A 72,089-nucleotide genomic window follows, 5' to 3' on the forward strand; every position below is an offset into this window, starting at 1 on the left:
GTTCTTATCCCACAGTACCGGGTTTAATTTTAGTATGCAGCATATTGTTTGTCCTAGTAACTCGATACCTAAAACCATAGCTTGGTTCTAAAGGTATCGAGTCATAGATATAATAAAAAGCTCATGAGATAATAAAAAAAAATAATGAATGATTTTATTTGAATTTGCATAGATGATTGTAAGGCCAAGGATATCACAACGGCTCTAGAGAAAAAATAAAGATGTACAAGCTCGCGTTTGCAAAGAATATCCGCATGCTATTTTATGCTAAGTGGATGCCACTCCCTCAATTTAGTTATTGGGGATGCAGCTATATCTTGCGCACAATCAACATGTTTTTGGTCTTGTAGAAGATTTATACACATTAAATGATATAAATGAGTCAGATTAAATAAATTATTAGACGAATTTTTTACTAAGCAACAACATTTTGGTTTAATTTAGTAGTATTTTGTATTTTGACAACGACACCCGATTTGGGCGTCGAAACGATAATAAAATAATTTTTTTCAATTTAATTGTGGCTTATTTTCCATCTAAATAGTTATTTATACACATTTTTTACTGGTTGTTGATAATGTGCATTTATCTTTTACCTCGCTTGTTCGTCGCTTGAACTTAAAATATGCTCGCTATGCTATGCCCTATGTTGGATAAGTTATAAGTAATAACTATCCTACTATTTTTTAAATAAATATATTTTTACATTGTTCTTTAGGGTAAAATTTTGATTTTTTCCTATTTTTTTATATTTGCAGTAAATTTGTATATTCTTATATGAAGGGGCGCCAAATTTTATTTTGCCAGGGGCGCTCAGAACCCTAAAACGGGCCCTGCCTTAAAGTAGCATTTTTAACGCACGTATGGAGTTCTAAAAATTGCATTTTTAACACGGTTGTAGAAAAAAGCCTTTAAATGAGGTGTCACATGATGTACTTACTTTTCTATTTAAAAAAATCAAAGTTGTGCCTGTCACCTGAAGAAGAGGGATCGCGTAAAGTTCGAAACATTGACGCTATAATATACTATGATTATTTTAAAATTCGACCTATCCGAGCGTTTTTCTTAGTGCTAAAAATAAATAAGTTAATAAGGGGGGTAAAACTTATTCCAGCGAACTGTATTTGTAACAACCAAGGTAGGGATGGCGGTTGTTGAACAAAAAACCGGTTTTCGGTTATACCGGTTTTTTACTTACGGTTTAACCTGGCGGTTATAACTGGTCAAAAAAAGCGGTTGTTCCAAAAACCATTTTTCGGTTTTTTAATCAGAAGCAAATACTCGATAGGTTATAATGTTAATATAATGTTATATGTTACATACATTTATATTGCAATTCAGTTTGCTCAATTTTCCTCCCGAAAAATTCCCCAACCAACTCAACCTATAAAAATTTTCCCATGTGCTTTCAAATTACCCTAAAAATGGGCGAAAGTACCCCAATCTGGCATCTCTGATTCGTCGCTCGTTGTAGACGGCGTCGGTGTATATTGCGTTGTCAATTGGGATATTCCCAAAACTCCCAAAAGTGATGATCCTACCGATCTACCGACATGTCCCTAGGATCTATCGAGTTTAAAAAAATATCCAAATGACATATTTTACTTAAGAGGAAACAGTAGCGATCAACAGGTAGCGAAAACGCGTTCCAAGATTGCGGCTGTAATTTTGATTATTTTTTCGAGATATGTGGCACACGTATTCGTAATATAATAAAGAATGGCGGTACAGAGCCCAATTTAAAAAATATATTAATATGTGGAAATTACTCTGTAATTAAATACAATATTAAAAAAACGAGCCTGTACCGCCACTAAGAAGAACAAAAAAAAATACGCTTTCTTCAAATAAACTTTTTTATCCGATGCCTAGATTTTGTGTCATTTTGGAACTACTAAAATTTTTTATTTCATTAGTAGTTCCAAAATGACACAAAATCTAGGCATCTGATAAAAAAGTTTATTTGAAGAAAGTGTATTTTTTTGTTCTTCTTAATGGCGGTACAGACTCGTTTTTTTAATATTGTATTTATTTACAGAGTAATTTCCACATATTAATATATTTTTCAAATTGGGCTCTGTACCGCCATTTACAAATACGTGTGCCAAATATCTCGAAAAAATATTCAAAATTACAGCCTCAATCTTGGAACGCGTTTTGGCTACCTGTTGATCGCTACTGTATCACCTTAAAAATAAATTCCATAAACCAATTCATCATTTATTGCCATCAAAAAATTTCAGTAGGTAGTATTTTTTAACACGTTTGTATAATACCTTTCATTTCCTAAGAATTATGTATTATTTAAAAATTACATAATGGAGATTCCTAATCGTATTTCGGTATTCACATTTCATGCAAGAGTCTCAAAGTACTCAAGTGTAAACAATTTTTAGATGATTTTGGGAATATCGATTTCAAGCAGATCACTTATAGTACCTTTTTATGTAAATATTCATGTGTTTCATAAAAGCTGATGTGACAGTTTCGTCCAGTTCTTTATTAGTAAATAAAAGTTGAATTATGGTTGTTTGGGTTAATAATTACTTCGCATATTATTTATAATACATATAGTAGGGGAGCAAAGTATGCTAAATGTGCAGTCACTCAAGCGCTTTGGGGACCTATTGGGTTGTGATTATTAGGTTCTAAAACCAAAAAAGTTAAGTAAAATTTTCCATTTTAGTGGGGACTTTCCATATTTTAATTTAATTTTCCATTTCCAACACCCGTTTTCTTCGATTATAGCGCCACCTATCCGTAATTAGAAAAAACGTTTCGAATAAAAGTTGCTTATTTTTACGCAAAGAATCCAAATCTGAAATAAAAAAAGGAGTTCCTATTTAAGATTTTAAAGTAACCCCCCCCCACCTCCGTCGGGGTCGTGTTTGGTACCATTCGATAGATTTCAGAAAAAATATTCAGAAATTGTAGTGTATTACCTATAAGAAGTTACCGTTAAGCCGGGTCCAGACTATGTAACAAAACATGTTAAATAACAAAGTTTTGTAACTTGTTACAAAATTTTAAATAAACAAGTTTTAAAACACAGCGTTGTATAACATTTTTCTGGTTATATAGCATGTTTTATGTTATCCAACAGATGTCGGTAAACATCAAAGAAAGTTATAAAACCGCACCGCGACTGATCTACACCTAAAAACATGTTATTGAAACATTTCTCTGGCATAGTACCTACGCGAGCAGCAACCGTTGGAGTCATATCGCCTTGTTCATTCTGGAGTGATTGTGCTAGATTTTTCTTTGCTCTGTTCACGTAGGGTTATTTACGCGATGAAATTGTCGAAAGAACTGACTACTCATTTAATTGAGCTATTTCGTAAGTAACGAGTATTATGGGATTGCTATGGGATGAGCTACATTTATTGATTTAAAAAACAAATAAAAAACACGATGAATAGACTGAAATAGAAGTGAAAATAGATACAGAAACTGTAGTTAAAACTAATGCACGTACGCCTATAACTCAAGCCAACAAAAGAAAAGCAGTACGCGGAACCTTAACAGCAAATCGGTGCAAATCAACTCTAAATTTGACATAAATACTATTCTCTACAGAGCAGAGTGTTCAGACATAAAACCTATAATATTCACTTCATTCGCTACATAGATGCAGACTGCTTCATCGGCTACTCAAACAGGCACTCAATCATACAATATATCTGAGCCTTTCTATTCCGTCCACTACACCTACATCCGCTACTTCTCCAGCTACACCAATTCAAACAGACAGTGACAATCATGAACAGGTGAAGACGATAATACTGAGGAATTAAATTTTACAGAAATGTTATACTTCCTCTCTGAAACAATGAGTAAAAAGTTTAAAAAATATACTTTGCTAATAATATAACTGTTAATCTTTCTCTTACTGGAATTGCATCTCGAAATGTCTTTCCTGCCTATTTTATGGCCGATTTCATTTATAAGAAATTCAAAATCAGAACTTTCTATTCTTAAGAAATTTTTAAAACTGCCATCACATTTAATGTCTCCTGTCGATGGGTCTATGTTATCTCTTTCCAGATCAGCTAAAAGAGCTGTACCACTACCTATATATTGCTCGAGCTGCTAATGAAGGACACATCCAAAATATTAATTTAACACGCCGGTGTCGTCTCCACAATATTACACAAGCTGCTGTTCCTATGAAGAGATCCTCCATACTTATATGACGCAATTTTATATACTACCTAACCTACCAGCTATCCATCTAAAATGCTGCAAAATTTATGCGCATGTTGTTGTTTTGTTTTTTGTTATATAGTCTGGATACTCATGCTATATTATAACAAGTTACATAACAAAGTTGTACAACAAATTTGTTGTACAACTTTGTTATAAGCATGTTTTGTTACATAGTCTAGACCCGGCTTTAAAAGTTCCCCGTTTCAGGAAAAAATATTGTCTAAGAGCGATAGCCTAGTGACCTAGTGGGTAGACCTCGGATCTCGGATTCGTAAAGCAGAGGTTTCGATTTCAAATCCGGGGTGTGGATCTCCGATTTTTTTATTTATTGTTACTGCATTCATGTCTGTACACAATGTTGCAATCTATTATGAGCACAATAAAAAAATATAGTAATAAAATAATAAATAAATATTTCAAAAAAAAACAAGAAAAAAAATACAATCACTGGAAGCGAAACTAAACAATACGGAAGAAATATAACCACTGGATTCGGATCTGGATATGGAACTGGATAATATTAGAAAACCGATATTATAATATGTAAGCACTACGAGCCTAGTAGGCCCATGGCTTGATGTACTATTCTTTTCCACTCCCTTTGTCAGTCGCTTTTGTTTCCCAGTTCCTTAAGTTAATTCTTCTCATATCTTCTCTAACTCCATTACTCCATCGTGACCTCGGTCTTCCTCTTCGTCTTTTCCCTGCCAATGCACTAGATAGTACCATTCTGGGAATTCTAGATGGAATCATCCTCTGCACATGGCCCAACCATCTAAGTCTTTGCGCCTTAATTACTGCTAGTATGTTAGGATCTTGATCGAGCTCAGTTAGTTCCTTATTTGTTCTTCTTACCCATTGTCCATTTAAGTTTTTCCCACCGAAGATTTTGCGCAGTATTTTCCTCTCCCAAACTAATAACAACTCTTGATGTTTTTTTGTAGTGACCCATGTTTCAGAAGCATACGTTACTATCGGCCTTATTACGGTCTTGTAATTTCTTAGTTTTGCTCTTCGTGATATATGTTTACTTCTTAACAACCCATTAAAAGCAAATATAGCGCGGTTGCCCGACATAATCCTCTTTTGTATTTTTTCTTCACAGTTAGGATCTCTTGTGAAGACAGTTCCTAAGTACTCAAATCTCTCAACTTCTTCGAATTTATACTGTGTTCCCTTCGCTGTTTTCATTGTTATGTATTGCCCCCGAACGAATTGCTTATTTGTCCATTCGATATACTTTGTTTTTGCTTCATTTATATACAATCCTTTGGTTGCTGCCCTCTCCTCGAGTTTCATGAGTGTTTCTATAAGTTCTATTTTGCTCCTAGCCAAGATTAACAAATCGTCTGCGAATGCCAAGCACTGATGTTTTTTGTGGTAGATCAGACCTGTTCTATTAATGTTTGCTTCCTGTATAACCTTTTCTAGTAATATGCTAAACATTATAGACGATAATGGATCACCCTGTCGCAGTCCTTGTTTGACCTCAAAGCTTTCTGTTATTATAGTATTGTTTATCTTGACTTTATCATACTGATATATCATACTGATATTGTTTAAAAACACTAATAATATTGATATAAAATGTTAATCAATTTTATTTATTGTTATAAGAATCAAAGGTAAATATGATTAGGCGAATGAAGCCTTAGGTTTCGCAGTCAATATCCCAACCACACACACATGTTGCAATCTATTTCAATACGGTTTATAGTACAAACTATACATTTAATATCAAAATAGTGGGATATATTTTTTTAGTTGAGGACTCTTGGTCACATTGCATTGTTTCAGGATAAGGTGAAATATCTTCAATAAATGGAAAAAAGCATGTATGTCATATATTATAATACTTTCTATACCCTTAATATGTAGGCTCGTATAAATTTGTAGTGACATGATTTTAAGAATAAGAACAAGAAGCTTGCAACAATTTTCAGAGAAAATAGAAAACTGAAACTATTTTAAAATGATTATTCGAAATAAAACATATGCACATATTCACTGTATTTCCCATCTAGTGGAATAACTGTAAAATTAAGTCAGTAAAAAAGGTACATTAAGTTTAATTAAATTAAGTAAATAATCTTGTATACTAAAATTAGGGTTGGAAAATTGTCGTTTAAAAATGAAAATCGACAGGGGCAACAGTACCTATACTAAAATACACTCTGTATAGATAATTATGTCAATGTTAATAATACTGGATAGAGAATTGAATATCCTTTCAAATGAGCTAGCACACGCCCCTCTTCCCTATTTAAAAATAAGGGGTGGGGGAAATGGAAGGGAGGGGGTTGACAAATGACAGATATGTATGTACAGTAAAAACTGTGTTCCCCTTAGATCAAAAGTCGGGCTTTTATATTTATATGTTAAGTTCAATATAAACTTCACATAACTGAACTATCACTGTATCCTCCATTTTGATTATTATTGTTCTCAACTAAGGCTATTTTCAAAATTCTTGCTTTCCTATCCATCTTTAACGTAAATTATTAAAAAATATAAAACTATTTCTTTATTAACGCTAGTCTCCGATAAGGCTACCGTGATTTAATGCTGAGGTACTAAAATGTTATAAAATTAACAAACAGTACGAGCAAGAACAAAGAGTCCACATCCTTCTTATAACTACAAGTGACTGAAACATCGAAACAATAATAATTCTTACTGTGTTATGCAGAAAAAGGCAGTACAAACGATTAATCTCATATTTATCGACAACACTGTATGGTCCTCACTTGATGAGCTGTAAGGAAATATACACGTAAAGTTGTCCTCACTTTGTGCGCATAACGAAAAAGTATATACAGTCTCACTTTAATAGCTGCGTATAATGGCCTCACTTGGGTGGCAATATACTTGAACAATACGGGGCACATATACGTAATTTGTTTTGTGTATACTCGTCATTTTTTAATTGCTATTTACTTGTCAAGGTCACTATGAAGAGTTGAAACGATTATGTCTACGTTTTCTACCGGTCCTCACTAAGTGCGCGTAATGTCAGGACCTCACTTTGATATCTGTGCATAAATATATATATATATATATATATATATATATATATATATATATGTCTTCATATCAAGGCGAGATCCGTTTGTATCATAAGCTATACAAGATGAGATCCGTTTTGCAAGGCGAGATCCGATTTTGGATCTCACCTTGTATTCACGTGTATATAGTGACATCTCGATGTAACAATGGTTAGGGTACAAGGAAATCGATTTTTGTCTGGACCTCATTTTGCACCCCTTTTGGTGAATTTTATATTGCAGTGGTTCCACTAAATCCGCTGTAGAGGGCAGCGCGCGCGATCCGTTGTGTATATGGTAAATATATATTTTGCAGACAACCCGAGATCCGGTAAATTTGGAAACATCGCAAATGAATTTCACGGTCAGCTCTCTCACTCGGCTTATGTCTAGCTTGAATAAGAATGTTTACATTATTTAAGGGCTCTGTCCAGAAAGGCGATTGTCAAATATCTCGAGAACTAGACGGCATATCGAAAAAACTTTGGAATGCTTTTTGAATGGTTTTTCAAAATCTATATACTTATGCAATAGCAGGGTTCTTATTCTGCCTGCGAAAGTGGTGGGTGTAGCAACTTTGAATTTTCAACTGAAATACTTTATTTTTAATTAAATAGTTGAAATTTAGAATTAAAAATACACAACTTTTGTTTGAATCGATAATAGCTTCTTTAATCCAGTCGGAAGAGCTTCAAAATCGTCGTTTTGATGACATTTTTAGGGTTTAGGGGTACCTCAGGTAGTTAGCTTAAAACGTAAGAAATAAATTTGAACAGTTAATGTTTATTGATAAACAAAGCTCCAATTCTATTTTACTTCAACTCATTTTAAGGCTATTTCAATAAACTAATCGGTTCTTTTTTCAGTTTTTTGGTAAAACATTGTAACTTATAGACGAAAATTCTTAAAATCGGCTATTTTTCATTTAGATTGTCAATAAATAATTAAATTGAGAAAAAATTGGTCAGATTTACATAAATTTTGTTATTCCGTCCATATAGAAACTAAAACAATTGTTACGTAGTTACACTGAGTGTCATAAAAACCGTGTATTTTTACTCATTTCTTTGAGCTATTTCACGTAATATCGAGATATAAATTGTATTTTTTACATAAGTTATATTAACGTTAAACTGACTTAATTTATAGTTTTATAAGCAACAATTAAGTATAGCGAAATTTATAAAACCTTGTTTAAATTGTTTTACATGCTCTATAATGCGGTTATCTTAAATTTTGTTTTGAATGTTTTTCTTCTTACTGGTAGACAAAAAATGGCAAAATGTGCATTTTTGACATCAAATTGTTGATAACCAACATAGTTACTACTCAAAATATTAAAAAAACTAACCGTCGGTATAACAGGTTGCCTGGAAACCAGATGCAGAACAGTACCATAAATGTTTTAGACTTTTTAGCACTTTCTTTAAGTGAAATTTAAAATTATTTACCACCCATGTACACTCATTACGGAATCTGTTACAAGAATTTCAGCGATTTCAGCCATTTTTTCAAAATTTATTTGGATTTTCTCTAGTAATCCTTCCAAAAGACAATACATAAATGGTGAGTACCTTTTACACCAACTTCAAGGAGGGTAATTTATACAGGTACATACCTGGAATTATTATATGGACCGTTCACTCTTGTTAGAGTATAGTTCGCTCAAATATGAGCTCTTTTAATCCATTTCACGCGGTAAATTAGTCCGCTTTTCCTTTAGGTCTTAGTTCATAGGTTGTGATGTTTTTTTGCCCTCTCTACTATCTTCTTCCACTCTCTCCGGTCCTGAATCTTTTCTCTCCAGTTTGCAATTTCCATCTTTGATATATCGTCTAGCAGTTGATCTTCCCATCTAATTTTTGGTCTTCCTCTTGGTCTATTTTTTACTAGTTTCCAGTTCATTATCTTCCTGATCAGTTCTTCTACCCCTCTTCTTTGTGTGTGCCCAAACCATCTGAGGCTTTGTGCTTTAATGAATTTTACTATATCTTCTCCTTTATTTATATTTATTATTTCATGGTTCATCAGCTTTCAATATTCCCCTGTTTCTGTCTTTACTGGGCCATGTATCCTTATAATTTTTCTCTCAATTATTTTTAACTTTTCTTCGTCTTTTTTCGTAAGGCACATTACTTCTGCTCCATAGGCTATCACTGATCTGATTTCTGCGGTGTATATTTTTGATTTTGTTTTTTTTTGCTCAGGTTTTTGTCCTTGAGTAGTTGGTGATATTTCCAATATACTCTATTACCTGCTTTAATTCTGTCGTTTATCTCTATACTCCTTCCGTTTTTGCCGTCCACCATCACCCCCAGGTATTTGAAGCAATCTACTCTCTGGAATGTATTTTCACCTATCTTTATTTCTGCTATTCTGTTTAAATTGTCTCGTGTGCTTATAAGATATTTTGTTTTATTCTGATTGATTACACTAGTTTACAACCAATTTGCGACTGAAATGCAAAATGCTGTTTTTTGTTAATTTTTGCTCTCTGAATATGAATATGATGATAAAAAGTTCCTAACACGTAAGATTTTTGAGTTATGATTTTTTCAAAAAAAATGAGTTACGATTTTTGAGTTATGAGTATTTTACTAATTTTTTTTTAAACAGTCATTTGTAATATACCGGTGAGTGATGTTATCAAATTAACGTTTTTCCTAAAAATTGTGCATAGTTTGACAACACTGGGATATCTAATGTCTACGAATAACACATTAACATTTAAATAAACAATAATCCAAAGGTAATCCTTAATCAGTAAACCTACCCATTTAATCTAATTAGTTCTAAACCGTTTTAAAGACTGTTACTTCTGCATGACAAAAGTGTCTGGGTTTCCAAGGAAAGGCAAGCATAACATTGAATATCCAGATATTATCTCAGCAATAAAACTGGTTTTCCATGGAGAAGATTTACGAGTTCCAGGACCCCCGGCAAATTGGGAAGATTTGGAAATGTATGGCGATAAAAGCAAACCCGATGATGTATCAGAAAAGAATGATTCTTATTTTCCCAAAAGCGACGAAAAAGCACCTTATTGCATCCAACAAGCCGAATTACATGATTTAGTTCGAGACCTTCACTTGCCCAAAAACATGCTTAACTCTAGGTTCTATATTACAATAATGGATTTTTTTTTTTAAATGGAATTTACTAGCCAGTAAAACTTACAATATTTAGGAACCGTAACCAGGAGCTATCCTAGTTTTTTACTATGCGGGATAAAATGTGTGTTTGTATTAATCCACATAGTGTGATGGGAAAATTGGGATAGGCAGAAAATTGTGTACAAAAGACTTACTATGGTTTTTGTTTCTAGTTCTGAACTTATGTGTATATAGTATAAAAGAATTTTTATAATAAACAGCAATATTTGATGCATTCTATAACTCAACATCTAATATTTCACCTGACAAGACAATGTATGCGTGGACCCCTACGCAGAAATGCACGGCACCTTAAGAAGAAGATAATTCAAAATCTATACGTGGTGAAAAATTTTAGTGTTTGAATTCGCATTCAGGACGCTTTAAACTCCCCGGTACAGCCATTTTAACATCAGTCGCAATTTTTTTTTGTTTTTTTGTTGACTAGTGTTATTAGTCCTCTCGTCTTTGCTTCTCTTACCAGGGTTAAAAGTGCCTCTTCTAGTCTTTTTTTATCTCGCGCTACCAGTCCCAGTTCATCTGCATATCCTATGATCTGTGTTGAGCTTTGAATAATTGTCTTTTTCAGCCCTGTGTCCCTAATTACTCCTTCTAGAGCGATATTAAATAGTGTCGTTTGTCGTTGACAGACTGTCTCCTTGTCTTACTTCAAGTTCTATTTTGATGTCATTTGTATCGCCCTCATTTGTTTTAACTTTTGCTGTTGAGTCTTTTATTGTCATTCTAGTTAGTCTTATTAATTTTGCCGGTATCTCCATTTTTTTCATTTCTTTTAATAATTGTTGTCTGTATATGCTGTTGAAGGCCTGTTACAAGTCGATGAATAGTATGTGTAATTCTATGTCATGTTCATAGCTTTTTTCAATTGTTTGTGTCAGTACGTGTATTGCATCTATTGTTGATCTTCCTTTGATCTATTGTTCTAAAACCCTGTTGATATGGTCCTATAATTTTTTCTGTGTATTGATTTAGTCGGTTTCTTATAATTGTGGCCAATATCTTATACGTTGTATTTAGTAGCATAATTGGTCTGTAGTTGCAGCACTTAGTTGGATCTCCTTTCTTAAAGATTGGTGCGATGTGTCCGTTTTTCCATTCTATGGGCATGCTTTCGTCCTTCCAAATTGTAACCATTAACTTGTGCATTCGCTTCGTGAGCTCCTCTCCGCCGTTGATGATCAGTTCGTTGTTGATTTCATCTGGCCCTGGCGTTTTGTTTACTTTTAGTTGTTTTAATACCTCCATGAATTCCTAATAAGTAGGTGCGACTTCCTCTTCATCTCTGTTATCTCTTATATCCTCATCCTCTGAATATGCCTTATTGTCGTTTTTGTATAGGTCCGTGAAATGTTTTTCCCAATCTTTTTTGTTTATTTTTGTGACAGATTTTTTGGTACTGTGTTGTTGTTTTATCTATTCGAACAATTTCTTGTTGTCTTTATTATTCGTTTCTAATTCTTGCATTTGTTCAGAGATCCATGTGTTCTTCTCTCTTCTATAGAGTTTCAATGCTTCTTGTTTTTCTTTTCTATATTGGTCCAGTTGTTCCTGTTCGGCACTTTGTAGCCATTTGTTTCTTGCGAGGTGCTTCAGTTGACTTTTTTGGTGACATTTCTCATCAAACCATTCTTTCGATTCTTTGTTTTTTTGGAATCCTATTATTTGTTCTGCTGTCTCTATTATGCTGTTCTTTATGTTTTTCCATTCTCCTTCTATTTCTATGTGCTCGTACTGACCCAATTTCTGTTCCAGTTGTTCTGTATATTGTTGCTTTGTTTCTTGCGTTTTCAGATTGGCTATATTCCATTTCCTCCTTTTTCCTTCCTTATGATTATTTGCTTTGATTATTTTCATCTTAAGTTTTGCTATCAACAATATGTGGTCAGTGCCTCCATTTGCCCCTCTATATGACCTTTACGTCTTGTACTATTTGTGTCCACTTTTTCGAAATTAGAGTATGATTTATTTGGTTTCCATCCATTCTTCCTGGTATCATCCATGTTATTTTGTTTTCTTTTTTATGTTTATGTCCAGTACTAACTATATATGTATTTGTTGCTGCTGCTAGGTTGCAGATTTCTCCTCCATTATCATTCGTAGTTTCATGAATGGTTTCTTTGCCAGCTACATTACGATTATAGTCCTCCTTTCCGATCTTTGCATTGAAATCACCCAATATTATTAATATGTCATTCCTCGGAATATTTTCACAGGTTTCTTCCAGGATGTCTTAGAATTCTGTTTTATCTTCTTGGTTTGCTTCTTCAGTGGGTGCATAGCAATTGACTATCGAGATGTGGGCTTGTTTATTTTCTTATGTAAGATATCCTTTCATTAACTGCTTTGAATTGTATCAGTTTTTCCCTCATTTTTTTGTTCACCATAAATGCGGTACCATTCGTTCCCTGTTAGTTTTCTCCCGAATAATACATGCTAAAGTTTTTTTTCTCAATTTTTCCTTCTTTCTTCCATCGTATTTCCTGTAGGGCTAGGATTTCTAGTTGGTATTTTTTCATTTCAAGAGCTATTTCTTGCATCTTACCTGCTGCCAGCATGGTTCTAATATTCCAAGAGCCCATTCTAATGGGTTTTGTTCTTTTCTTCTTATTGAGATTCTTTCTTTATTTTGTGTGCGTTATTTTGTTTTCGTTCACCGTTTGCATTTCCGAGTCTTTTTTTGCCATGTCAATATCATATTTCAGCCGCTGTTCTTCGTTTATTAGTTTTTTGAATTTTCTATCAGCTGTTCTCTCTCTTCGTCCCATATCTAGATTTTGCCATTCACTATTAATTTCTTGTAGCCGATTTTCGTTTGCTTACCTTTGCTTCTTTCGTCCTTTGCTATTTTAGTTATTTCCTTTTGTATTTCTTTTTCTTTCGATGTCCAATCGTTGTTTATATAGATATACGATCTTTATGCTGTTTTAGTTTACGTTTCTTGTTTAGGATTTCCATTTTATCCGTGAGGGCTTCTGTTTCTACTGCGCATACTGTTTCTCCTATTTTTTTTGCACTTCTTAGTTTTATTTGTATTTGCAACTCTTGGGCTCTGAAATTTTCCATTTCTTCTTTTAATTTGTTATAATCATTTGTTTCTACTTTCAACCCAGTTACGATCAAGCTTTTCTTTTTGCTAAATTTCTCCAGTTGCTCCATTCATTCATGTAGCTGTTTTACTTCTTTTTTTAGTTTTTGTTTCTCTGCTTTTACACCCATTAACTCTTTATTGGTTTGTTGTTATTCTTTCCTTATTGGTTTTATTTCCTGAAGCGTTTCATCGTTTTTATTCATTAGCTCTTTCATTATTGTAATCATAACATTTTCCATGTCTTCCTTGTTTTCGTTGCCTGCTTTGCTTGGTGACCGTTTTTTAATTTTACTTCTATTAAAACAATCATCCAAGTTTTCTCTTTTGCGTTTCGTTTCATCATCGGTTTCACTTCCTGTGACATTTTTTCCATTTTCTAGGAGTGCAGCGCTAAATACCTGGAATACCGATATTAGATTATCAACAATACTTAAAAAATGAAAGTTACCAATTCACCGGTAGTTAATGCGTTATTTAAAAATTACCTGCGCACCAGAGTTGCCAGTTGGTCTGTAATTAGGATGGGGATTAAAATAGATACGAATTCACCGGGACCCGGAAATATGCACACCCTGATATTCTAGTTACGTAAGCTCGTCCGATTGGCGCATGACGTTAACAACAGAGTAAAGCATAGTCCCGCAATAGTACAAATGAATGAATTATGACTAAAAGAAACTAAGTGATTTTTATAGTTTAGAGGAAAATTATTAAACTCTTTACTTTTATTTAAATTGATTTTCAGTTATTTGTAAAGTTCCCAGTTTCTTGATTATATTGGTATCCGGAAAATAAAAATATTCATATAATCGATATCTACTAAAATTATTATATTTCGTTAGTTGGCAAAAATTGATTAGTGGCCTACACATTAGTAAATATAATTTTTACCAAGGGGAAGAAAAGCCCCAAAATAAAACCATAAATTTAATGCATTGATAAAAAAACAAAATTTTTTACTTTTTAAATAATGTATTTTATCAGATTTAAGTAAGAGGCTTGGAAAAGACAAAAATAAGTTTTACAGTTTTCATGCCATGCACTTTATTTAAATTTTGTGCATGTGAAATAGACGTACATACAGCAACTATGTAGCAGTTTTCATAATTTTTCTTTTACGCAATGTGAGGTTGTTAAGAGACTTGTTTAATTCTTTAATTCGGAAGTACATCCGAGACCTAAAAAATAACTTGTTCGCTTTGTTAGAACAGTCTACAGTTACACTTTTGGACATAAGGTTTTCTAAATAATTTTTAGTTACCAAAATGGAATCACCATTCATGTGGAAGGAAAAATTGTCTCCAGTTACTTAATATATGACAAGAGAGTGTCTGATGGTTTACATAAACCACACTTACTCAAATGATCAACCCACGTGTACGTTGAAACATCTTCGGATTGAATACTGGAGTCCTTCAATTTATGGCAGATATAATCAGCCAAATTCTCCAAACCATCATACTCGAGGTCACTAATGTTTTTTCATTCTAACTCTCATTGAAAACTTGAAAATCCACAACTGTTTCGTTGTTAGAATCCAGCCTTTGGATCAATTGTCCAGAAATTGGTAAATCTGGGATGTCGTCTGTTTAAACGTTCGAAAATTCGTTCCGTTGTCTCTCCTACCCGTATATAACTTTTATAAAATAAAATAAAGCTTTTTGTTAACACTTTAAAAAAATTTTAATGGGTTTTCCCGAAAAGAGCTTCATTTTTTGGTACTATGTATCACGCTAAAATATTTGATTTGGAATTTGAAGGATAAGATCGTCTTTTTTATGAGCTACAAATTTACTTTTACTGGTTCTATAGACTAAAAATATACCATTTTTCGTTTTTTTTATATGCTACATTTTTTCCAAGAATATTTTTTCGATATAATACTTACTTTTTGAGTATTTGCGAAAAACCGCCGAAAAACGTGTTTTTTTTTTGTTGAAAAGTAAATATTTTTAGTCGCAAGTGACTAGTACCTACTACTAAATTAACCTAGTACCTAAGTTAAAAAAGCTCTATAGAACAAAAGTTGCTTAAACTTAGTCAGATCTGTTTCCGGAATTATTTTAAACGTATATTTTTTCACCCTCCAAGTAAAAGCAATCAACGGCACAAATTCAACTTTGAAGTGGGGGATGGGTAGAATCTAAATCCAAATTTTCATGCAATTAGGAGTTGACCCTGAAAATTATGTGTGTTTCTTTTTATCTTTTAAATCATTTTACTTAAAATCATTTTTTAACTATCAAATAATAATTACATATTGAGTTATTTTATTTTTTAAACTTTAATAATATTTATAAAAAATTTTACTTTCTTGTAATGTATTTTTAAAACAAGCAATCATTTAAATAATTATTTTGTAACAATTTGTATTATTTAAGAATATAATAATTACATTTTGGTTTCGTAGTAAGTGTTTTTTAAGAATATTAATGTATAGTTTTAAAATATTGTATTGCAAATAATTATCATTATTAAATGGTTATTATTTGTCAAGTATTCTTTTTCTTTTTTCACACCCTTATGTATGTAATAAAACTAAGGGACTTTCTGAAAGGTCAATCGTAGACTTTAAAGACACAAAAGAAGCGATACTTAAAAGTTACGCCCATTATATATCTTTATATCGTGGGAAATATACAATACAACACGAGCTCCAACCGCTCGACTAATACTCTTTAGAGCTGGCATCAGTGTGTGATCTCGCGTTGAACGGTAAATATCTAAAATTTCGTATATAAGTCCTCCCCTTTACTTTTCAGCGACGGATCTCGTTTCGCTGTAAATTTATCAGAAAAATTTAAGTACAAAAATCTTTTCCCCTCTAAGTGTGCCATGATTAATATGTTAATTATAAAGATACTTATGAACAATATACTCCAATACTTAATTTCCTATTGGTGGATCTCGGGTTGTCCTCGATTTAGTCGGATCTCGCCTTGATATGAAGACGTATATATATATATATATATATATATATATATATATATATATATATATATATATATATATATATATATATATATATATATATATATATATTATTATAAATTTTTATGTTAATTTATTTTATTTATTTATTTATTTATAATTTTATTATTAATTATTTTATTTTATTTAATTTAATTATATTTTTATAGAATTATATTTATTTATTTTTATTTATTATATTTTTATTTTATTATATTTTTAAAATATCGATTTAATAATTGATTTTAATATTGATTTTGCGCGGCGCCATCTATTAATCACTTACCTTAACTAGCTCAGTTATAATGTGAAACCTGCATGAAATCTCCCATCTGTAGAGGTGTGAGGAAAAGATTTCTGAAATATCAACTGAACAAACGACACAAAAATAAAGCTATGAAATGGTGGATAAATAACAAAAGACTGTCGAATATTGTACACAAATTTGGAAATATATTGAAAAATAAAGGCTTTGTTATGCAACATCAAAAATACAAGGTAATACAATAATGTAGATCAGATCAATATGATATCAACTTGAAATATTTGCTGATCTATCTAACGCTAAATTATTTATTTTAGGTTATCTAGTCGAAAGTCTGAATAAAGAAATACGATGCAATGAATTTAACTATGAAAAAAATAAGAGTATTTGACAAAAAATTAAGTCGAAGATAACCCAAAATTATCTTGAATATTCAAAATTTGTTATACTAAAGCTAGAAAATGAAAAACTTTGACTTTCGATCATGATCAATTAAAAAAATAAACTGTTCAGTACAACCTTTCACGATGTAATATGAAGATAAACCAAACTGCTATGAAGTCTCTTCGGATCCAAGAAGAAACCAACTCCTTCTCCTTCACTGGAACAATGTTCTAAATATGGTAGATACCCGCATCAGAATACTTTTTCACTTTTCTTATAAAGTTGAGGGTCATTTTTAAAAATTTTTTCTTCACCATGAAGATTATTTATACAGGTTAGTAGAATAAAAGTCTTTTAATTTAATTTTTTACGATTTACCGCATTGTTCTCAAAAATTTGCGGAGCTACTTATAACAAGGTGTTGCCTGTTCAAAGGTCTGCAAAACTCTCCTCAAAATGGATTCTTTTTGGCTTGGCGTCCCTTCACAGCCAATGGAAATTAATTATTAATAACAATCCTTGCTATGAAAATTTGAATTCACCAATCAAAAAATTCCCATAAATTTGACATTTCATCAAAATGATAATTTTGATGAAAATTTTGGAAATATGAACCCAAATTATGATTCTATCCTAATCTTTGGGTATAATCTAATCTGGGATTTGAATAGATTAAACTTTCTAGTTCATTTTGATATAATGTCCTTCTTGCTAGGTGCCCTTATTAAAGTTCTATTAGGGTTCACTTCAACGTCCGACACTTCATTTTTAGTTTCTTTATCACTTACACTCACATATTAAAATTCAAATATTTACACAATTACTACATACAAAGGATTGAAATAACTTTCAATTTACACAAAATAAATCAGCAATTGAATATGCATAAGCCATTTCCTCAAAATATCATTCTTATACGTTAATTTGACCTAGAGTTTCGACACTTGTCAAAGTTATGATTCTATTGAACTATTTTCCACATTTTTCGTTAAAATTTATACTAATACTATTAATATTGAACTAACTATTGTTCTCAAATTTTAGATTGATGTCTATTTCAACATAATTTCACAAATCCACACATGCAGCTAAGTAATGCAAGACGTATCACCTTAACGAAGTTTCTTTCGAAGTGACTTTTGGAAAAATGGAACCTTTTGATGATTCTTACGAACAAATAAGGCTATTGTATGATACAAATAGAAGTAATTCTCTGGTAAAACTCAAAATTCAAATTATTATATGTTCTAGTTACTAATTTCTAATTTATATGTCATTGAAATATCATCTTTGATATAGGATTACCTATTTGGATTTCTTATGTAATTCTACCTTTATACACTTAAATAAAACCATCTTATAACTATTTAATTATTACTAAGTGCTCTCATAACTTTAGTTCTTTTTATAATTCTCATTCTTCTCAACCTTCCAATTAACGATACCCCTCAAAAGTGGCAATAATAAAAAAAATTATCCATATACTTTGGGCTTTACTAAAATTACTAAATTATCTATTATTTTAACTATTCTATGGTTTGAGTATCTTAAAAAATCATAATAACTATTTAAAATCATGACAATTGCCCTAAATGAAAAATTGATAATTTTTCTTAAGTAAAATTTAAATTTTTCATTTAAAATTTTAACTATTATATAAATTATATTTATTTAAAAAAAAATTACTTATCCTATAAACTTTAATCTATCTTTGGTAATATTTATACAAATCATTTATATTAAAAATGCCTCTAAATCCTCCTCCATCAATATATTCCAATTCATAGGAATTCTGTCCGTCATTATTTCGAATCCTATATGGACCTTCAAAAATTGACATAAGCTTCGCACACAAATTTTCCCTAAAGTTGGTTATTCTATGTGCTCTTAACAAAACTAAATCTCCTTGTTCAAAATTAACTTTCCTACCCTTCATTTTCTTAGACATTCTATTTAAATATTTTTCCCCACTGCGCTGTATATTTCTATTGGCTTGGTCCATAGCTTGTCTATACGTGACAATCATTTTGTATAGTCCATGGTCTATCAGGTTGTTGTCCAGTCATCAGATAATAAGGAATTTGTTCAGTAACCGTATTTAGTAAGAAGTTCATGTTGTTTTCAATAACTGTCAAATGTTGTGACCAATTTATATGTTCTTGGACATAGATTCTTAAAAATTTAATAATTTCTTGTATGTATCTCTCTGATGGATTTGATTGTGGATGTCTAATACTTGTAAATTGAGGTTGGATATTATTCTGTTGGCAAAATTGTTTAAATCTGTGGCTCTGAAAATAAGTTGCATTGTCTGCAATGAATGTTTTGGGTTTACCTACATTTTCAAAATAATTTGAAAATGCTGATTTTATTGACTCTACATTAGTTCTGCTGGTTGGATATAATTTAATAAATTTTTAAAAAATATCTACAATAATAAAAATATGCCTCTCATCTGTTTCTGTTGGTATTAAATCTGTTAAAAAATCTACAGCAACAATTTCCAATTGTTCCCTAGCTAAAATGTTTTTAGGTGCATTAAAGTTCACAATATTTCGATGTTTATTCCTTTGACATATGTCACACTGCTTAGTAATGTTTTTAATTGTTGTTTTGTCCTGTTTACTTATATAATTTTCTCTGAACATTAACCAAATTTTCCTACTACCTGCATGCCCATTATTGACATGTAGATTCAACAAAATCTCCTGTGCCAAATCTTGTGATACAACATAACATTCCTGTTGTTTTACTCTCTTGATGTAAAAGTCATTTATTATTATAGTTCATCGTTTGTCACTTTCCCTCAACGTCAATTGATCCTGTCTAATGGTATCGAGTGAAAACAATCCTTCCATTTCATTCATAATGTTTATTCCAATATATACCTTGTTTTCACTGACATTTCTGATTTCATTGTCTCTTGACAATGCATCGGCTACTATATTAAGTTTACCTGATATATATTTTATTTCGAAATCATATTCTTGGAGTAACAAAGCTCCCCTATGTATGCGATTGTTCAATAGACGATTATTCATAACATTAATTAATGATAAATGATCTGTTTCTATAAAGAATTTACCACCTAATAAATAAAATCTTAACTTATTAACACAAAATACAATACTAGCAAATTCCAATTCCCCAACACTATATCCTTGCTCATATGATCTAGTTAAACGAGATACAAAACTAATAGGTACTTCTATCTCATTCTGACATTGCAATAATACTCCTGATAACTTATGCATAGATGCATCTGTTCGTAAAATGAATGGCAAGCTATAATCAGGATGATATACCTTCAAATTTTTGGCAAAATTGATTTTTAATATTCTCAAACGCTAATTGTTGCTCCTTACCCCAATACCATTTCACTCCCTTCTTGAGTAAATGATTTAAAGGAACTATCTTTGGCTCAAATCAGGCACAAGCCTTTTAAAATAGTTGATCAAACCAAGAAAACCACGCAAATTTTTAATATTTTTAGGAGTAGGGTACTCCTTTATTCTTTCTACTCTCTCCTCATCCATTGAAACTCCCAAATTATCTATTTTATATCCCAAAAATGTAAAACTATCTTGAAAAAATTGGCATTTCTTTATATTTATTTTAAGACCCGCTAAATCTAATTCTCTTAATAATATTTCAATATGTTTTAGGTGTGAAAATTCGTCTTTTGAAAGTATAAGGATATCGTCTATATAATGAAGAATAAAATCATCATATTTATCTAAAATATTATGAAGAGCACGAACTAAAGCACTACATGAACTTTGCAAACCATAAGGCACAACACAAAATCTGTACAGAACACCATCTATCATGAAAGCTGTATAATCTCTGGATTCATGGGCTAAAGGAATTAACCAAAAACTATGTCTCAAATCTACTTTGCTATAATATTTTGCCCCCGTTATTCTCCCGAAAATAGTTTCCGTTGTAGCAGGTGCTTCGTATTGCGGTATGGTGTGATTATTTAAATTTCTTGCATCTAGACAAAGTCTTAATTCTCCACTGCTCTTTTTGACTACAACAATTGGATTTATTATTCTTGAATTACATTTTTCTATTATTCCATTTTCTAACATCTTTTCTACTTCTCTATTTACCTCACTTCGGTATCTATATGGTATCGGATATGTTTTCGGTCTAAAATCTTGGATATTTCTAACTTCTATTTTGTGAACATAATCACTAGCAAATCTATTTTCCTCATTTATGAGTCCTTCATACTTTAATAATATTTTCTTCACTTCTCCTATCCACTCTTTCTTACATATTACTTCCTCCTCCATTATATCCATACTACTTTTACACATATCATCATCAACATCTTCATATAATACATTATTAATATCTATATAATCATTATTTATCAATTCATTGCCCTTTTCTGGACTTAATTCATTAAATATTTCATTATCCTCCATATACATCCTCCTAATATTCATCAATTCCTTGCCCTTTTCTGGACATAATTCTTCCTCAAATTTCACATACTCCTCCTCCACTTGTACCAAACCTTTCTCATAATTGATTACCATACCCATTTTGTCTAACATATCCGATCCAATCATAATATCATATTTCATCTTATCAATGACAATCAGTTGTAGAATATAATCTTTTTTAATTAATTTAATATGACCAACAATACTTTTATTAACATGTGTAATCGTTTTATTATTTGCACCTACTAAACTTAACTTAGGAATTTTAAAACATGAATCTTCTAAATTCAAATTTTTAATGACATCTTGACTAATTAAGGAAATCTCTGACCCTGTATCCAATAAAACTTTAAAATGTTTACCACAAAATTGAATTTTAATAAAAATTAATCCCCTGAACTTTTTCGATACAACATTAGCTCCCATGTCCAAAAATTCCCTATGATGCTCGTACAGTTTGGTTGCTATATTGCCTAGCAGGTGTGATCTACAAAATTCTGTTCAAATGACTCCATTTGAACACCTGATGACGTTGATGGTTGATCAGAAATTTCACCATCCATGACTACATTATTTACACTAAATTGTGCCCTATTATCACTATTTCTACTATTGTTGTTGGAAGGCTGATTCGAACTCGAATTACCCATATCTCGTCTTGGTGATCGTCTGCTATCACCATTATTATCATTATTATTGTAAAATTACCATTAGAGTTATTTCTATCACCATTATTTCTATAATTATTATCTCTGTAATTATTATATCCCCTATTATTATTATTATTTTGGTTATAATTATTATAACCTCCACGTCCATTGTTATTTCTATTATTATTATAATTATAATTTGATCTATTATTTTGACTTCTGTTTTGATTGTTATAGTTATTGTTATTATTATTGTTATTTTTATTATTCCAAGTTTGATTATTGTTATTATTATTATCATATCTGTTGTCATGGTAATTATTACTATCAATAAAATTTTGAAAATTGTGTTACCAAGAAAGACGCTTTCTCTGTAACAGCTATAGTTAATTTAAAGAAAACAAACAAATAAAAGTCAGACCATAGAGATTTGAGACTTCTCTGGGGTGGGTTAGAAAACATAAGAAGGAATCATTTTAGTCTGGCCTAAAATGATTTATTCAAAGTAGATTTTAGGAATATCTAATTACAGGGCGCCAGCAAAAATATGTGAGAATTATAAATTAAATAGTAAATACATATAACTTTATTACCAAAACAAATATTATTTATTATAAACATCAATATAATAAGTATATCGTTACAATGTTTGAAATGAAAGAGAAAAACACTTGCTAAAAAGTCACCTCGAAGAGGTTTCAACTAAAGTACCTAAATTCCCTAAGAGCTCTTTACATTATTTTAAAATAAAACTGTTGAATAATAATTTTATTATGACTTCAATGAAGTAATAAAATATTATCTATCTTAGGAACAGATTGACTAGTGAGATGTTGAAGTGTCTCTCAAATAAAAAAACAAACAAAAGAATAGTCTTTTCTACGCGAAAGTAGTGATGTAAATAATTTCACTAACCTTTAGTTCCAAAACTTGAACGTCTTCACACCATCAACATTCTTACAAACAACCAATAGAAAAAGTTGCATCCAACAACTTCATTACTGCATTTCGGCAAACATCAAATCGGAATAAATATCCGACTTCAGCGGACAAAGGTCTCCAACTAATATTTAAAATACATATAATTCACAGCCTGTATACAAAATTCTGGAAAATCTATGCGGTGGAAACACGTGGTTTTTTTCTTCGTGCAAAAAATGTATGGCTAACGAAGGCTTTCACAGAAACTAGATTCTATAATCTCCAACAAGGAATCGGAAAACTAAGTCCATACGATGTTCCACAAACTGATGTAATCTTTAGAATAATCCAAAATATAATTTGTGATAATATATGCACATCTTGATCGAAGTCTGATCGGTTTACTTAAAAAACCATGCTTTTACTTCAAGCTATCAACGAAGACCAGCCTCAAAATTAATTATCTATTTCGCACCTGACAGAAACCTTGAACTTAGCCCAATCAAAATAAAATATAGTATTTACTATTTCCGTTACTATTTAAATGTTAAATAAGGCCTAATAGGTATACAACTTGTTATACATCTTATCAAAATTTGATATTCATTATGAATTATACAAGAACTTTGAGAAAAAGACCTTTCAACCGTAACAACTCCCCCAAAAACCGTGCAAAAAAAACTCGAAAGGGTTTTTTTTCTCTTTCCTACCAACCAAAATAACGAAAAAAAAAATTCACTCATTGATGTAGACAATAATGAACCACATATTTATTAATGAGATCTCTTCCTTTCGTAAGAAATCGTGACAAGCAACAAAAACAAAAAAAAATATATTTCAACTAAAGGTTCTATATTGCCAAATACCAAAATTTTGGCCAACCAATCAAAAGAATTGAGCTCTCTGTTGCAGATACTCGTACATTTCTCCTAACACACACCTTTTATTCGGGCCCGCAATACAGATTCATCTACAATCATTCGCTCATCCATACAGCATCGTGCTTCAGATCACTTTCAAATCTGATTACCTGATCTAAACAAAAAAGTAAGGCATACGATACGAATATTTAGTAATATCCCTAACTACGAAATCCGTAACTTTTGAAGATCAGAACTATCCTGAAGAGCTATCAGTATCATCCATCGATGGATAGTTTTGAGAGCGGCCTCGCAGGATGTAAATTGCGCCGTGGCTCTGAACTCAAACCTCACACTATACACTATTCATATGAAAGAAAATCCGACAACACTCCAGTATGAACTTCGCAAACAAAAGAAACATCATTCACTTTGTACTCAAAACAAAATCCACGTACAAATCTAGAATTTAGGACAAATCCAAGTACTCCCAACTAAACCCTAGTAAATTATAGAATTTACCAATCTAAAATTTTTGACTCTACTAATTTACAATTGAGTGGTACTCCGACTAAAGTACTATGAATAATCTAACGAATCTGCAGAAGAGACCATGTTAGCAAGATAGCAGTAGTGCTGATCAGCATAGTCGATAGCGACCCGTAGGAATATCTATCTACCCAACCAAATACAATCCACGTCGAACTCTGAAAACTTACTTGTCATTAAAGACACAGTTTCGTAACCCATTCATACCACTAAAGATAAAGTCTAACAAAAAAAACCAATCAAAATTAAAAAAAAAATATATCTATATATATTAGGACAACCCTAAGTTACTACATATTATATCCTTCTCACCGAAATTCCTACAAAACCATTTATAACAGCGGTATACAAAAACTTACAAAAATATATATGTATACGTACATATATCAGGTCACTACAACCAAAATATCTACATACATAACTAAATTTGGGGTTATGAAATGTTTACCATAACACGTTGTATCTTTTACTGACTTAAACTTATCAGAAGTTAAAACACAACTTAAGGTATTGTGTACTGAGAGCTAACAATTAAAAGTACAATAGAATAGGTCAAATAAGGTGACCACTACCATACACCTATAAAATGCTTAAGGAAGTTTCACTTAACAACTGGATCATAGCTAAAGACACGAAAGTCTTGAATTAGGAAGCCAGAAAGCAGAAGTTTCCATGAAAATCTTACAGATTTACAGACAACAATTTCATATACACCAACTTAATGTTCTATTTACCTGCCACAGTAAATCAAAATTATGAATATAATTCCTTTGCACCAACTAACTAAATGGGATACATAAAATCAACCATTTATCGTTTGAACAATACTAACATTAGAATTATGACTAAGCTCAACAGTTTTACCAAACTATACTGTCGTGAACTTGACCGCAACAACAAAATGACTTCAGTATTCTCTTAACGAATGGAAGTTGTAACTATTAACTTAAGAAGTAAGTAATTAAAAGAACAACAAAAACCAGAATAGAAAGAGAACTGAAAAATTACGGACAACTAAGTTCTAAGCTTGTCATAATACTTATCATTAACTACTTATTTCAATAGAAACTACATCAACACATACTAAACTTTCATTGTATCCGGTTTGTATTAGTAATTAACAAAGTGAAATACATATATTCAACAAAGACAAAAACAAAATAACCACTCAAAAATAAAGGTTCACAAATTCAACCTAAATGGAAAAATGTGTACCATTTACAAGACAATAACTCTATTACTAAACAGAGGAGTCAGAAGACTCATCATATTTATCATCATTGTTATCACCATCATGCACAGAACTATCAGTCATCAAAACCCGTAGTATCTGGGCGCAAAGTAGAAATATGCCATCTACCCAGACGTGTTCCATCTCGCGATTTAAGCTCATATACTAATGGAATAATAACCCGAGTTATTACACAAGGAACATACTTTGGCAACAATTTAGCTGCAGTATAATTACTTTTGTCGGACTTTTGGAAATTCTTCTTCCAAACAGCATCTCCAACATGAAACTGAATATTCCTTTTTCGCAAATCATAACGAGCTTTAGACTTTACATACGAGTTCTTGATACGTTTTCTGACATCTTCAAAAATCTTTGGCATGACTTGAGTATCTTCCAAACGATGAATCTTACTTTCAACTGACCATAGATTATCAGCGTTTTCATGAATTTTACCATAAAAGTCTCCACTTATTGGAACTTGACGAGCAAAAAGCAAAAATGATGGTGTTTGTCCGGTTATTTCATGCTTGGATAGGCGAATAGCTTGACCTATCTGATGTATGTTTTCATCCCAAGTACGATGATTTTCGTGACAATACGAACGTATAGCAGTAACGATGGACTTGTTTACACGTTCTGTGTGATTAACTTGGGGATGGAAATTCGCATTATAAAAAATTTTCTGAACAGAATACTTAGACATAAGATTCTTAAACATGGTAGAGGTAAATTGCTTACCATTATCACAACACACAATTTGTGGAGCTCCAAAAATAAGAAAAACATGATTCTCTAAAAATCTACATACAGCTCTTGAAGTAGCTTTAGACAAAGGCTGAACTAATGAAAATTTCGTAAACCAATCCACAATAACAAACACGAATGAGTTACCATTTTTAGAACGAGGATAAGGACCTAACAGATCACATGAGACCATCTGAAATGGATGATTAATATTTCTATACGAACCCATCAAACCAGCTTGAGGGAGATTTGAAGGTTTACAAGCAGCACATACTTGACATTTACGAACATAATTGTGAATAGTTTTTCGCATCTTAGGCCAATAATACAACTCTGATACACGAGCTAAAGTTTTATATACGCCAAGATGACTTGCAGTAGGATCATCATGAAATTGAGAAATGACTTCAGAACGATGGGCATTTGGTACAGCTATTTTCCAGTTGGACTGAGAAGAAAGAAGATCAAAGCGATTAAAAAGATGTTTGTACAGAAGGCCATTTTCAACCTTATAAGTAGGGTATTTATCTGGATCCTCTATAACATTACTGATCATCTGACGGTACCATTTGTCAATTTTCAATTGTGACAAATCCAATAGATTGACATCATGAACTCTAGACAATGCATCAGCTACAACAGTACCAGAAGCTTTACGATGAACAACTTCAAAATCAAAAGCGGACAGACGAATAATCCAACGAGCTAACCTAGAAGAAGGAGTCTTCAAATTTTTAAGCCAAACTAATGCTGAGTGATCGGTCACAGCATAGAAAAAACGACCATCCAAATAGTACCTAAAGTGTTCTACTCCATGCAAAATAGCTAATAATTCTTTCTCAGTGGTTGAAAATTTTTGTTCATTTTTGTTGAACTTCTTACTCATATAAGCAATAGGGTGTTCCAAACCATCCTCAATCTGGAACAATACACATCCCGTTCCTACATTACTAGCATCACACATGAGATAGAAAGTTTTACTAAAATCAGGACTACTTAGCACAGGGGCAGTAGTTAAAGCTACTTTAATTTGCTCGAAGGACATTTGAGCGTCTGCATTCCAAACAATATTCTGACCTTTTTTCCTATCACGCAACAGATTAGAAATAGGGGTTGCTAAAGTTGCATAATTAACTAAAAAACGACGATAATAATTAGTCATTCCTAAGAAACGTCTCACTTGAGTAGTAGTCCTGGGAACAGGGAAATCACATATCGTAGAAACCTTATCTGGATCAGTTCTGAGTCCAAACTGATCTACAACATATCCTAAATATTTTAAAAAAGGACGACAAAACTTACACTTTAATAGATTAACTGTCAAGTTCGCTTCTTTCAATCTTTCAAAAACTTTCTTTAAGATTTCAAGATGAGTCTCAAAAGTGGGCGTAACGATCACAATATCATCCAGATACCAAAAAACATATTCATCAAATGCGGGACCTAGTACTAAGTCCATCAAACGACACATGGTTTGGGGTGCGGACACAAGACCAAAGGGCATAACACGAAATTGGTACAGTCCTTTACCATGAACAGCAAAAGCCGTCTTAGCTTTTGAACTTTCTTCCAATGGAATTTGAAAAAAAAAGCATTTTTCAAGTCAATAGACGAAATATAACGAGCATCACGAAGTTTAGACAGAATAGTGTCAATCAGAGGTAGTGGGAAGGCATCTTTGTTAACAGTGACTGAATTTAGTTTTCTACCATCAAAACAAATACGGTATGTATCATCAGATTTTTTAACAAGCCAAATAGCAGAAGCGTATGATGATTTACTCTCTTCAATAATTCCCAACTTTAACATATGATCGAGTTCTTTCAATAGATGTTCTTGCATAGCATGAGATCATGGCCCCCACATTCCATTGCGGGCCCTGTAACCAGGATCAGGCTCGGGCCCCCCTATGTTCGCGTGCTATGCTATGTTTCAACAATTTACATGGTAATTTTTTAGTTTACAAATTTTATTTAAACTGATGATTATTGATATTAAGGAATAATTAAGGCTATTATTTTAATCTAAAAACCAAACTTTATTGACAAAATTGTTGCAAACATAAAGTAAATCATTTATATTTTACTGAAAGTACAGTACATTTCCATTTTGAGATTGATTTCCCTTACTGACCAAGAATAAAATTCAAGTTGACAAAATACTAAGAATGAGATTATAAGAAAGTTAGGAGCTAAACAATTAAAATGTTTTTTAAGTGTTTAATACACTGACAAGAAAACGCTTACTTTGATGTTTGATAGTCTATTTAATCATAGATTTCCTAGCTTTCTTTTCACTAAAATCATTTATAACATCAGAAAAGTCAACAGTTTTGGCCAATTCATTCTCAATTGCCAACATTGCCAGATGGTTCAGACGAGTTTGGCCAGTTGTGCTTCGTTGCCAAGTTTTAAGTGAATTAGACAACCTACTAAAAGACCTTTCAGCCGTTGAAACTGTCACTGGGATTGTACAGAAAAGTCGTATAGCTGTGCACAGGTTCAAGAAAATGGGCTGGAGGTTTTTCTCATATATTGAGTTTAGAAGCTTCAATGGGTCCTTTCTGACTGGAACACTGTTACAAATACATTCTTCATATGAAGAGTTTCTTCAAATAGGGCTTCTGGATCAGCAAAGTCTGAAGGGTAATATGCAACGAGATTGGCAGTTTTAAGTTTCAGTTCCTCGTTGTCTAGATCCATGAAACCTAACACTGGAGCAAACAGGTTACAAATTTCTTCACAGCTTGCAAATCTGGTTTTCAAATCAGTCATGATGAAATCCAAAACAGGAAAGACCACAGAAGATTTGAAGTCCTGTGAAGCTTGTTGCTGAAGTTGCTCGGGCGTATTTTCAACACTAGATTTTCTTTTGAGAGAGAATTCTGGTATAATGCCAACTGCACCGGCGACGTGTTTTGCTTCGTTAATAATGGTTTCCCATGAATCTCTTAGGGTCTGCAATTCAGTTAACAAATCTTTAATCAGTTGAGTTTCTGTGTTTAAGGAAATTCCTGTAGGCAAATGATTTTCTTCCAGGAGCAGGTCCAAAACCTTGAGGATCGAAGGATAATGTTTGACAATTGGTCGTACAGCTTGAATTCTTTCACTCCAACGAGTCTCGGAAAGGCTTTGTAAAGACAAAGGGACGTGTTGCTTTAATAATTCCCAACGACCAGGGCTGCTGGAGAACAAAGAATAGAAACTATCAATGTTACCAAAAAATGTCACTACGTCGTGGTTCAGTTTTGCAGCATTGACACCAACTCTGTTGAGCGAGTGTGCTCCACAGGGAGAGAATATAGCAGACTGGTTTTTTTCAAGTATTCTTGATTGTACACCTTTAGTGTGTCCCCGCATGTTAGAGCCGTTGTCATATCCCTGAGCTCGACAGTCAGAAAGTGGTACTCCAATATTGTCTAAAGCGGACAGAATTTCATCAGTTATAACCTCACCTGTTTTCCCGCTAAAGTTCAGGAATTCAATAAATCTTTCACATACTTCGAATGTATTTTTTTCTTCATTTTGAAAAACATACCGTAGAATTAGTACATTCTGCTCCTGATGGGAAATGTCAGGGGTGGCATCAGCAATAATCCCATAGAATACAGACTCTTCTCGTTGGTGCAAAATAGTATTCAGTAGTTTTTTACCACAGAGAGAAAAAAATTCATTCTGCGAGTACCATGAGAGATAGTGAGCTTGACCTATCATACTTTTTTTATTCAACTGGTTTTCTTTTACTTTGGCTAAATGTTCACGAGTTACTTCGTCATATTTTCCTATTAATTCCAATACTCCTAAAAAGTTTCCATTGTGAACATCACCGATCTGGGTATTTTCCCCTTGGAAAGCTAAACCTCTACTACTCAAGAATATTGTTGTGTCCAAAATTCGTTGAAGAATAGCTTTCCATCTTGTTGCTTCACAGTTAATAATCTGTTGCAGATTGCTGTCGACACCATGTCCTTTCAATGATATCTGAAGACTTTTCCATTCTAGGTAGTGTTTTCTGTGCTCAGAGCTTCTTTCATGCATCGAAAATAACCTGTATAATCGTTTGTATTGTTGTTTTTCAGAGAAAAAACCTTCTTTTGCAAGTTTACTTTTGTTTTGGTTTGAATGGAAAATGCTACAGGGTAAACAATGAATGCTGTTTTTTGTTTCACTCCACATTAACCATTCACGTGGAATTGCTTTACATGTTCTGTTGTCTGTTTTCATGTACAACAATGTTTCATGGAAATGTTTTCCTGAGGGGTCAGCTGGAAATGATTTTGATCTGGCCTGAAAAGCTTGAAAACCACCGTAGCACAATACTATTTTATCACTCATCACCGCAGGCCACGTATTAGGATCGTCAAAATTAAAAGTTTTATTGTCATCGACAGTATCCTTACTAAGATTTGGATCAGCACTAGCACATTCGTCATTACTTCCCTCACATACAGTAGACGTAGAAGCATTTTGGATTGAAGCTGAAGAAGGTTGGGTCTGTGAGGCTGATGTAGGTTCTGGATTGAAATCCGGTTGAAATTCTTGCAACTCTTCTTTTTCATTACTCTTAAAAAACTTCTTAATATCCTGGCGACCTTTAGCAGATTGTTCTAATTTTTCTTTCTGGAGCTTTCTTTTCAAAGCTCCAGACTTATGTTTATAGCTTGACATCTTAACCTGAAACAAAACACGACGGATAAAATCATAATAAGATCAATGGTTTTCGATCCTAAGCATAAGCATATAAATATTTGGATCTTTTACCGTTACCTAAAGTAAAGTTATGTGCTTTCCCATTGTATACAAACAAAACAATTGAGTAGGTTACATGTTTAAGTTGAAAAAGATACAACTATTGTTTTCCTTTAAATTTGCTTTTTTACACTATTGTGACGGTCGGCTTTCTCAAAATGTATTAAAATTAATTATTATTTTTGTTTCGGGACGGCAAGAAAGCCAGATTACAGTACATATACAGTATGTCTAAACACTAATCTCTTGAATACCGTAACAAAAAACCAAGACGGCTTTAATTGTAAACAAACACAATTTTACTGTTTAAGAACATTTTAAACAAAGATACATTCAACTATATAATTACCTGTCAATAGTAATAGTAGAGCAGAGCACAACAATTAAACAATTCCGCCCATATCAAACGGAGTCAACAGACGAACTGACGAACTGATGAGAAGTGTTTATTTTTAGAACAAAGCGGAGAGACAAAGATGGACTGGCCGCGGAAGTGGGGGCGGGGCAGCTAGGCGCCTGGGGGAAGGGGAAGGTAGAGAGAGTGTGTGGGGCCCGAGCAGGCTGTTGTACACTAATATACAAACAACAGTAACTAGCATGTACGGTACGCACCTAATTCCTAATTATATCATAAATAACCAATAACCTAGAATTAATAATTATTTCAAAACACTCTGACTTTGTAATAATTATATAGGCCTATTTGAGTTTTTAATCTATGATCCCCTGTAAATATTCTGCAATTAAAAAAAAACAGGGCTAGGCCTGGGCCCCCCAGGAGCCCGGGCCCTGTGACCAGAGTTGCACCAGCCCCACCCTTGTGGGGGCCATGCATGAGATAAAGGATATTGTCTCTGCTTAAAAGGAGGGGAATCACCAGTATCAATATAGTGTTCCAAAAGTGAAGTTCTCCCTAATCGATCATCAGAACCAATTTCTTTAAACAAATTTACAATTTGATCAAGTTGTTCCTTTTGACTCTTATTCAAGCAACCAAAATCTTGAATAGTGTTCACAATACATAAAGATAGTGATGACATTTCACAATTCTTCCTTGAGAAATCTATACTAACCTTAAATTGATTTAAAAAGTACATTCCTAAAATTAAATCATGCTTGACAGAGGAAATTATAAAAAATTTTACAATTTTACTTTTACCGGAAAAAGTTACTAAAATGTCTACACAACCTAAGACTTCTTGAATCTGTCCATCAGCAGTAGAAACAGATAGATCTTTTACAGGGCTAAAAGTCAAACTAGAATCCTGAACTAAATTAATAAACTTCCCACCAATGACTGAAATATTTGAACCTGAATCAACTAATCCTTTAAAATGACCATCTAACATTGACAAAGGCAAATATACTCTATTATCTAACAACCAGAAGCCATATGACCACTTCCTTTACAATTCCAACAAACAATGTCTGAACTAAGAGCAGAAACATTCATAAAGTTCTTTGAAGTTTGATTGCGAGAGGTAGAAGCAGTATAACGAGAGAACTGAGAATTTTCTCTTTGAATATGATCGGTAGGAACAGTCGATGAAGCTTTCATCCAAACTTGAGCTTCTTCCAAACGCCTACATTTATCAGTTAATTCACTAACAGTATTAATATCCAGTAGTGACAACGATTGGATATATTCTGGCAGCAAATTCTTACGAATAAATCTAACAATCTGATTTTCCTCTAAAGGTGTCTCCAATCTATGACATAAATTTTGAACAGCATTAATGAAAATGGTGACTGGTTCATTTACTTTTTGTCTTCGGTTCTTAATTTCAACCAAAATGTGATCCTGGTAGTCATAAGGCAGATAATTTGACTTAAGATTTCGAACTAAATCTGACCAAGACTGAAATAAAGACTTATTATTCTTGTACCATACAAAAGCTGAGCCAACAAATAAATCACCAGCAGACAAGAAAAGTTGTGTCTCACTTATATCCCTTGATGCACAAAGACATTCCAGGCGTTCCAAGAAGTCAATCACAGATTCACTCTTCTCATCCCCTGAAAAAGACAGTCCCAACTTATGCACAGGAAAAGATTTTTGACTGGTAAGATTCTGACTAACTCTAGGAATAGGAGAAGACTGAGCCAAAGGTACCTCACTATCAGTTTTTTCAACCAAAACACCTTCTAAACTAAAAACTTCATTTAACCATTTAGATTTCTTCATTTCTTCTTCTTCACTCTGACAAATTAACCTTAAAATACGACCTGTTACATGTGAAATCCTAGATAAGAGTTTTGCATAACTATTGGAGCTAGTATTTCCAGAAAAATCATCTGAATGGCGGCTTCCTCTTGCTTAAAGTCCATCATAACAGTTGTATCTAAGACACTCCTATTAGTAACTTCTAGATGTATTACTCCCCCCAAAGTTGACATTTTTAACTCAACAGTAGATGGTATCTCAAGTCCTCTAACTTTTAACTCATAGTCTAATTCTTCAGGAAGCAAATGTTCAACTTTAAATATGGATGGAGCCATACTATCAATAAACTTTATTTCAGATACTAGTATTAACACTCAGAAAATAACACAGATCAACAAAAATCCGTTGGTTCAAAAGAAGTATCTACAATTCACCTATTCTTTACTATACTTACTTAAAATTCCAACATTACATCACAAAAGTAAAAGCATCTTCATTAAAAACTCGACAAAAAAAATTTAATATATTTCCATTGTTCAAAACTATTTAACTCTCACATATACTTGCAAAATCAATACCTAACCAAATAGATAGTTCAAAACTGTCCAAAACAAAAAAAAAATAAAAACAACAAACAACCTTAATTCCTAAAATGAACTCCCTATGTATTCTCAAACAAAAATGTTACTAAACTATATCAGGTTTTATTATCCAATATAAAAAAAATAGCAGAGACTAAACCTATGATCAATTTATAATCATATACGAGACAATCTGTATAAGAAAAATTAGCAAGATAAGAAAGTTAGTTCAATGATCGAAAATAATAATACTTATATAAGAAAAATTAGCAAAATGAGAAATGATTTTAAGTTAGTTTAATGATCAAAAACAATAATACTAATTAGCAAGGACAATCTGTATAAAAGAATCAACCATTAGAAACAACATTAATTTACTTCAATAAACCAGTCAATTAACATTAATCAATTAACTAGTAATTAACATCAATTAGTGTACACATAAATATTTAGCAAACACCGAAGAAAACCAAAACAGGCTAGCACTAAAAATCATACAGCACAAAAAATAAAAAGAACAACAAAAGAAATGTCTGACCGGCAAAAAAAGTACAAAATCGGGCCCCAAGTTGAAAGGAGACAAAATATATTGTTACCAAGAAAGACGCTTTCTCTGTAACAGCTATAGTTAATTTAAAGAAAACAAACAAATAAAAGTCAGACCATAGAGATTTGAGACTTCTCTGGGGTGGGTTAGAAAACATAAGAAGGAGTCATTTTAGTCTGGCCTAAAATGATTTATTCAAAGTAGATTTTAGGAATATCTAATTACAGGGCGCCAGCAAAAATATGTGAGAATTATAAATTAAATAGTAAATACATATAACTTTATTACCAAAACAAATATTATTTATTATAAACATCAATATAATAAGTATATCGTTACAATGTTTGAAATGAAAGAGAAAAACACTTGCTAAAAAGTCACCTCGAAGAGGTTTCAACTAAAGTACCTAAATTCCCTAAGAGCTCTTTACATTATTTTAAAATAAAACTGTTGAATAATAATTTTATTATGACTTTAATGAAGTAATAAAATATTATCTATCTTAGGAACAGATTGACTAGTGAGATGTTGAAGTGTCTCTCAAATAAAAAAACAAACAAAAGAATAGTCTTTTCTACGCGAAAGTAGTGATGTAAATAATTTCACTAACCTTTAGTTCCAAAACTTGAACGTCTTCACACCATCAACATTCTTACAAACAACCAATAGAAAAAGTTGCATCCAACAACTTCATTACTGCATTTCGGCAAACATCAAATCGGAATAAATATCCGACTTCAGCGGACAAAGGTCTCCAACTAATATTTAAAATACATATAATTCACAGCCTGTATACAAAATTCTGGAAAATCTATGCGGTGGAAACACGTGGTTTTTTTCTTCGTGCAAAAAATGTATGGCTAACGAAGGCTTTCACAGAAACTAGATTCTATAATCTCCAACAAGGAATCGGAAAACTAAGTCCATACGATATTCCACAAACTGATGTAATCTTTAGAATAATCCAAAATATAATTTGTGATAATATATGCACATCTTGATCGAAGTCTGATCGGTTTACTTAAAAAACCATGCTTTTACTTCAAGCTATCAACGAAGACCAGCCTCAAAATTAATTATCTATTTCGCACCTGACAGAAACCTTCAACTTAGCCCAATCAAAATAAAATATAGTATTTACTATTTCCGTTACTATTTAAATGTTAAATAAGGCCTAATAGGTATACAACTTGTTATACATCTTATCAAAATTTGATATTCATTATGAATTATACAAGAACTTTGAGAAAAAGACCTTTCAACCGTAACAATTGCCATTATTATTATTTCTGCTTCTATAACTTTGAAAAGCTTTTTCCTTTTCAATAAGAAAATTGCAGAGCATGTTGAAGTCGGTAAAATGGAAATTTAGTCTGATATTCTCTATCTGATTTTCAAAATGGACTATTATGTGGTTCACCAGTTCCTTCTCTGTGAGTTTTCCATCCAGATACTGGGCAGCACTATATAATCTCATAGCATACAGATGCATGCTTGTTCTAGAGTTGGAGTTATATCTTCCTCCAAACAATTCTGCTCTCACAACTTGTTGTCTGGACTGTCCCCAGAAAAATTCCAAAAACTTCACTTTAAAACCATCAAAATCTTGGATCTTATTCTCCACATTCGTATACCAAATCAACGCTTCAACCTTCAGCTGATTTCTAATGATTTCACGAAATTCGTCGAAGTCATTGTATTGCAAATATTTGGTTGTGAGTATACGAATAAATGGTACTGGATGTTGAGATTTATAGTCCCCATTAAAATAAATTCTGTTCTCCGATGTTTCTATAGTATGGACTATTGTTCCTTTTGTTGTATTCCTAATCTTCTTCTCCATCTTTTCTATCTCTTGTTTAACTTCTTTTACTTCAAACTTAAATTTATTCTCCAATTGATCCTCCTTTTCCTTGGATGTTTTCTGATCTTTCTTGATTTGATTTATGTTTTCATCTACCATGATGAATCTTCTGTTCGTCCACTCTGCTTCCTTTTCTATATCTTCTTCTACTATATTTATTCTTTCTTTATGCTGTTGTATTTGTGTTTTTATCTCCTGATTTTCAACAGTTAATTTAGTTTCTAAATTTTCATGTTTACTCATGATCTCTCCGTACAACATTTTCACTTCTCCAATACTCTTATTTATTCTCTGTTCCATTTGTTCTTCTATTCTTTTAATGTTCTCTTCAAGTTTCTTTTCCAACCTCTGACTATTTTCTTCTGCTTTTCTGTTATTTTCTTCTAACTTGTCTTCTACTTTTTGACTATTTTCTACTAATTTCTGCTCTAATGATTTATTATTTTCTTCTGTTTTTCGACTATTTTCTTCTAATTTTTGCTCTAATGATTTATTATTTTCTTCTGTTTTTTGACTATTTTCTTCTAATTTTTCTTCTACCCTTTGACTATTTTCTTCTGCTTTTTTACTAGTCTCATCTAACTTTTAACTATTTTCATCTAATTTTCTTCCCATTTTCTTGTTGTTTTCATCCAAGTGAATTAATTTTCTTTCTATTTTACCATTATTTTCTTCCATTTTTGTTAATATAAACTCCATGAATTTTTCAAGGTCAGGCTTTTCTTGTTTCTGTTCCTCTTCTTCCTTTGTCGTCTTCGAAACAGATCTACGTCCATCTGCCATTTTGTAGAATATATCAGACTCAAAATTTTAATATTGATTATTTAATATGTGACTATTTTGCCCTATATTTATCTTATCGTCCCACGTTGGTTGAGCCAATTATTATAAATTTTTATATGTTAATTTATTTTATTTATTTATTTATTTATAATTTTATTATTAATTATTTTATTTTATTTAATTTAATTATATTTTTATAGAATTATATTTATTTATTTTTATTTATTATATTTTTATTTTATTATATTTTTAAAATATCGATTTAATAATTGATTTTAATATTGATTTTGCCCGGCGCCATCTATTAATCACTTACCTTAACAAGCTCAGTTATAATGTGAAACCTGCATGAAATCTCCCATCTGTAGAGGTGTGAGGAAAAGATTTCTGAAATATCAACTGAACAAACGACACAAAAATAAAGCTATGAAATGGTGGATAAATAACAAAAGACTGTCGAATATTGTACACAAATTTGGAAATATATTGAAAAATAAAGGCTTTGTTATGCAACATCAAAAATACAAGGTAATTATACAATAATGTAGATCAGATCAATATGATATCAACTTGAAATATTTGCTGATCTATCTAACGTTAAATTATTTATTTTAGGTTATCTAGTCGAAAGTCTGAATAAAGAAATACGATGCAATGAATTTAACTATGAAAAAAATAAGAGTATTTGACAAAAAATTAAGTCGAAGATAACCCAAAATTATCTTGAATATTCAAAATTTGTTATACTAAAGCTAGAAAATGAAAAACATTGACTTTCGATCATGATCAATTAAAAAAATAAACTGTTCAGTACAACCTTTCACGATGTAATATGAAGATAAACCAAACTGCTATGAAGTCTCTTCGGATCCAAGAAGAAACCAACTCCTTCTCCTTCACTGGAACAATGTTCTAAATATGGTAGATATCCGCATCAGAATACTTTTTCACTTTTCTTATAAAGTTGAGGGTCATTTTTAAAAAAATTTTCTTCACCATGAAGATTATTTATACAGGTTAGTAGAATAAAAGTCTTTTAATTTAATTTTTTACGATTTACCGCATTTTTCTCAAAAATTTGCGGAGCTACTTATAACAAGGTGTTGCCTGTTCAAAGGTCTGCAAAACTCTCCTCAAAATGGATTCTTTTTGGCTTGGCGTCCCTTCACAGCCAATGGAAATTAATTATTAATAACAATCCTTGCTATGAAAATTTGAATTCACCAATCAAAAAATTCCCATAAATTTGACATTTCATCAAAATGATAATTTTGATGAAAATTTTGGAAATATGAACCCAAATTGTGATTCTATCCTAATCTTTGGGTATAATCTAATCTGGGATTTGAATAGATTAAACTTTCTAGTTCATTTTGATATAATGTCCTTCTTGCTAGGTGCCCTTATTAAAGTTCTATTAGGGTTCACTTCAACGTCCGACACTTCATTTTTAGTTTCTTTATCACTTACACTCACATATTAAAATTCAAATATTTACACAATTACTACATACAAAGGATTGAAATAACTTTCAATTTACACAAAATAAATCAGCAATTGAATATGCATAAGCCATTTCCTCAAAATATCATTCTTATACGTTAATTTGACCTAGAGTTTCGACACTTGTCAAAGTTATGATTCTATTGAACTATTTTCCACATTTTTCGTTAAAATTTATACTAATACTATTAATATTGAACTAACTATTGTTCTCAAATTTTAGATTGATGTCTATTTCAACATAATTTCACAAATCCACACATGCAGCTAAGTAATGCAAGACGTATCACCTTAACGAAGTTCCTTTCGAAGTGACTTTTGGAAAAATGGAACCTTTTGATGATTCTTACGAACAAATAAGGCTATTGTATGATACAAATAGAAGTAATTCTCTGGTAAAACTCAAAATTCAAATTATTATATGTTCTAGTTACTAATTTCTAATTTATATGTCATTGAAATATCATCTTTGATATAGGATTACCTATTTGGATTTCTTATGTAATTCTACCTTTATACACTTAAATAAAACCATCTTATAACTATTTAATTATTACTAAGTGCTCTCATAACTTTAGTTCTTTTTATAATTCTCATTCTTCTCAACCTTCCAATTAACGATACCCCTCAAAAGTGGCAATAATAAAAAAAATTATCCATATACTTTGGGCTTTACTAAAATTACTAAATTATCTATTATTTTAACTATTCTATGGTTTGAGTATCTTAAAAAATCATAATAACTATTTAAAATCATGACAATATATATATATATATATAAATATATATATATATATATATATATATATATATATATATATATATATATATATATATATAAATATATATATATATATATATATATATATATATATATATATATATATATATATATATTTATATATATATATATATATTCCTTGCTCCCTGTCCAGTCTCCGGTTTGAACAGATTTACCACGTCCACTGCGACCTTAGACGGTATTGGACTTGAATATTATTGTATGTAAGGTGTAAGATGGTGACCAAAGTACAAGCTGTCAGAAATCTACCATGTGTCTCATATGATCTTTTATGGTAATGAGAAGAATGAGAAGAAAGAAGAAAAAGTTCTAAAAGAAACAATAATTTTATACAATCTGTCGTTACAACCGTGGCTCTAACAGTTTTATGGTAGAATAAATCTGAACATACATACATAATACATTTATTATCCACAATAACACAGTACATGCTTACAATAAATTACATACATTGAGTTAGTGGATAAAAGGCTACAACTGGTTCAGTCGTGGACCAGTTACCCAGTCCACTTCTGTTCTTCCACCAGTGCCTACCATATTAAAACACGTATTTAGTGAAACGAGAGCATAGCTAACAATAAATATAATAATTATTAAAACGATAATTAAAAGGGTATCAGGAATTGTGGAAAGGTAGAAGGAAGAAAGGAACAAAGAACGAAGGGACAAAGGAAAGGAGAGTAGTTCGTTTAAAACTTTACGCAAAAGTTGTTTATATATTTAGTAAATTTAACAGATGCTTCTTATATCGATTTTTAAATGATGATGCTGAGGTAGTTAATAAACCTGAATCTAATTTAAATAAGTTTTTAATGCAAACTGCGACATTGTAGGAAAAACCTCTCTGAAATAATACTTTGTTATGTCTAGGAACACGAAGAAGAGTATTGCGTCTGATATTTAAATTGTGTATATCCGTTCTGAAGGTTAACCTGTTGTGTAAATAGGGTGGGATTTTTTTTAAATATACCTTATGACATAAACAACTAAAATGTAATTGCCGTCTGTTGTACATATTTAACCAGTTTAATTGTTTGAATTTACTCGAGATCCTGCCAAATTTTCTAATACCGCAAATCAGACGCACACACGAGTTTTGCAGTTTTTAAACCCTTCGTGAATCAGTACTGTCTAAACACGGTCCATATACAACGTCGCAGTGATTAAAGTGTGATAAAACTAATGAATCGCATAAAAGCTTTTTGACGTCCTGTGATAAACAATGTCTTTGTGCATAAATAATTTTTAAAGTTGCATCCTTCAATTTAAGAGATATATGTTCTTTAAACCTTAGTCTCGAATCCAATAAAAGGCCTAAGTTTTTAGAATTTAATTTTATAGGAATATTTGTACCATTGATTTCAAGTGAAACGTTAGCCAAAATAGATTCACGTATATTTTCGTTGCAAAACAATAATGCTACAGATTTTGATGGGTTAATTTTAAGTGCATGGTCAGTAGCCGTTTTGTAAATATTGAACAAATCAATTTTTAGGCGTTCAACAGCTTCTAATATATTAGAATGTTCAAATGACAAATAAATTTGCGTATCATCCGCGTATAAGTGATAGTTGCAGTAGTTAAGACATTTAGGAAATGTTGATGTATACAAACTAAATAATAATGGACCCAAAATACTTCCCTGAGGTACACCGGACTTTATTTCACTAGACGAGGAAGTCATTTCATCAATCTGAACAATTTGTTTACGCTTATGTAAGTAAGAGGCAAGAAGATTCCTGGAACTGACACTAAATTTATAAAACTGTAATATTGCTAATAATATATCATGATTTATTAAGTCAAAGGCTTTAGTAAAGTCTAAAAGAACAAGAAGAGTAACCTTGTTCAAATCTAAAGATATAATAACATCATCAACAACATCAACAAGTGCAGTTGCACACCCATGATTACGTCTAAAACCCGATTGGTTTTCTGGCAAAATTTTATTAGTGCTTAAAAAATCTCTAATCTGACTTTCCATAACTCGTTCAAAAATTTTTGAAAATGTAGGTAAAATACTAATTGATCTAAGATCATTGTACTCTTTAGGTGAGGTGATTTTCGGCAAAGGTATAACTTTTGCAAATTTCCAGTCTAAAGGAAAGTAACTTTTTTCAATGCAAACATTTATTATGTGAGTTAGAATAGGAATAATCACAGGACAGCACAACTGAACAATTGTAATATTTAAGTGGTCATTGCCAAAAGCTTTAGATTTTAACGAAAAAATGATATCCTTAATAAGCTCTTCAGAAACATACGAAAAACTGAAGTTATCATTAATACCCTCTTTTACGTTATGAGCATAATAGTTAAGTAATTCTTTACTACCTGGCATTATATTTATATTATTAATAAAAAAATTATTTATATCCTCTACTGATTTTAAATGCCTAGGTAATTCATTTTTTTTTCTGTTTGGATATATTAAGTTTTTTTAATTCGGCCCATTTTTCCTTTGAGTTCGAATTCTGAAATTTCATATTAAGGTAAGCCCTTTTTTCCGCTTTAATAGCAGTAGTTGTATAATTTCGAAATTGTTTGTAGTACAACCAATGTTCCGGTAATTGTGTTCTTCTAAATCTATTTAATGCATTGTCACGTAACTTTTGCAAATGTTTAATATTACCAGTAATCCACGGAGAGTATGGCTTTACATTACTGACTAAAATTGATTTTAAAGCGCATGTACATCAAGAACTGACAGAATATAAGTTTGTAAATGCGATACTTTAACATCAATATCATCTGTTCGAAATATAGTATGCCACGGTATTAAATGAAGATCATTCAAAAAATTATTATAATTAATATTTTTAATATCTCGATAGTTAACCCTTTTTTTAATATGAGATTCGGTACCTTCGACATTAAATTTACAAAAAACTGCCGAATTATCCGCAATCATGTCTATATCGACATATTCATTACATTTTTTAATATCAATATTTGTGATAATAAGATCTAATAAGGAGATGCCTCTTGTTGGTTCTTTAATGAGTTGCTTTAAATCAAAAGTATCCAAAATATCATAAAATTTCACAGTATGATTATCTTCTAGGTCAAGAACATTAATGTTAAAATCACCAACACATAATATTATCATAATTTGAAAAAGAAAACATGTCCTCGCAGTGTTCTAAAAATAACGAACAATTAGTTTTAGGTTTCCTGTATATGGTACCAATTGCATACAAAACTTTCCCAATATAAACCGTTATCCATATGTATTCAAACAACTCTTTATATTCTGATAAAATAATTTCGAATTTATAGTTATTTTTAATATACATCCCCACCCCACCAGCTCTTGCTGGTCTGTCTTGTCGAGCAAAAGAAGAGCCATCAATACTTACCATTATATCATTAATTCCATCGTGTAACCATGTCTCAGTGACGCCCACAATATCACAATCAGCACTAACAACCAAATTTTTAAATTCATGAAAATGAGGTACAAGTGAACGAACATTAACGTGTCCTACGTTAAATATCATCTGTAATGTAGTAAATTATAACTAATTTGAAACAAAACAAACAAAAAAGAAAGAGGAAGTGATGGAGGCTTGAAAAATTAGGGATAAAATAAGTGGAAGAAATGATATTAATTATAATTAGTTTTGTAATCGAAAAAGATACAAACATAAGTCATGTTAGCAATCAATCCGTCATTAAATAGAAAATAAAAATTTTGATTGTATTTTATAAGGCAATTTCTGATGGGAAAAAAATACATGTTTTAATGCAGTGGCAAAATAAGCAAATATATATAAAAAACCCTAAGTTAAGAAATGGCAATTTTATAACAATTTGGTGATTATAATTATGTACCTATATTAAATCATGGACTACAACGTACATTTATCACAATGAATGCAGTAAAAACTGAAAAGAAAAAAAAATTCTAAGGAAATATACAACCAATGAATACAGTAAATAGTATGTAGTTATGTTTGTATGCACACTATAACATATCATGACTTCAAAAGCACATTACTTCATTTATGTAATAAAAACTGAAAAATATTGCTATGGAATTATAGTTAAATACATATAAACCAAATAAAAATTATCGTTTTCAAGGTTCAACATAATTATTAGGAATATGCAACCTAATTTCGAGCCAATGTAATTTTATCCCAAAGATTTATTTTATTTAATATATTTTGGTCACACATTCCTTTAAGGTGAAAATAAAACATTATAAACTACTTACGTAGGTAATTGCGCTATCTACTAATTGCTACAAAAAAGTAATGTAAGAACAACGAGAGCAACAAAAAAGAAATATACATGCCTTGATCCGTACGTCTATAAAATTGAACTTTTGCAAATAATTACTAGTATTTAATGTAAAACGAAATAAAAATGAAACTTGACTGTAGTATGCATCAAAATTAATTCCTCACATCTGTCTATTGAGAACGTGACACTAGTATGTAAACATAATAATTGATGTTAAATATGACAAATTAATCCCGATGAAAAGTGAAGTAGAAAAACTGAAAAAGAATATTCTTTGTCGAAAAACAAATTATTCGCATGTAAATGTAAAATGACACTTATTCAGACTGGGTATATAAGACGAGTAATATTATTATATTTTCCGCAAATCGCCAGGAAATTTTGACATTCCTGTCAAAATTTCTTGAAGAAAAAGTCAGGACTTCCTTACTGTAAGGAAATGTCATTTCCTTACTGTAAGGAAATGATATTTCCGTACAGTTGTTAGTGTTCTACATAAATGATAGAAAACACATTTGTTTTTAGAAATTAGAAAAAAAAACGAAGTTTTGAGTATGTAGATATATCTACGTTGTGTTTAAGTGCAAGGGTTGACTTCAGCATTGAATAATTGGCCCATAATGTTGAAGATTTCATCTTTAAACAAAGGTCTAGGAAGTATGCCATTACAACATTTTCTGAGAAAGAACTCGTATTTTTACTCATGCGATAATCCATAAAACGTCTGTATGCATTTTCGTACTTTTCTCTTGATTTCTTTGGCAATAATTCTAATGAAGCAGTATTCACTGCCTCAACCAGCTCTGGAGGAGTCCCAGAAAAATGGAAATTTCATCATCACTTATCATTTTACTTTCGAGAACACCAGCAATTAAATTTATAAGCAATTTGAATTTTTATAAGTTTGACAATTCAACCTCAATACGTTTCCATAGTAACCCAAGTAATTTTATTAGGAATTTCAAAGCACCATTTATTTGGAAATAAAATTATCGCGTTTTTTTTTAAATCAATCAATATCTGTCGAATTTTAAACGATTTGCGGAAAAATAGTATGTTTACCTCGTAGGAAAAGCCACATTCCTGGACTCTGTGTTGCTAAGTCTCGGCTTGCGCCTCGACTTAGCAATCTTCACAGTCGTCCAGGAATGTTAAGCTTTTCCTACCCGGTAAACAATGTACTATTGTTTATAAGGGAACACAATAAACATCAATAAATTATTTAACAAAAATCAACCTCATTGTTCAATTTTTATTTTTTAAAAATTTGGGAACTAAATCCCAGCAAGTAATTGTATATCTGAGGACTCTTAATGCGGTGAATGGAATTATTATATTTAACATAAATATTACCGTATTTCGACCACACATCTTTTTTGAAAATGTTTCAATACACTTTTTAAAAAGACATAACCTTGTTTTAGTAAGGTCTTCCTGAATGTAAATACCTTTTGATCTCAGCAGTTTTCTGTTCATTAAAATTTTTTCTCTAACAGCAGTTGCAGTTCTCACCAAAACAGCTGGGGGCCTAGTGTTTTCTCGATCACACACGATAACATTTCTTCAAATCACCAACACCAATGTTTTTTAATTTCATATCATTATTAAGCACGTGTAAAATAACTTCATTGATATTTTCGTTTGAATTTAGAGTGAGTCCAAAGAATCTTAAATTTTTGTTTCTACCTTGTTGCTCCAAGTTGTCCATATTTAATTGGAGATCAGCATTTTCCATTTTCAAACTAGCTACTTGATTTTCTAGAGTTGAAATAGTTTCGGCATAATTTGTTTTTAATATTTTTGCAACTTTATCTGAAAAATTATTTATATATTCTTCACTCATTAATTGTTTCATTTTACTTTCCACAATTAAAGAAATTTCCTCCAGGTCACGCTTTGTAAGCCCCATGATGAAAAAGAAAAACACAAAAAACAGAATAACACACTACTTTTTTCGTTTTTCAAACCACACAATATCGACGTTTAGTATAGTTAAAAGTTTAATGGAATATTAATTGCCGGTAAACAATATCATTGTGGCTCGAAATTTCGAAATTTATATGAGCGGAGGGACTGTGTACACACAACCTACCTGCTCGACATCTCAACTACTAATGAACGACTTACCGTAGATGGTAAGTGACCTATGAGTGGGTTTTTAGGTCGATCGGGAGTTTATATACATGAACTCATGAACCCTATATTATCAAGGAAATTCCCGATCTGATTTTCATTTAAGTTTACAGATCCATAAAATATACGAAGGTAAAAATCTAAATTTTACAATGAGACTTAAGCCCAAAACGTGACAAAACCAAGATGGATTCACCTACCGGAAGTCGCCTCTGTTGTAACGGCCTTAAAAGGTCAAGTAATGGATTTTTGACATTTAATCTTAGGGTCATTGTCAGAGAGGTTGACTGAATGTTCAAACAGAAAAGACCTTTTTGCCGTGAGCAAAAGATTGAGCACTTTAAATTAAATATTACTATTAAAAATGAAATTTATTTATTATTTTAAAATGATGATTATTATTATATGTTGGTTATTTTATTTATTTATTTAATATATGAAAAGAATAAAGTGAACCTTACCAACACTCCCCCACCTTGGGAAATGGTTTTAATGTAAAAAACCCGTAGTGAAATACGGTTATTATACATAAATTAAAATAACATAGATCGATACTACTATGATTATAGTATGTATAAAAAAAAATATATATTTACATATCTACAAATTCTCGTCAGTCTAGTCGGATTCGTTCTCATCTGGTGGATTACTTTTCAAGTGTTTGGCATGCCACATACCTTTATTGAGACCATCAAGAATTTGTTACTCATATGACCAGAGAGACAGAATTTTAGTCACTGTATAGGGACCTTCAAACTTGTGGGCCAATTTGGCTGTAATACCTTGTACCTTATCTGAATGGGTATAAACGCGTTTCCAAACTTGCTGGCCACAAGTAAATTTTTCTCCTCTTCTCCGGAGATTATAACGCCGCCGACTTTTCTGGAAGGATATTTTGATCCTAGAGGCCACATCCGAAAAGACCTGTTTAAGTGCGCCGGCCCTAACCAAAGGATCGTAAACCTCACCAAATTCATCCAGTGGGTCGCGGTCACGTCCTCGAAGATTCACTTCTCTGGAGAATGTAATGAAATTTGGAGATAACTGTGTTACCTCATGTCGACCAGAACGTATTGCACATGCTACCTTTTGCAAATATTGGTCCCATACACGGTGATTATCTGCGACATAGGCTGTAGGGGTTGTTTTAAGTACTGGGTGGTATCTCTCTACGGCGTTTCCTTGAGGCGAAAAATTAGACAGATATCCCTGATGTACATGGTACTTATCTAAGAGAGACAAAACTTTTGCTACGAAATTGTTTACCGTTGTCGAGAATCACCTTCTTCGGGACTCCAAACATAAAAAATACATTATCTTCAACAATTTCTGCAATTCTAGGAGCGGTAGCATTCCTAAGTAGAAAGAACAAAACAAATTTACTAAATAAGTCATGTACGGAAAATATATATGAAAATCCTGCATTGGATCTAGGTAATGGACCTACCAAATCCATACTGAGTATTTGAAAGGGTCTTATAGTCGTCGGGGCAACACTGAGCATCAACCCTTTGGGTGTCTTTTGCTCAGGTTTAGTTTGGAGACAAACAACAAAGTGTCGAATAAATCTAGCCACATCGGCTTTCATTTTTGGCCAATAGTAGTTTTGTGTTAACCGTCCCATAGTTTTATAAATTACTAAGTGTCCGCATGTTGGAGGATCATGATGTTCCTTGATAATGCTATTGCGGTTCTCCTTTGGGACTACTGCCAACCAAGTGGTAGTGGATAGTTCAGGATAAATTGGTTTCGCTAGTTTAAAGAGGTTTTGATGCTCAACTCGCCAGTCAGGATAATCATCTGGATCTTTAATTACTTTTCCAATTGTTGACGATACCACGGATCTTTGACGGGTTCTGAGACTGTCTGTACGACCTCAATACGTGGAACTGCTCGGGATAAGGCATCTGGAACAACGTGTTCGGCTCCTTTTCGGTGGACGATCTCAAAATCATACTGTTGAAGCCGTACCGCCCATCTCGCGACTCGACCAACTTGATCTTTAAAGTTGTAAATCCACTTCAGACTATAGTGGTCAGTCACTACGGTAAATCTGGTGCCCTCAACATATGGACGAAACTTTTTACGGCATTTAACACCGCCAGACATTCTTTCTCCGTTGTACTGAACTTCCGTTCAGATTTTGTAATGGACCTGCTGAAATAAGCAATAACTTTTTTGCCATCGTCAAATATTTGAGCTAAAGTAGCACCGATGCCATAATCGCTAGCGTTTGCCTGTATTGCAAAAGAGTAAATCGAAATTCGGAAACGTGAGGATTGGGACTGATATTAAGTGCTCCTTAATTTTCCTCATCGACGCTCTACATGATTCGTTCCAAACAAACTTATCATTTTTACGAAACAGAGCAGGGAGTGGTGAGGTTAAAGTAGAGAAGTGGGGTACAAATCGTCTATAGCAAGATGCAAGGCCTATTACTCTACGGACTTCTTTGACGTTTTTAGGATCCGGGATATTGATGATTGATTCTATTTTCTCAGGGTCCACCATAAATCTTGCGGAATTTACCACATATCCAAGATACTTCAACTCGGGCTTACAGAAGTGACACTTATCTCGATTCAAGGTAAGACCAGAGTTTTGCAGTTTTTCAAGAAATCGGCCGAGAATTTTGAGGTGTTTCTCGAATGTGGGAGTGCAAATAATAATTTCGTCGAGATAAACAAACACATACTGCTCTAGTTCAACTCCCACGACTGTATCAATAAAACGCTGCCACGTAGCCGGAGCATTATGTAATCCAAAAGGAAGTCGTTTGAACTGGAACAATCCTCTCGTAGGTACAACAAAAGCAGTAAGTGGTTGAGGTTTCTGCAACTTTTATTTGCCAATACGCAGATTTAATGTCGAGGGTAGTGAAATATTTAGCATCCCTTAATTTCTCTAAGGTAGCCCCCACAAATGGTATTGAATAAGCATGTTGTTCACTAACTTCATTGAGTTTTTTGTAGTTTACACAAAAGCGGCATGATCCGTCAGACTTTTTAAATAGAACGATGGGAGATGCCCAAGGCGAGTTAGATGGTCCTATTATATCGTCTGCTAGCATCTTATCTAATTCAGCATTTACGTAGCGTTGCAGGGTAGGAGAAATTGGATAGTGCCTTTGTTTTATGGGTTGAGCATTGGTTTTGATAACGTGTTCAACTAGGTGAGTGCATCCTAATTTCGTTCTTATGGCTTTAAAAGTATTATCCACTAAAGTATCTATCTGAGCCTTCTGCTCTACACTCGGATGCTCTAAGGACTGACTAGCTGATACTTTACAACTATGTGTATCACCGTCGGTTCTAAAAACCCATTGACCAGAATACAAATCAGGTACGATACCCATAGATAACCAGAAATCGATACCAAGAATTATAGTGAGTGGCAAGTTTGGTACTACCAGCACTTCTAAAATTCTTACTCTGTCTTGCAGCTGAACAGGAACTGTGATTGAACCTAGAACGTCACATTTACTACCATTGGCAACAACACAATTTGAAACAGATGATGAATAATTAAGGTTAAATATAACTTTAAGTTGATTCCAACCTATACCTCCTAATACATTTTGTTGACAACCGCGTCTAAAAGCGCGAAAAACTTTTTTGTAGAAATTTTAATTGACAAATATGGTCGATCATCATTTTTGGCATGAGCAAGTACGAATTCTGATAGCACAGTCATAGAAGGTGATGGGTTACACGAGATCGGATTTGCTAAAGATGACGGTCCGGACCGATCTAATTCGGACCCGACCTCCTGTTTTTTGAGCAGGAGGAGCAATTACTGGTTACGACGTTATCACGTTTGCATTTAAAGCAGAACTTCCTTGTCCGCAATTCCAGCACTTTGGTGATGCTCGTGAAGTAGTTTGTGGAGTAGTAGTCTCTGGAGGAGTATCCGAAGCTACAGGACGTCGACTATTTACATTCACAGCTAATACGTGAGACGATTGAGGACGATGATAGGCTAACTCAGGTTCCAATAAATTTCTATATGTCGTTGAAGGAGGAGCATATGTTTTCACTCTCTCTTCCGTTTCTTCTATGGCTCTACTCAAGCGCAACAACTCTCTAACTGTCGTGACATGGTGAAGGGATAGTCGCGTCTGGATATATGGGAGTAGATTTCTTTTTATATGGTTTACCCTACGTTCGTCGGATGGTTTTTAATCCAGTCGCTGGAACAGATTTTCCATAGGGGTTATAAACGTTAACACCTTCTCTTAAGAACCTTGTGTTCTTTTCTTAATCTCTTCCCAAAGACTATACTCATAATCGTAAGGACGAAAAGCTTCTTTAAGCTGGGACACCAAGTCATTCCAGGTGGAAAATCGACCGGTGCGATACCAATACAACGCATCTTAAACGCGAACAGTTCAGGTGCAGATCGCAGAAGTTGTTCTTTAGTGATTTCACGCGAGTTTCTCAATTCTTCCACGAGCAACAAAAAATCGTTCACGCTGGTTCTACCATTGAAATTAACGTTCCATCTGTGGATGTCGGGATAGGATTTTACACTTCCTATATCTTGAACATAACGTGATGGTGGTATAGGAGACATGTTCAAGTTACTAAAATGGTATGGCAGCCTACTGGTTTGATCGTCATCTGGATAATTTCTACTAAAATCATTGAAAGTCACTACACAAGAGTTGCCTGCAAATCTGATTCTAGGATGGGAAAGTTCATCGGTGTGCCCATAACTTCCGGTCTGATATTGTTGTCGGGTCATCGTAGGAATTCTAAAAGATGTCATTGGTGCTACAGTTGGTTGACATGGATTGGTTTCTAGATTAATCAGATTTCCTTGATCAATATTGATGATATCTCCAAGACTTCGTGAACATTGCGGAGCTACTGGATTTTCGGTGTCTAATAATGACAAGTGGGTTTGTGGTGCTTCGTGTTGTTTAGTATTAGTTACAGAGGAAGAAAGTATTGCTTAATGATGCGATGTTGAGGCTTTATTAACTACCGATGTAGGACTCACAATCTGAAATGTGTCTGGGTGAGCATGGCCTGTAACACCACTCCTAGGAACACCCCTAACTGGTATGGATTCTTCGTAAACAAGGTTTAACTTCCCAAATAACTCACGACAAATCCTAGACAGAGAACTTCGATTTCTTTCTTCTTTCTCCGTGGGACCTCTTAGTCTATCTATTCTAGTCGATAGATGAGTCAAACGAGAATATATCCTTCTAAAATCATTTTCACAGTTGTCGGGATCAAAAGTTTCAATTTCCTGACTTAAATCTGTTAATTTAGGCTCACATATTTTTTAATCCTCTGCGAAGTCCAAATCAACCATTATTTCTTCTATGAAACCAAACTCTTTCTATTTTATTAATGCTTGGCGTAACTCCGTGCGTTTTTCATTAACAGTAGACCCTATTGGTAACTCTCTAATGAGTAACTCATAAGTTAGTTCATCACTTTTTAATCTATTAAGTTCCATCGTTAAATAAAAGCAAAGAAATAGCTATAATCTGTAATATTATACCTACCAAATGAATAAATTACTTTAAAAAAATGATTTTGAATCCCTCCCTTGCCAAAAAAAAAAGGAGAGAAACGACCAAAAACGACAACGACATTTTCCAATTAATAAATAATTGAAGCAAAAAAAATAATAATAAATAATTATTTATTTACTACTGAGTCTGTTTTATTTATAGCCCTATATACTAAGAAATTAAAGAAAAAAAAACAAATAAAAATAATAATTTACTGTCATAAAATAAACAGTTTTATCAAAATATTTTTTTATATACAGGGTGTTTGGTAAATAATGGGCCATAGACCTCAGGTTCCTGAGGTTAAAATAGGCCGATTTAAGCTAACTTACCTTAGTACAAAGTTTATAATAACCGAGATACAGGGTGTCAAATTTAAACTTTTTTTATTTATTATTGAATATTTCCTGACAGGTATGAGACAACAACATGAAATTTGGTATGTGGGTTTTTTTGGGTCGAGAAAACTAAATTCCCTACCAAAAATTAGGTATTGCCCAGAGGGCGCCACATACGCCTTTCAGCACTCATTTATTACGTTCAATTTTTTTACCTCTTACTCTGTATAATTTTGAAATTAAAATTTTTATTCTTCTATTAGTTTTACTTAAAAAAGGTATACTTTTTTTCATCTTCCTAAACTCAACCGTTTTCGAGATAAACGCATTTTAAATCTGCGATACACCATCATTTTTAGCATAATATCATTGTAGTTACACCCGAAAAATAACTTAAAACCATAATAATTGTGCCAGTTCTCAAATTTATGTCATTGCATCGCAAATTCCATTTGAAGAAATTTGTGATACATTTTTGATAATTTTAAACCCGTGATGAGCTGCCCCCCCCCCCCCCCCACTTGCAAAAATCAAAAAACAAATAGCCCTGATTTATGAGCTATTTATGAGCTCTCATATTCCGCAAACTAATATTTTTGAGCTCGTTCCACTGAGCAGGAATTTGATACTTTAGTGGGGGGGGGGGGGCTGAGTCAGCCCCCCCACTACTTAAAAATAGGAATATTGAATCGGTTTTTGCGGCAGAATTACGAGCTATTTATGAGCTCTTGAAATTATATAGTTTAGATTTTTGAGCTCATCCCCTTCACCCCCAAACAACCCTTTAATTGATTTAACTTAAGAGAAAAATGCTGAGAAAACTTAAAATATATCGTATTGCGGATATAATTCCTATAGCTTATATACTCTAAGAATAAACTATTAAATCACGTGCATTTCGATTATTGAGCTACAACCCCTTCGCAAGAAAACCACCCTATCTTCCCGGCTTAAAGGAAAGTTGTACTTAAAATGCATTAAACTAATTATTTGGCGGCTACATATCATTGAATAATTTATACGCTTCCAAATTACGCGCATTTAGATCAGTAAATTGCAATTTATTTTGTATAGTGCAGTCACTGAAGGTAAAAATCAACGATTACCTTCAATTTCGGTGAACCTTCATCGATTTTCACGAAAATTGATCAGTGGTTAGAGGATACGTCAAGAAACAAAGGTGACATGGTACAACCTTGCGCCTTTACCCTGAGGGTGGATACCGCCCCTTCTCGGGGTGAAAATTATTTTATTAAAAATAACTGCACAAATCAATAAAAGAACAAATTAAAAGCGAAATTTATTATATAAATTTAATAAAATAAGTCAATACTTTTTAAGTTATTAAAGATCAAAGATTTTAATTATTCGTGAAAAAAATGCCTGTTATGAAGCGGTTTTTCGTAAATCACTGAAAAACTGTAAGTTTTTACAAAAAAGTTAATAGTAGTTTAATTCGTATAGCTTATATTCTAAGAATAAACTCTTAAATCACGCGCCTTTCGATTATAGAGCTACAACCCCTTCGCAAGAAAACCATCCCATATTCCCGACTTAAGAGAGTTGTACTTAAAATAATTTAAATAAATTATTTGGCGACTAGATATCGTTTAATAATTTATGAGCTCGCAAAATATACGTACCTCAATAATTGAATTGCCATTTTCTTTCTATAGTGCAGAAGGTAGAAATCAACTATGACCTTCGATTTCGGTAAATCTCCATTCATTTTCACGAAAATTGGTGAGCGGATTTTGATGCTATCAACTTTTTCTTGAGCTCATTTTTGATAGGTATTTCTAAGTACTTTGACAAGTATTTAGTACCTAATTGTTATAAAAATGCATCTCTTTCTCGTTATTTAAGCTTGAATCCTTAGATTTGAATAGTCGCAGAAACAATATACATTTAATTACCAATAACTTACTTTAAATTAACATTAAAGGGTTTTTCAAGTAAGCAATTTATTATATTTTTTATTAGCTTGAATTTTAGTGACGAACACTTTTTTGTAAAAACTTACAGTTTTTGAGTTATTTATGAAAAATCGCTTTAAAGGCCTGGCTGAAAGACTTCGGTCGATGGCCTTTTGGTACATTGTATCAATAAAGTATGTCTCTCTCTCTCTCTCTCGCTTTAAAGCATGCATTTTCTTTCACAAAAATTAAAATATTTGATCTTTAATAACTCAAAAAGTATTGATTTATTTTAATCACATTATATAACAAAGTTTGCTTACAATTTGTCCCTCTCTCGATTTGTGGGGTTATTTTTAATAAAGTAATTTTTACCCCCGAGAAGGAGTGACAAATACCCCAGGTTAAAACCCCAAGTTGTTATTGTTAATTCGTGAAAATGAATGGAGATTTACCGAAATCGAAGGTCTTAGTTGATTTTTACCTTCAGTGACTGCACTATAGAAAGAAAATGGCAATTCAATAATTGAGATGCGTGTATTTTGCAAGCTCATAAATTATTAACCGATATGTAGTCGCCAAATAATTAATTTAAATTATTTTAAGTACAACTCTCTTAAGCCGGGAATATGGGATGGTTTTCTTACGAAGGGGTTGTAGCTCTATAATCGAAAGGCGCGTGATTTAAGAGTTTATTCTTAGAATATAAGCTATACGAATTATAGGCGTAACCAGGGGGGTTTTGGGGGTTGTAACCCCCCATTGGGATGTGATTTGAGCTCTATACGCTTAACACCATAGCCCTCAAAGACCTTCCAGTAGTTTTAACCCCCCTTTCAGGTAGTTGTAACCCCCCCTTAGGATCATCCTGGTTACGCCTATGATACGAATTAAACTACTATTAACTTTTTTGTAAAAACTTACAGTTTTTCAGTGATTTACGAAAAACCGCTTCATAACATGCATTTTTTTCACGAATAATTAAAATCTTTGATCTTTAATAACTTAAAAGGTATTGACTTATTTTATTAACTTTATATAATAAATTTGGCTTTTAATTTGTTCTTTTATTGATTTGTGCAGTTATTTTTAATAAAATAATTTTCACCCCCGAGAAGGGGCGGTATGCCCCCTCAGCGTAAAGGCGCAAGGTGGTACCATGTCACCTTTGTTTCTTGACGTATCCTCTAACCACAGATCAATTTTCGTGAAAATCGATGAAGGTTCACCGAAATTGAAGGTAATCGTTGATTTTTACCTTCAGTGACTGCACTATACAAAATAAATTGCAATTTACTGATCTAAATGCGCATAATTTGGAAGCTTATAAATTATTCAATGGTATGTAGTCGCCAAATAATTAGTTTAATGCATTTTAAGTACAACTTTCTCTTAAGCCGGGAAGATAGGGTGGTTTTCTTGCGAAGGGGTTGTAGCTCAATAATCGAAATGCACGTGATTTAGTAGTTTATTCTTAGAGTATATAAGCTATAGGAATTATATCCGCAATACGATATATTTTAAGTTTTCTCAGCATTTTTCTCTTAAGTTAAATCAATTAAAGGGTTGTTTGGGGGTAAAGGAGATGAGCTCAAAAATCGAAACTATATAATTTCAAGAGCTCATAAATAGCTCGTAATTCTGCCGCAAAAACCGATTCAATATTCCTATTTTTAAGTAGAGGGGGGCTGACTCAGCCCCCCCCCCCCCCACTAAAGTATCAAATTCCTGCTCAGTGGAACGAGCTCAAAAATTTTAGTTTGCGGAATATGAGAGCTCATAAATAGCTCATAAATCAGGGCTATTTGTTTTTTGATTTTTGCAAGTGGGGGGGGGGCAGCTCAACACGGGTTAATTTTAAGTTATTTTTCTGGTGTAACTACAATGATATTATGCTAAAAATTATGTTGCTCCGCAGATTTAAAATGCCTTTATCTCGAAAACGGTTTAGTGAGATGAAAAAGTATACCTTTTTTAAGTAAAACTAATAGGGGAATAAAAATTTTAATGTCAAAATGTGAGTGCTGAAAGGCGTATGTGGCGCCCTCTGGGCAACACATAACTTTTGGTAGGGAATTTAGTTTTCTCGTCCCGAAAAACCCCCACATACCAAATTTCGTGTTGATATCTCATGCCTGTCAGAAAATATTCAATAACAAATAAAAAAAAGTTTAACTTTGACACCCTGTATCTCAGTTATTATAAACTTTGTACTAACGTAAGTTAGCTTAAATTGGCCTATTTTATCCTCAGGTACCTGAGGTTATGCTATGGCCCATTCTTTACCAAACACCCTGTATACAAAATTCCCAAAGTATCCTATTTGATATTTATTCCGTCTAGAAAATAAGTAAATACCTTTGAAAAAAAATACAGTAAGTATCTACAATATGTAATACTAGTTATAGTTTATACTTATAAAAATACTAATAAAATAAACTACCAAAATACCATTCAATACCGAAAAGAATAATTACTTATTGAAAAATTGAAACACAATTATTTCTAACATCTGTACTAATTTATTTCTCCAGAACCGGCCTACTACAATAATTAGTTATTTAGCTTGTTGTTTATTTACAAAAAAAAGACAACGAAAAATGTTTAACCATCGAATTTGTCTATTCCAGTTTACAGCCACAGTATTATAGAATATGAATAAATAAATCACGAAGGAATAAACTACGTTAAGAAATAAACCATGTTAACTAAATCACGTTGAATAAACCACGTTGGTCGCCAAATTGCTAGGTCCTTTTTTCCTTAGGAAATTACCTAGGCAAAATGGGTAGCAAGAAGGATGCAAAATATTTAAAATAAAATTGATGGATCTTAAAAGTTTTATGCTACCGGCTAGGCAAGACTATTATTGAATTTATTTATTCGCGGAGAGAGGGTGGGTAAAAGACTGTATGGTATGTTTATCAATAAATGGTTGAGTTCAATTATAGTCCATGTGGTGAGACCTCTCCCGTCTGAAAAAAATTTCTGATTCGGTTTCTTTGTGGATTCCCTTTGTGGATATTCAAAAATGCCCCCTTTAAACAAATCAGAAGGGTGCCGGGCGGAATTTTTGGACAGAAATTGTTTAAACAATTTTTTTAAACAAATACAACAGATCATGTGTTTTTGCTCTGGAACAGATATTTTTAGATTTTTGGGTCAATCTAAACAAGAAAGGTAATTTTTCTCAGAAATTGATAGTTTTGGAGCTATAGGCGATTTAAAATCTGAGAAATGCGAAAATACTCATTTTCGAGGCTTAAAAACTCATATTTAGATTAGTATTTTTGAGGTTGCCAGATACTCAGATTGAAGACTGAACATTCAGCTTCAAGATTCTGAAGAGTGATCGCGTCTAACTTTAATTTATAACGTTGTTTTTTAATTGTTAAATATGAGTGTTTATCCGACTTTTTTGCCGGTGCGGCCCGCTCCATTTTAAAAGTCTCCTATTTTCCTCCAAAAAATATGTTTTCTAGATTCTTTGTAATATTCTAAATAAAATAAGTTTCTTGCCATTTTTCTCAAAAGTTAATAGTTTTTAAGTTATAAGCGATTTAAAATCCGAAAAATGACAAAAAAACGCATTTTCGGATTTTTAATCGCTTATAACTTTAAAACTATTAACTTTTGAGAAAAATGTCAAGAAACTTATTTTATTTAGAATGTCCCAAAGAATCTGGAAAAAATATTTTTCGGAGCAAAATAGGAGATTTTTGAAACGGAGCGCGCCGCACCGGCAAAAAAATCGGATAAACACGCATATTTATCAATTAAAAAACAACGGTATAAATTAAAGTTAGACGCGATCACTCTTCAGAATCTTGAAGCTGAATATATAGTCTTCAATTTAAGTATCTGGCAACCTCAAAAATACTAATCTAAATATGAGTTTTTAAGTCTCGAAAATGCGTATTTTCGCATTTTTCAGTTTTTAAATCGCCTATAACTCGAAAACTATCAATTTCTGAGAAAATTTACAAGATACCTTTCTTGTTTAGAATGACCCACAAATTTAAAAATATATGTTCCGGAGCAAAAAAACGTGATCTTTTGTATTTGTTTAAAAAAATTGTTTAAACAATTTCTGCCCAAAAATTCCGCCCGGCACCCTTCAGATTTGTTTAAAGGGGACATTTTTGAATAGGAATCCACAAAGAAATCTAATCAGAAATTTTTCCAGACGGGAGCGGTCTCACCACATGGACTATTAGTGCGGTCGTAAATATTATTAAATTTATCTGACCTGGCCCATTGTTAAGACCCACCCGGAGCGATAAGCAACCGAGGTAGACAGGGTTGGTCTTTTGACAATTAACACTGATCAGATGGTACTTCTATAATAAAGCAAATACGATGTAAAATATTTTGCTTTGCCTTATATACCTGAATAGAAATTAACGTCTTTAAATTAGTTTTAAAATAAATTAAATCTATTTTAATTTTTTGTATTGTATTTGGTGTTGGTTGGGTTCCAAATGCTTTGTGGCTTTCTGCAAAAAACATTAAAGACTCCTGCATCGACTGCCATGAAGATACAACGGCTGAACTTTTTGAAGAATGGTTCAAAAATAATCTTATGCCAAACATTCCTCAGAATAGCGTGATAGTAATGGACAATGCAAGCTATCATAGTCGCCAACTAAGTAAGGCTCCAAACTCTAATAATACTAAATTAAAAATTCAAAATTACATGTTCAAAACTGGTTTGTTCAACAGTAAATGGTTGAGTTCAATTAATACCACTATAAACTTCCTGGGTTATCCGATAATAGTATAAAAGGCCCGGTTTCAGGTAAAATTTAAATGTCATCTGGTAAAATTTGTCAATCTTCATTTCTTAATGTTGATTTAATTGCGTACAATCCAAACTCATTATAATTTCATTAATACAGATAAGGCTTATATTGACGAAACTGTACCTCTAAAAGGGTTTTTCGAATTCAATGGTAGTGCGCGATGGGGTTGCTAATCACCTTTTAAGTGGTTTTCAGGTATTTATATAATAAGTTTATGGAAATGAACACCAACCAGTATTAAAATACGATTTCTTGATAAAATTTGTTTGTCTTTATGTATCACGGGAAGTGTTAAGTAGTAGTACGCATTTTATTCATTACGTTTTCTATCATTATGTGGCGTCCGTGGGATAATAATAAATGGGCTTCTTCTATTGTTCCGGTAAAGAAGAAACATTTATCTGTAGATGCAAAGCAAATTGTAAAAACTATATACAGTACCTTACTACCTTACTTAAAAGAGGACTTGACACAACTTCCGCTACGAGTGAAATATGAGATTTGACGAAAATACCTCTGACCACAATAAAAAGAATTACATCAAACCCCATAGAAACAAGAAAAAAACGTAAACATTTCAGTTCCACCAAATGTATGGACAAAGCCGATAAGGACTTGCTACGTCGAAAAGTCTATACCATGTATGAAAAGCAACGCATACCTACATTAAGAGCTCTGAAGCAACGGCTCAAAACCCAAATAAGCTGTAGCCTCACCAGCTTATGGAAAATTTTGAAAAGTATGGGCTTTCGATATCGGATAATTGACAAAAGACAAGTAATTATGGAATCTCATAGATTACAAAAATGGCGTTATGAGTATATAACTTCGATAAGAAAATTCCGTTCCGTAAATCGTCCGATAATTTACCTCGACGAGATGTGGTTTGACACACATTCAACGCGACCTAAAGGATTTGCCGATCCCTCCGGTAAATGTAAGACAAAAGCTCCGTCAAATAAAGGGAGAAGAATAACGATTTTACATGCTGGATCAGAAAACGGTTGGATTCCAAATACCCTGTGGCTTTCTGCAAAGAACATTAAAGACTCCTGCGTCAACTACCATGAAGATACAACGGCAGAACTTTTTGAAGAATGGTTCAAAAATAATCTTATGCCAAACATTCCTCAGAATAGCGTAATAGTAATGGACAATGCAAGCTATCATAGTCGCCAACTAAGTAAGGCTCCAAACTCTAATAATACTAAATTAGAAATTCAAAATTACATGGAGACTAATGGTATGTATTTTGAAGAATGTTATGCCAAACAAGAGCTTTTAGAAGTTTTTAAGGCATTTTTTGATACATTGGCAGAGGAAATGAGACATGCCTACGACTTCCACTCTATTATTGTATGTTTAATCCCATAGAACATATGTGGCACGAATTGAAGTATAACGTGAGGTCACAAAATATTTCTCCAACGTTAAGTAGTACTGTTGTAGAGTTAATAAGAAAATGTGTCAATGATATTCTTCCAAGTAGTTGGAGAAATTCAGTCCGACACGTAATAGGTAAAGAAAATTCATATGTTCGTGTACATCATAATAATAATTAAAGCGATCGTAATTAATTTAGATGAGGACAGCGATAGCGAAACAGAACTATGTGTGGGGTGATACTGTCATCAAATATACAAATGTTATGATTAAAAAAACGGTTCTTTTCAGAACCACAAATTATTATTAATGTTTGAATGTTTGTTTTTCTATAATCTTAGCAACTAAAATAGATTTAATTTATTTTAAAACTAATTTGAAAACGTTAATTTCTATTCGGGTATATAAGGCAAAGCAAAATATTTTACATCCGTTTTTTTTGTTTTTCTCGTCGTAATTATTGTAAATTTTGAGGATCCTTTGCTTTATTATAGAAGTATCGTATAGTTAGTGTTAATTGTCATAAGACCAACCCTGTCTACCTCTGTTGCTTATCGCTCCGGATGGGTCTTAACAATGGGCCAGGTCAGATAAATTTAATAATATTTACGACCGCACTAATTGAACTCAACCATTTACTGTTAAACATACCATACAGGCGTCAGTGAACAACGCGTCAGAAAACAGTACGACTAAACCCAGGATTACATAACAAACAAAATTTATGCAGGGTCTGTAAAGACAGAAGAGAATTTCTTTTAGAATATGCTCCAATAGTTAGAGATCAAAGGGGAATAAAAAAATGCAATAAATTAATTGTACTCACCGCCACTTTCTAGACGTACTTCTTTCACACGAAGATACAAGGAAAATGAATTTGTAATTGACTTTGAGGGCTAGCTTCAATTTTTAGGGATGAACGCGAAAGAAGGGGTATTAGTCAAATATAGTCCGTAATGGCATCTGGAAGAAGGGGCATTTAGGAATATCATAACTTTCTCTTGCTAAGCGAACATCCTTTTACCAGCTAATGGCTCCTTAATTGTTCGTAGAAATTTTAGTTTTGGGAGAACAAAAGAAGGAAATCCACGAGGAAAAATTTTATTGTAGTTGGCTGTATACCATTACAAAAACATAAAATCTTTTATGAAAGGTATATTTGTTAAAATCCCTATACAGGGCTACATCAAAGACATAACTAGTTTTCAATCGGTTGACCGATCATCATCAGTGTATTCCTAAAATGTTTATAACCGGATAAAATGGTGCAAAGTATTTAAAATTTTGACTAATACTCGCTTTACACCAACAATAAATTGAACAAGAAATTGACCAATTTATTCAAGGCCAAATTTGACGTCTTAAAGCACACTTTGACATCTAAGTTTGTTCGTTATCAACACGTGAAGAAATTGACGAAATAGAACACTGTGACAGCATACTAATTCTAATTAGATTTAACTAGATTTATCATGCTGTGTCATTCCATTGGTACTACTGAAAATGTTAATTATAAGAAATTCACGAATTTATTGACGTTAATAACGAACAAAATTGGATGTCAAATTTTTGTTTTTTGAACAGGTCAAATTGGGCCTTGAATAACTTGGTCAATTTCTTGTTCAATTTATTGTTGGTGTAAAGCGGGTATAAGGTTATAAAAAGTTATAGTTATACTCACTCAGAATCTAACATGCTAACCACCAAAGTAAAAAATATTTGGGTATAAACCCTTTATAATTAATCCGTCATAGGAACATATGAAAATGATGTGGTTTTGAACATGGATGTATAAAATATCCAATGTTTCACGCTCGAGGTATCATTGAGCTCAATTTGACTAGTTCACATCATGGCTGTATGGAAGCAAGTGACTTTGATAGCGGAAATTCTGAATGATGACATGACAGGAATGACAGTTCCACAAGAAATTATAATTTCCCTGTTGGTTTTGTGATATTTATTGTAAAGTTTGTTAAATGATTAACAATAAAAACAGTAGTTCCCACTGTGGTAAATAGTCTATTTAAATGAAAATAGACTTGATGTAAATGTTAGAATGTTGTAATAAAGGAAATAGGCAAACCACATTACCAGTAAGACCGAAAACTTAAACGTTTATTAAGTTTTCGGTTTTACGTGTAATGTGGTTTGCCTATTTCTTTCATTACAACATTCTAACATTTACATCAAGTCTATTTTCATTTTAATAGACTATTTACCACAGTGGCAACGACTGTTTTTATTGTTAATAATTTAACAAACTTTACAATAAATATCACAAAACCAGCAGGGAAATTATAACTTCCTGTGGAACTGTCATTCCTCTCATGTCATCATTCAGAATTTCCGCTATCAACGTCACTTGCTTCCATACAGCCATGATGTGAACTAGTCAAATTGAGCTCAATGATATCTCGAGAGTGAAACATTGGATATTTTTTACATCCATGTTCAAAACCACATCATTTTCATATGTTCCTATGACGGGTTAATTATAAAGGGTTTATACCCAAATATTTTTTACTTCGGTGGTTAGCATGTTAGATTCTGAGTGAGTATAACCTATAACTTTTTATAACCTTAGTCAAAATTTTAAACACTTTGCATCATTTTATCTGGTTATACACATTTTAGGAATACACTGATGATGATCGGTCAACCTATTGAAAACTAGTTATGTCTTTGATGTAGCCCTGTATAGGGATTTTAACAAATATACCTTTTATAAAAAGGAAAGAAAATTCATTGTTACGAGAATGGGAATATGCCAATACAAAACTATGAAGTTGACTCCTACGGATTTCATGGAAGTATTTCTGCAGAAAAGACATACCACCTAGAGATTTCGAAATTAGAGCATATTAACAAGGTTGCTTCTTTACCATAGGCTCAGTTAGATACATTTTGAGAGGATTTATAAAGGGGAATTTCACACATGCTACAACTAGAGATGGGCAAAATCCTCGAGAAATAACAGCTGGTGTTTATATAGGAGCAAATTGTGTAAATAGAGTTTAGTTTAAGCTAAAGTCTATAAAATAAATTCGTCTGTAACTTGTATAAATAAATTAGTATATACATAAACGAACCGAGAGTATTATTTTAACCGTAAGCACGCAACAATATTCTTTCAATAAAATTTTTCAATCTTAAATCTTTTGCTATCTTGCTTAAAATATGAATTTCAGATTTTGGTTCTTTAATTTCCATCAGTTTTTCCAATAGTTTTTGTATTGTGTCAATTTGAACAATTGATGTGGGTCCACAATCACTCTCTGTCAGTTCTTCTAAATATTGATTCTCAAAAGATAAATTTTCATCTTCATCTAGGAATTTTTGTGATAATTCTGCTGTCAAGGTTATTCACATTTTTCTAGATTGATTTCTTTTCTATATAGAGTTTTTTATTCTTGTACCTACCTGTGTTTTGCACATCTATTCTTTGTGCAAATCTGCTGGCTGAAATTCAACTGGCAATAAAAAGGTTTTTCCATCTGGTGTGTAAATTGAAGTTATACACATTATATTTGTTTTTCCATCTTGTGCTCCTAACATTTTAAAGTCAAACCTTAATTTTTACATTTTTGAGTGTAAGCAAAATTGTTGTTTTGTAATAAGTTATTTTTTTTCAGCACTATAGACCGGGAATTGGGATTTGACTTTTTTAAACTAAATTGGTGTTGCTCCGAAAACACAAAATTTATTCATTTTCCAATAATTACAAACTTAAAATTATACTACATGAAAATACAAAGAAACAACAATTTAAGCCTTAAGCTATTAATTATTATTTTACGTTGTAGTGCAATCACTGAAGGTTGAATTTTCATGAAAATTGGTGAGTAGTTAGAGGATACCTCAAGGAACAAAAGTGATATGATGCCAACTTGTGCTTTTACTCTGAGGGTGGATGCCACCCCCTCGCGGGGGTGAAAATTATTATAATAAAAATTATACCATAAGTCGATCTTAGTGCAGTCAATGGTTTTCACCTCCGATTTCGTTGAACCTTCATCGATTTGTATGAAAATTGGTGAGTGGTTAGAGGATATCTCAAGGAACAAAGGTGACATAGAGTCAACTTGCGCTTTTACCCTGGGGGTGTATGCCACCCCTTCTCGGGGGTAAAAATTATTTTATTAAAAATAAACCCATAATTAGATAGAGGGACAAATTCCAAGCAAAATTTGTTATATAAAGTTATTAAAATAAATCAAAACTTTTTGAGTTATTAAAGATCAAAGATTTAATTTTTTCGTAAAAATATGCATGTTTTAAAGCAGTTTTTCACGTATAACTCAAAAACTATAAGCTTTTGTAAAAAAGGTAGTCTTACCAAAATTTAAGATAATAAAAAATTGAATACAGTGATTGCTCAAAGAACTAAACTAATGTTAATTCAAAGTGAGTTATGAGCAACTGAATGTATATTTTTTTCGACGAGTACTCAAATCTAAGTAATCGAGCTTAAATAACAGAAAAATAATGCATTTTACAAAATATACCTGTTATACACTTGTAATTCAAAATACCTATCAACTGAGCTCCAGAAAAAGTTAATTGCATTAAAATTAAGCAAGTTACGATGAAAATAAAAGAACCCTTTCGAATTTTTTAGGAATAGGTGAAAAATAAAATATATTCCATTTCCACAAAAATTAAAATTTATAATAATCTTTACAATAATTTCTTTATATTATAGTCCTTTCTTTAACGGTAAAATATTGCAAAACCTCTAAATTTTAAAGAACCGCTTGGATTGACATGAAATTTGGCATACACATAGCTAACAAGTCAAAAAAAGTGATATTGTGCCGATATGTGCTTTTGTCCTGGGGGGTGGTTTTCACCCCCTCTTGGGGCTGAAAAAATATTCGTTCAAAGAAAGTCAGGAAATCGATGAACTGACTAATTTTAAGTAACTTTTTTTCTATAGAGTTTTTTCACTAAGTCAATACTTTTCGACTTATTTGGCAGTGAATATGTTCACTTTTTCAACAAAATAACCACGCTTTTAGACGGTTTTTCGCAAATAACTCAAATAGTAAGTATTTTGTGGAAAAAACATTCTTAGCAAAAATATAGCCTGTAAAAGATTTAAAAAAATGGTGTATATATCACGTCTCTACACCTAGTAGAAGCAGAGTTATAGCTAATGAAAAATAGGTTCATATTCGTCAAATTCCAAATGGAATATTGTAACGTGAAATAACAAAAAATGAAGCACATTTCGGGGAAAACGGGGAAAGCTACATCTTTTTTAAAGTGTTTAAAAAAAAGCTTCATTTTTGTTTTATAAAAAAAATTCTAGCATCAAAATTAAATAAGTTACGCTCAAAATAAAGTTAGTCCCGTTTGGTTTTGGTAAAAAAATCGAAAAAATCACCCCCTAATTAGTATCTGTACCTGAAAGGGCTGTAGTTAAAAGGAGTTGAACGAGTCACTGATCACGAATATATGCAAATTTAGAAACACCAAATCTCAATCAATTTTTGTCTAACAGAAAAACAAAAAAATACATGATATTCAGAAAAGCAAATCTGACTTTTTTTTGTTTTTCGAGATTTTTGGTATCTCTAACAATTTTTAAGTTATTTTGAAAAACAGCATATTTTTCAAAATTTAAATTTTTAAAAATTTTACTTTGAAACCAAATTTTTTCAAAAATAAGCACTTTAAATCGATGAAACGTACATACCCAACATACGTAAAATAATTTGTGGAGCGGTAACGATTAATTTCATTAAAGTTGCTAATTAGGGGGTGATCTTCCCGATTTTTTTTGCAAAAACAAAAGGCACCAACTTTATTTTGAGCGTAACTTGCTTAAATTTAAAGCTAGAGACTTTTTGTAAAAACAAAAATAAAGCTTTTTTTAAACACTTTAAAAAAGTTATAAAGAGTTTTTCCCAAAAAGTGCTTAATTTTTTGGATATTTTACGTCGAAATATTCTATTTGAATCTATTTTTCACTGGCTATAACTCTGGTTCTACGAGATCCAGAGACCTAACGCGTACACTATTTTTTTTACTTTTTTATAGGCTATATTTTTACTAAGAACATTTTTTTGACAAAATACTTACTTTTTGAGTTATTTGCGAGAAACCGCCTAAAAATGTGGTTATTTTGTTGAAAAATGAACATATTCACTCGCAAATAACTCGAAAAGTGTTGACTTAGAAGCTCTATAGAACAAAAGTTACTTAAAATTAGTCAGTTTACCCATTTCCGGACTTATTTTGGACATATATTTTTTCCCCCACAAGAGGGGGTAAAAGTCACCCCCAGGGCAAAAGCACACATCGGCACAATATCACTTTTTTTCTTTGACATATAAGCTATACGTATGCCAAATTTCATGTCAATCCAAGCGGTTCTTTAAAATTTAGAGCAAAAACCGTGAAAGAATGGACTATTGGGATAAGTAATCATTTCAAGAATTTTGACCGGTTTAGAATGCATATTTTTGAAAAAACGATTAAAAAACGAATTTAAAAAAATCAGAATTTTTAAAATTATCGTAATTTTCAGTTTATTTTGGTAATATCTACAAAAATACTCAATATACATAAAAAATGATATATAACCAAATTTTAGTTTTTTCTATATTAAATATTATACCTTTTTTACTATTTCTGTAGGGTAAAAAATAACCGAGATAGAAACGTTTAAAGCTTACATTTTGCTGTGAGAACTATGTAACTGGGGCCATTTAACCTTTTATTTTTAAAAAAGTAAGTGGGGTTTAAAAGATTAAATTTAACGTGGCTTAATAGCCCTTAGAACTAACTTTCAAATAGTTTAAAGTTGAACCTGATGTCGTAAAAATTAACGGAGTTATTTAAAAGAAAAACAATATTTTTGAAAAAAATTTTAAAGGATAAATTTTGAAACATTTTTGGAGCATACATTTTAATGCTATAAACTTGTTCAGGGACTTATTTGATAGATATTTTTAAGTACTTTGATAAATGTTTAATAAGTTTCTGTTATAAAATGCATCATTTTCCCGTTATTTAAGCTTGAATACTTTGATTTGGGTACACACCAAAAAAACTATACATTCAATTAACTATAACTTACTTTTCTTAACACTATAAGGTTTTTCTAGTAAGGAGTTTATTTAATTTTTTATTAGCTTCAATTTTGGAAATTATACCTTTTTTGAAAAAACTTATAGTTTTTGAGTTATTTATGAAAAATCGGTTGAAACATGCATTTTTCTCAAAAAATTTGAAAATTTTGATCTGTAATAACTCAAAAAGTTTTGATTTATTAAAAAAGAAAAAACAATGGATGACAAAATGGAGAGTCAAAATTAATGAAAACAAATCGCTACACCTAACATTTACCACACGTAGGGAAACATGTCCGGCTGTATACTTAAACGGTAAAGGAATCCCACAAGGGGATGAAGTCAAATATCTAGGTATGTACTTGGACAGAAGATTAAACTGGAGGAAGCATATATTTACTACGCGAAAACAACTGGGTCATAAGTTAAGAACCATATATTGGCTGTTGGGCAAAAAATCAAAACTATCAAGTGAAAATAAAATATTAATCTACAAATCCATCCTAAAACCAGTGTGGACTTATGGGATAGAATTATGGGGAACCGCTGCACATTCCAACATTGAAATCATACAAAGATTTCAGTCCAAAATATTGAGATCAATACTAGGAGTCCCATGGTTCATAACCAATGAAGCCATCCATCGGGACGCCGGACTACCATACGTCAAAGATGACATCAAAAAGTGCGCGAAAAAACATACAGAGAAACTTAAAGTGCATCCAAACGTGTTAGCAAAAAATTTAGTGAATAAACCGCGTACTGTTCGTAGGTTAAAACGAAAAGTTCCGTTAGAGTAAAGTGAACAATAGGTACTAAATTAATGTGTATAAGTTTATGTCAGAAATAGTCAGTGTTGTAGGCTAAGTTTTAAAAAAGGGGTGCATCACTGGATGTCTCCCTACATGGCATTCCTAATTATTGTCAGTCCTATTACTTATTGTCTCTTATCAACCTAAACATTTAGGTTTAGATTGTATAGATAGATTGTAATAAACGTGGGGTTAATAAAAAAAAAATTAAAAAAAAACTTTAAATAAAATTTTTCGCTTTTTCGGCATTATTTGACATAACTAAGATGATGGCTGAATATTATGACATTATACACATAGGAAGTATATTGCGACATTATACGTCTAATGGAAGTAATAGAAAACAATTTTATTATAAGTACCTAAATAAATATTTATACAAATAACCCAAAATAGGTGAAAATTTTATTAAAAGCGTGTATTTGGGTTTTTTTATTTGAATTAAGATTTTTAAATTTTAAATTGTTGATGATATTTCTAGACTAAAAAATGCTCCTAAAACTTTATATACTCGCATTAATATTCGAAATATGTACTTTTACGTAGAATATACTTACCTATAAGTAAAACTCACAATAATTAACAATAATCTATTTTTTCAAATAGTCCAACAAATTAGTTCTATTACACAAAAATATAATAAACTAATTATAAATAAACACTACTTCCCTATGGATCAACACTAACGAATCCCTAAAATAATACACTACTGCACTGAACAAATATCGGTATAGATAACAGAACAGATAAGAAAATCGTGCTATTACACTTAAAAAGCTGACGCAGGTGTGTCAAAATGACAGTAACTATTTCTCTATATTGCCTAATCAGTTATTATTTAAAATGTGTTCGATTTCTTGTTAGAGATAAAAAATTTTAGTAGTTTCAATGTGACACAAAATCTAGGCATGGAATAAAACAGTTTATGTGATGAAAGTGTATATTTTTTGTTCTTTTTAATCGCGGTACAGGCTCGTTTTTTGAAGTGAAAACTTCTTTAGGGACGTTGTGCGATTTTTAGATAGGGGAAAAAGCATTGAATTCGCGACCGTCATCGCGACCGTCATCGCTTATGCTATATATTATTTGTATGTATATATAAATTGTATAGAAGTATTTAAATTTAAAATAAATGTAAAACCTATTTTAGGATGGGGAAAAAGGATTTATTTCGCGACCGTCATCGCGACCATCATCTCTTCGGCGAAATAAATATTGTACGTATCTATATTATGTGTATCTATACATAAATTTTATAGAAGTATTTAAATTTAAAATAAACGTAAAACCTACTTTTGGATGGGGAAAAAGGTTTTATTTCGCGACCGTCATCGCGACCGTCGTCTCTTCGGCAACATAAATGTTGTACGTATATGTAAGAAGTGAAATTTTCTTTAGGGACGTTGTACACTTTTTGGATGGGGAAAAAGTTTTATATTAGCGACCGTCATCGCTTCGACGAAATAAATTTTTCTTCTTCTTCTTCTTCTTCTTATAATAGGCCTCTTGGCCTGTTCCTTACCGATTTTGAGCTTGTATTCGTGGCTGTGATGTTGATTGCCAGCTATCTCGCCACCTTTTAAAAGGCCTTCATATTGGTCTCTTGCCTCTTGGCTTCGAATCCCTGGCTATACGGGCTATTCTCTCGCTGTTCATTCTCGTCACATGCTGATTCCACTCTCGTCGTCTCTGTCTTCCCCACCGTACTATATCTTGTATGTTACAGAGATCTCTTATTCTGCCGTTCGGTATTCTGTCTCTCAGTGTTTTCCCAGTTATTGACCTCAACGTTCCTTATTTCTGATGTTCTCAGTATTCTCTTGGTTCCTTCTGTGTCATATCTTGTTTCTATCGCGTACGTCATGATCGGTCTTACACATGATTTGTATATGCGTACTTTCCCTTCCAGCCTCCTATCGTTGTTTCTCCAGATGACATCACTCAGACATCCTGACACGTAATTGGCTTTATTTGCTTGCTTTTGGACGCTCTCTTTAACATCTCCGTAACTACATATTTCGATTCCCAGATATTGTAATCTCGAGACTTGTTCAATTTGCTCGTTGTTAATTACTAATTTCCATCTTATGGGTTCCGTTGACACTACCAGGGATTTTGTCTTGGCTGTTGATATTTTCATGTTGTAGTTCTTCGCCACTGTATTGAAAGTTTGTGCCATTCGCTGTAAGTTATCCTCGTTATCGGAGATTAGGATTGCGTCTTCAGCATAACAGAGGATTTTTATTTGTTTTTCTGCCATCTTATATCCTTTTTCAGTAGTAATAATAAATTTTTGAAGTGCAAATTTCTTTACGGACGTTGTGCACTTTTTAGATAGGGAAAAGTATTGAATTAGCGACCGTCATCGCGAACGTCATCGCTTCGGCGAAATAAATTTTTAAAGTGAAAACTTATTTTGGGGACGTTGTGCACTTTTTGGATGAGAAATAATAATAAATTAGTGACCGTCATCGCTTCAACGAAGTAAACATTTGAAGTGAAAACTTCTTTAGGGACGTTGTGCTGTTTTTGGATGGAAGAAAGTATTAAATTAGCAATCGTCATCGCTTCGATGAAATAAACTTTTAAAGTGAAAACTTCTTGAGGGACGTTGTGCACTTTTTGGGTGGGGAAAAATTATTAAGTTAGCGATCGTCATCGCTTACGAAATCAATTTTTGCCTCCTTTGGGGACGTTGTGCACTTTTTGGCTGAAAAAAAGTAATACATTAGCGACCGTCATCGCTTCGAAGAAATAAATATTTGAAGTGAAACTTCTTTAGGGACGTTGTGCACTTTTTCGATGGAAAAAAGTATTAAATAAGCGACAGTCATAGCTTCGATGAAATAAATTTTTTAAGTGAAAACTTCTTGAGGGATTCTGTGCACTTCTTGCATGGGAAAAATTATTAAATTAGCGATCGTCATCGCTTCGACGAAATAAATGTTTGAAGTGAAAACTTTTTTAGGGACGTTGTGCACTTTTTGGATGGGAAGAAGTATTAAATTAGCAATCGTCATCGCTTCGATGAAATAAACTTTTAAAGTGAAAACTTCTTGAGGGACGTTGTGCACTTTTTGGGTGGGGAAAAATTATTAAGTTAGCGACCGTCATCGCTTACGAAATCAATTTTTGACTTCTTTAGGGACGTTGTGCACTTTTTGGCTGAAAAAAAGTAATACATTAGCGACCGTCATCGCTTCGACGAAATAAATATTTGAAGTGAAACTTCTTTAGGGACGTTGTGCACTTTTTCGATGGAAAAAAGTATTAAATAAGCGACCGTCATCGCTTCGATGAAATAAATTTTATAAGTGAAACCTTCTTGAGGGATGCTGTGCAATTCTTGCATGGGAAAAAATTATTAAATTAGCGATCGTCATCGCTTCGACGAAATAAATATTTGAAGTGAAAACTTCTTGAAAGACGTGCACTTTTTGGACGGAGAAAAATATTTAATTAGCGACCGTCGTCGCACGAAATAAATTTTTGAAGTGAAAATTTCTGTAGGGATCTTTTGCACTTTTTGGAAGGGGAAAAGTATTGAATTAGGGACCGTCATCGCGACCGTCATCGCTTCGACGAAATAAATTTTTGAAGTGAAATTTTCTTTAGGGACGTTGTGCACTTTTTGGATGGGAAAATATATTAAATTAGCAACCGTCATCGCGACCGTCATCGCTTCGACGAAATAAATATTTGAAGTGAAAACTTCTTGAAAGACGTTGTGCACTTTTTGGACGGAGAAAAATATTTAATTAGCGACCGTCGTCGCTGCGACGAAAAAAATTTTTGGAGTGAAAATTTCTTTCGGGATTTTTGCACTGTTTGGATGGGGGAAAAGTATTGAATTAGGGACCGTCATCGCTACCATCATCGCTACCATCATCGCTTCGACGAAATAAATATTTGAACTGAAAACTTCTTGAGGGACGTTGTGCGCTTTTTGGATGGGGAAAAAGTATTAAATTAGCGACTGTCATCGCTTCGACGAAATAAATTTTTGAATTAAAAATTTCTTTAGGTACGTTGTGCACTTCTTGTATGGGGAAAAACTATTGAATTTGCGACCGTCATCACTTCGCTGTAATAAATTTTGTACGTATATAAATTATGTGTATGTATAAATAAATAATAGCATAGGGCATACGCATCGCGTATATGATATAGGTATATCACTTTTTTTTGGATGGGGAAAAAGCATTGAGCTCGTAATTTATATACATACTATAAGAAGTTTTCACTTCTGTCGGCACTCCCACGAGTGCCTTCAATTTTTTTTAATATCGTATTTAATTATAGATTAATTTC

At 32.3% G+C, this 72,089-nt stretch overlaps 2 protein-coding genes across 2 annotated transcripts; both read right to left on the reverse strand.

Annotated features, from left to right (window-relative positions):
* Positions 1 to 24,137: 24,137 nt before the first annotated feature.
* LOC126883692 (zinc finger MYM-type protein 5-like) lies at positions 24,138 to 31,721 on the reverse strand. Its single transcript, XM_050649353.1, has 3 exons — positions 31,646 to 31,721; positions 30,264 to 31,221; positions 24,138 to 24,196 (listed from the first exon to the last, which is right to left on the reverse strand). Exons 2-3 carry the CDS (start codon positions 31,213 to 31,215, stop codon positions 24,138 to 24,140), a joined length of 1,011 nt encoding a protein of 336 aa, XP_050505310.1. The 5' UTR covers positions 31,216 to 31,221; positions 31,646 to 31,721.
* A 1,804-nt stretch (positions 31,722 to 33,525) lies between these two features.
* Positions 33,526 to 37,235, reverse strand: LOC126883693 (myb-like protein X). The gene is made up of 3 exons (XM_050649354.1): positions 37,115 to 37,235; positions 36,314 to 37,030; positions 33,526 to 33,821 (listed from the first exon to the last, which is right to left on the reverse strand). Exons 1-3 carry the CDS (start codon positions 37,233 to 37,235, stop codon positions 33,526 to 33,528), a joined length of 1,134 nt encoding a protein of 377 aa, XP_050505311.1.
* Positions 37,236 to 72,089: the final 34,854 nt, after the last annotated feature.

The sequence above is a fragment of the Diabrotica virgifera genome, chromosome 4, assembly GCF_917563875.1.
Source record: "Diabrotica virgifera virgifera chromosome 4, PGI_DIABVI_V3a".
Classification (NCBI taxonomy): domain Eukaryota; kingdom Metazoa; phylum Arthropoda; class Insecta; order Coleoptera; family Chrysomelidae; genus Diabrotica; species Diabrotica virgifera.

What these genes read in the sequence shown, in the direction of transcription:
- LOC126883693 (XM_050649354.1), bottom strand. Translation starts at nt 37,235, where the DNA reads ATGGCAGATGGACGTAGATCTGTTTCGAAGACGACAAAGGAAGAAGAG. An exon ending in AAAAATGGAAGAAAATAATG is followed by an intron (nt 37,031 to 37,114) that starts GTAAAATAGAAA and finishes GTTAAAAGTTAG; the next exon opens with ATGAGACTAGTAAAAAAGCA. An exon ending in ACATCCAGTACCATTTATTC is followed by an intron (nt 33,822 to 36,313) that starts GTATACTCACAA and finishes TGTTAATACTAG; the next exon opens with TATCTGAAATAAAGTTTATT.
- LOC126883692 (XM_050649353.1), bottom strand. Translation starts at nt 31,215, where the DNA reads ATGTCAAGCTATAAACATAAGTCTGGAGCTTTGAAAAGAAAGCTCCAG. An exon ending in AAACCAGTTGAATAAAAAAA is followed by an intron (nt 24,197 to 30,263) that starts GTATGATAGGTC and finishes TTTTTTGTTTAG; the next exon opens with ATCAGGTAATCAGATTTGAA.